Source organism: Protopterus annectens, chromosome 1.part1 (assembly GCF_019279795.1).
Source record: "Protopterus annectens isolate FY-2018-M chromosome 1.part1, PAN1.0, whole genome shotgun sequence".
Lineage (NCBI taxonomy): Eukaryota > Metazoa > Chordata > Ceratodontiformes > Protopteridae > Protopterus > Protopterus annectens.
Window position 1 is genome coordinate 836,080,957 of NC_056726.1, and position 68,706 is coordinate 836,149,662.

The 68,706-nt window shown below is 42.7% G+C and overlaps 1 protein-coding gene and 5 non-coding genes across 9 annotated transcripts; all 6 read right to left on the bottom strand.

Moving 5' to 3' along the window:
• Nucleotides 1-18,775: 18,775 nt before the first annotated feature.
• Nucleotides 18,776-55,313, bottom strand: RPL17 (ribosomal protein L17). 4 transcript variants are annotated; one of them, XM_044078590.1, is made up of 7 exons: nt 55,251-55,313; nt 50,632-50,685; nt 37,165-37,205; nt 30,187-30,321; nt 24,567-24,665; nt 19,449-19,640; nt 18,776-18,858 (listed from the first exon to the last, which is right to left on the bottom strand). In XM_044078590.1, the coding sequence occupies exons 2-7, from the start codon at nt 50,669-50,671 to the stop codon at nt 18,811-18,813; spliced, it is 555 nt and encodes a 184-aa protein (XP_043934525.1). In that variant the 5' UTR covers nt 50,672-50,685; nt 55,251-55,313; the 3' UTR covers nt 18,776-18,810. The 4 variants fall into 4 exon arrangements, with proteins under 4 accessions (XP_043934525.1, XP_043934532.1, XP_043934540.1 ...); XM_044078597.1 differs by lacking the exon at nt 55,251-55,313 and adding an exon at nt 52,454-52,478; XM_044078605.1 differs by lacking the exon at nt 55,251-55,313 and having other exon boundaries at nt 30,187-30,337; nt 50,632-50,691.
• LOC122817407 lies at nt 19,147-19,212 on the bottom strand. The gene has a single exon (XR_006367242.1). It is a non-coding gene; the product is annotated as a small nucleolar RNA SNORD58 (small nucleolar RNA).
• Nucleotides 19,753-19,818, bottom strand: LOC122817452. The gene has a single exon (XR_006367274.1). It is a non-coding gene; the product is annotated as a small nucleolar RNA SNORD58 (small nucleolar RNA).
• Nucleotides 24,381-24,446, bottom strand: LOC122817430. Its single transcript, XR_006367253.1, has one exon. It is a non-coding gene; the product is annotated as a small nucleolar RNA SNORD58 (small nucleolar RNA).
• Nucleotides 51,589-51,654, bottom strand: LOC122817419. Its single transcript, XR_006367246.1, has one exon. It is a non-coding gene; the product is annotated as a small nucleolar RNA SNORD58 (small nucleolar RNA).
• Nucleotides 52,702-52,767, bottom strand: LOC122817441. Its single transcript, XR_006367263.1, has one exon. It is a non-coding gene; the product is annotated as a small nucleolar RNA SNORD58 (small nucleolar RNA).
• Nucleotides 55,314-68,706: the final 13,393 nt, after the last annotated feature.

Genomic DNA, 68,706 nt, shown 5'->3' on the forward strand with positions numbered 1-68,706 from the left:
ATCCAAGAAGGTTCTGGAAATTCCTTCTGCAACAGTTCATGTATTTTCCAAGGCACTGAGAAACCTCAGTACTCTCCCACTGAAACTGGCACAAACTAGAAAATCCCAGAGAAACTTCCCAAAAGGCAGTGCAAAAAACTAAGCTCCCATCCTCCTATCCATATTTAGAATACTGAATCTTTTCAAATGGGTATCCCTCTTTCACCGGAAACCACTTTATGAGGACCAAACCCTGAGCCAGGCCCAGTTAAAGTACAGTTGTGTACACTTACCATAAATGTAGATGTTAGAGAGTGTATTCACTGTTGCAGTCATTACATTTGGGTAATCTGCTAGCCGGTTGCCCTCAGTCAGCCTGAACAATAAAGTCTTGGGTCCTGAGTCTCTTGCAGTCTCCTCTTCCATGTCGTTAGGGGTATAAAACCTGCAGCAGACCATTGTAGTTTTTCTTGCCCCAGATGTCAGGTGCCCCCCCCCCCCACCCAATGGGGAGCAAAAATAAATATATGTAAATGCACTTTTTAGCAAAAAAAAAATTACCTTCATCTAAAAGCAAATACACCACAAAGGCTTTAGAAAACAGTGAAGGAATGAGAAGTTATAGAAAAGGGGGATGGCAGGTAAATAACCCAGACTGCAACAGTGAATACACTCTTAACATCTACACTTATGGTAAGTGTACACAACTGTACTATGTTCTGTTTCACTGTTGCAGTCATTACATTTGGGTAGAATCCCAAAGCTATAGATGAGATGGGATGATGGAACTAAATCAGTAGGAGTGGCTATAAGGCCCTACAGAACTGCAGTGGCAAAACCTGCCCTGGATTTGGAGAAGAGAGGCAAATGATAATGCTTTGTGAAGGTATGAACAGAGCTCCAAGTAGCAGCTTCTGGAATGTCTTTGGTTGGAACTCAAGAGAAACTGCTGAGAGAGGCAGCCCTGGTGGAATGTGACCTGATCCCCTTGGGCACAGGTTTACCATGGTGCAAGTAGAAACGAATGCAGTGACTTATCCACTTAGAAATAATCTGCTTTGATATAGCCCTCCCCTCTAATCCTACAGCAAATGCCACCAGTAGTTGCTCAGACTTTAAAGATTTGGTCCTGTTTAAGTAGAATCTTAGTTGTCTGCATACGTCCAATGAATGCAGAATCCGCTCCCCCTTGTTCTGCGGATTTTGGGTAAAATGTTGGCAGGTGAATTGTTTGGTTAAGAGCCACACTGGATACCACCTTAGGCATAAAAGGTTCTGGTCCTGAGGAACGCCCTGTCCGGTTAAAATGTAATAAAAGGCTCCACAGCCATGAGAGCCTGTAGCTCTGAAACCCTTCTTGCTGAAGTGATTGCCAAAAGAAAAGCTGTTTTCAGATTTAAAAATTTTATATCCGCAGTAGCTGCTGGTTCAAAAGACAGTGAGTTTTTCCAGCACAAAATTTAGGTCCCATGCAGGAGTTGGTGATCTTCTGGGAGGCCTTAAATTTTTGGCCTAAGATACTGTTTAAGCAGAGGATGAGAAAAGTGGGGCGGCTCCTGTGTTGTAATGAGCCGAGATGGAAGCATGGATTTTTATTGAAGAAAAAAATGGGCCCTTGTCCAGCATCAGTAAATATTGTAAAATCTGAGGGATATTTGGCTTTACTGTGTCAGTTTCCTTGTGCTTGGTTCCAAGCACAGAATCTCTTCCATTTATCAGCATAAGATTTTCCAGTACTAGGCCTTCTGGCTTCCAAAATGACATCCATCACAGATTTACAGAGAGGTGTTTGAACAATTAAATGATCAGCCATGCTGCAAGGTTCAGAGTTTGGAGCTGAATGTGCAGAATTTGATTGTTCTGCTGAGACAGGAGCGGAGGTATTTGAGGCCAGTACCAAGGAGGAAGTTGAGACATTCCTTAGAATTGGGTACCAGTGCTGGCGAGGCCAGTCCGGAGCAACTAGGATCATTTTTGTTTTTTCCTGTCTGACCTTTAGTAAGACCATGGAGAGAAGTAGAGGGGGAAAGGCATAGACGGATAGGTTTTTCCAACTGAAGGATAGGGCATCCACTTTCCATGCTTGTCTGTGATAAGTCCTTCTGCAGAATTTGTCCAGTTGATAATTTTGGGGAGAGGCAAACAGATCTGTCTGGGCTCCCCCATTTCTGTGTTAACATGCTGAAGATTTTTGAATCCAGTTTCCACTTGTGTGGGTCCATACGATTTCTGCTTAGGTCATCTGCCAGAGGATTTTGTTTTCCTGGCAGGAATTGAGCTTGAAGATTTATTTGGAAAGTCAAAGCTGTATTCCACAATGCCATGGCTAGTCTGCAAAGGGGGTAGGAATGTGTACCCCCCCTGCTTATGTACCACATAACCATGGTGTTTGTCAGGTCTATCAGTAGTTGTCCTGGATGAAGTAATTGAATGCTGTCAGAGCATTCTGAATGCTAGTATCTCCTCCTGGTGGATAAGCAGATGTGTTTTGGGCTCCACTTGCCCTGAATGCATCTTCCCATCCGGTGGGCCCCCCAAGCATAGTCAGAGTCTGTAGTTAGGGCTTGGGTGGCAGGGGGTAGAGTGAATGACCCTTGTTTTGGTGTCATGTCTCTGCCCACCAAAGAAACTCCTGTTGTAGGCAGGAAATGAGGAATCATTTCCAGACTGAACGTTGACTCCATAAGTTTTAGGTACCATTTTATGGAATTCGTAGAATGCAGGATGCCCTGAACTCCAAAGCCTGCAGAATTTGTCTTGCAGATAACTGGGTTTTTGTCGCCATTTGTTTGAAGTATGTCAGTCAGTTGCCTTTTATCTGGCGTAAGGTAAGCCATCCAGGCAGTTGTAGTCAAGCTTGCACCCAGGAATGTAATTGAGAGAGTACCAGTTGGGATTTCTTTTCATTTGTGTACCCTAGGGCATGCTGCCTTTTTACAAACACCAGATGTTGGAGTGTCCATGTCCTCTGCTTGAATGAGTCGTCCAGATAAGGATAAATTTGTATGCTTCTTTGTCTGCAGAATGCAATTACTGGTGCCAGGCACTTTGTAAAGACCCTGGGCACAGTAGATAAGCCAAAGGGCAGCGCAGAGAATTGGCAATGCAAAAAAACCTGCTTTGAAGCAGAGGTATCTTCTGCACGATTCCCTTATTGGGATATGCTGGTATGCCTCTTAAGTCTAGTCACTAACCAAGCATTCCTGCCCAGCATAGGCAGTAGCTGCTGTAAAGTCAGCATTTTGAATTTTGGAAAGTCCAGGAACGTGTTCAAAATCGATAAGTCCAGTATTGGACGCGAGGCATTGTCTTTTCTGGGTACCAGGAAAAGTCTTCAATAAAGACCGCGTCCTTTTCTGGTACTGGTTGAATAGCCCCCATATCCATGAGGGACATAACTTGCTTGAGCCTCTGCCCACTGATTGTGGCAGATCTGGCCAATCGCTTGGAATTGGCAAAGTATGGAAATGAAATCTGTACCCCTGGGATACTACGTTTAATACCCATTTGTCCTGGGTAATTAACTGCCAATTTTGAGCATGAAGTGCTAATCTCCCCCCCAAGGGGGGCTGCCAAAAGATAAGTGCTTGGTGGTGATGGTAGAGGGAAGTCATTGAGACTGCTTACTGTAGGGTTGTGCTTCGGTTCCTCCAGATTTAGAGGTGGAGGCACCCCATTACTTTGACCTGTAAGAACCATGTGATTGGTATCTAGAGCCTTTTGAGAGCCTGGATTTGCCCGAGTGGCTCTGGACACAAGAAAGGACCAATTTTTAGTAGGCCAGTGCCTACTGAACCTGGGTGGCTGCACTTGTAAGAAATATTTTACAGTTTGCATAGACAGCTTTGCCTTCCATTTTCTTTAAAATCTCTTCTGCCTTACCCAACAGAGTATCATGCTGCAAGGGGGCATCAATTTAGCTTTAACATGAGCAAGCAGATTTTGCTCAGAGCCAGGCATGCCTTCTAATCACAGATCCAGTAACTGTGGCCCTGCAAGAAGCCTCCAAGGAATCAAAACCACACTGCAAAGTATGCTTTCCAACCTGTTCTGAATGCAATAATTCTTGTAATTCTTTATTTTCCACACAATCAAAAATCATTTTCTGTTTCAATAAGCCCATAACATGCTGTTGATATTTAAGCATATGAAACTGGCAGTTTAAGGCCCTAATTGCCAAGGTTGCAGACGTATAAACCTTCTTTCCCCATCTATCCAGTGCCCTGGAAGCTCTATCAGAGGGGGTAGAATTTTCGGCTGTAGAGGCCTTTACACCTTTGGGACCCTGTGAGATAGGATCAGCAGCAAGATTTTTGAATAGAAAATTTGTGGGAGTCAGGAACCTGCAACATCTGTCTGGCTTACTAGGAGCCGGAGGGCAGGGAATTAGGAGCCACGCTTGATTCCGAAAACGCATCAACAAGGTCTAATACAGGAGATATTGCCAAAGGCCTATGCTGAGGAAGACTGAAATCCCCAAGCTTCTTTTTTGATTCAGAGAAATCCTGACTCTCCCAGTGAAATGTTCCCTTAAAGTATGCAAGGTTTCCCCAAAAGAGTAATCCTCAGGAGTAGATGCAGATGGGATAGATTCTTCAGCATCAGAATCCTCATAGGGTGGAACAGAAAATTCCTGATCAGAAGAGGAATCATAAGAAATGGAAACCTGATCTGAAGATTCATAATCAGTGCCTTGCCTAGGCCTCTTAGCAGGGGGGGGGGGGGGGGTTGGGAACCCCTGATAAAGGTAAAGTCCTCAGCCATTTTGATCTGTTTTTTAGGCACAGGGCCCTGACCACATGGCTCATGCGTCTGTTTGAGACATGTTTTTGATCTTGTTTTTGAAGCTGGCATCAGTTTTATATAAAAATGTTGAGGCCTGAAAACACCCTCAGAAGCCAATGCCTGCTTAACAGCTCCAGACCCAGAGGGAGAAACATCTGCGGGTTCAATACTCTGAGAATCATGCGGCATGCCGGACTCTGCATGAGTCTCGGTAGAGGCCTGCAACTCAAACGTAGCAGATATCAGGGGCTGCAAGTGCCTCAGAGTTCCAGCAACTGGCTTAGAAGTGGTTGGTTTTGGACCTTGGGTCTGAGTTTTTTTGTGAACTCCGGTAGTCAGATTGCAAACAGATGACATTTCAGGGTAATTAAATCTTGATCCAAAATATTTAGAAGCAAAAATATGCAGACACTTTGTGCGTCAGTTAAATCTAGCACAAAACAGACAGCAAGGCACGTTATGATCTGGGCCTAGGCAAGGAATACAGTACAAATGAAAATCCTTATGAGGTATTTGCTTCCCACAAGTAATGCAATTAACATTTACAGACATCGGTAAGGAGCAAGAAAGTTTCCCCAACGGGGTACTTGGCTTTAGTTGAAGACTTCAGTTCTGAAATTTGAATGTGAAAATTTCAGGAGTCTGCCGACTGGCACTTGTGAACTGCTTCTGCTTCGGGCACAGCAAGAAAGACTATATAAAATGGCGTTGGCTGCATGTTTTATACCCCTGATGACATGACGACATGAAGAGGGGACAGCAACCGACGCAGAACCCAAGACTGTTATTCAGGCCGACTGAGTGCAACCGGCCAGATTACCCAAATGCAATGACTGCAACAGTGAAACTCAAACATCTATTCTTGTCTCATCTAATGAAATTTTAGTATACGTTTAAGCTTTGCATTTCATTTTGACAAGAAAAATGAGGCCAACACTATTAAAGCAGTAACAACTTCCCAAAGGATGGGTAAAAAGCAGACTAACAGGACGTCTTCCCATTACCCTCTTCCAAGACCAAAGAGACTGTGTTCCTTGCCCATCGAGGGGACCAAACAACCCCAGAGAACAAGGCTAAAGTACAGTTGTGCAACTTACCATAAATGCAGATGTTAGAGTGTATTCACTGTTGCAGTCATTACAATTGGGTTATCCTGCTGGCAGGCTACCCTCAGGTCGGCCTGAATTCCAAAGTCTAGGTCAGGCGTCTATTGTCTCCTCTTCCCAGTCAGTGCGCCAGGGGTATAAAAGATGCAGCCGATGCCATTTTCTTCAGTTTTTCTTGCCCCAGATGTCAGGTGCCCCCAAAAGGGTAGGCTAAAAGTGTAAATAAAACATGCATGCACCAAAGTATATATTTAGCAAAGTATATATTTTGCCTTCATCTACAAGCAAATACACCACATATGTTGTATAGAAAGAGAGAAGTACACAAGTTCCAGCAAAGAAACGGGGGGCGGCGGGTGGGTAACCTGGACTGCAACAGTGAATACACTAACATCTACATTTACAGTAAGTGTACACAACTGTACTATGTTCATGTTTCACTGTTGCAGTCATTACAATTGGGGTGAATCTCAACGCTAAGGTTGGGAGGCTGAAGCTAAATAGCATTAGGGGCAGCTATTAGGCCCTGCAGAACTGCAGTGGCGCAGAACTGCAGTGGCAAAGCCTGTCCTGGACTTGTGGTAAGTGATGGTGTTTTGTGAAGGTGTGCAATGAACTCCAAGTAGCAGCCTCTAAAATGTCTTTGGTTGGTACTCCCCTGAGGAAGACTGCTGAAGTGGCTGCTGCTCTGGTTGAATGTGGCCTAATGCCCTTCGGAACTGGCTTGCCATGTTGTGAAGAGCAGAAACGAATGCAGTGGCCTAGCCACTGAGATGGTCTGTTTTGAGAGCCACTAGTAATTGCTCTCTTTCTGAAAGCTTTGGTTCTGTTCAAATAGAAGCGTAGCCGTCTGTGTATGTCCAAAGAATGCAGAAGTCTCTCACCCTTATTCTGTGGGTTTGGATAAAAGGTAGGCAGATGAATAGTTTGGTTAAGGGCCACACTGGACACTACCTTAGGCATAAATGTCGGGTTTGTCCTCAGAGAAACCCTGTGGATAAAAATGATAAAAGGTTCCACAGCCATGAGTGCCTGTAGCTCTGAGACTAGTCTTGCAGAAGTTATTGCTAGGAGCAGAGCAGTTTTTCCAGATAAAAACTTTATATCAGCTGCACTGGCTGGCTGGAAAGGAGGCAGGGTGAGTTTTTCCAAGACATAATTGAGGTCCCATGCAGGTATTGGGGATTTCCTTGGAGGCCTTACATTTTTGGCCCATCTGAGGTACTGCCTTAATAAAGGACGAGAAAAGATTGGTGGATCTGTATTGTAATGAGCCGAAATGGCAGAGGCATTAATTTTTATAGATGAAAGAGATAGGCCTTTGCCCATAATCAGTCAAGTATTGCAAAATCTGAGGAATGTTTGGTAGAGCTGTCAATTCCTTGTGCCTGGTTCCAAGCACAGAATCTCTTCCATTTTCCAGCATAGGATTTTCTAGTACTAGGCATCCTGGCCTCCAAAATGACAGTCCATCACCACTTTAGTGAGGTGTGTTTTGTATGACTACATTATCCGCCATGCTGCCAGATTTAAGGTTCTGAGCTGGCTGTGCAGGATTTGATTGTTCTGCTGGAACAGTAGATGAGGCACTTGAGCTAAGGTCCAAGCTGGGCATTGAGACAAGTTCCGTAGGACTGGATACCAGTACTGGCGTGGCCAGTCTAGGGCAATCAGTATCATTTTTGGCTTCTCCTGTCTGACCTTTAGGAGTACCTTGGGGAGGAGAGGCAGAGGAGGAAAGGCATATACTGTTTTTCCAGCTGAAAGACAGGGCATCCACTTTCCATGCTCGTCTGTGATAAGTCCTTGTGCAGAATCTCGTTGTCAGTTGTCAGAATCTTAGTTGGCAGTTGTGAGGTGAGGCAAACAGATCCATGTCCAGGCATCCCAATTTCCTTGTTACCATGCTGAAGACTTGTGGATCCAATTTCCAGTCGTGGGGATCCATGAGGTTTCTGCTCAATTCATCTGCCAGAGTATTTACCTTTCCTGGTAGGAATTGTGCCTGCAGATGTACTTTTAAGTCAATGTTGTGTCCCACAAAGTCATGGCTAGTCTGCAAAGGGGGTAGGAATGAGTGCCTCCCTGCTTGTTTATGTACCACATGACCGGTACTGTGTCTATCAGTAGTTGTCCCGGATGAAGTAGGTCCTTGAAGGCTGTCTGGCCATTTTGAACAGCTAGCATCTCTTTGATATCTAGATGCATTTGCTTTGTGGACCATGTGCCTTGAATACATCTTCCTGCCATGTGGGCTCCCCAGACATAATCCGATGCATCCGTTGTTAATGTCTGTGTGGTTGGGGGTACAGTGAATGGCTGTCCCTTGTTCTGGTGACAGGCCTTTGCCCACCATCGAAAGTCCTGCTGCAGGCGGGGAATGAGAGTAAGTATCGTTTCCAGGCTGTGGCAATGTTGAGTCCAAACACTTTAGATACCATTGAAGTTTCCTCATATGCAGTCTTGCCTATGGAATTAGTAGAATGCCATGAAGCCCAAAGCCTGCAGATTTTTTCTTGCAGATAACTGGGCCTTTGTTGCCAGTTTGAAATAGGTAGTCAGTTGTCTTCGCTTGTCTGGCGTGAGATAAGCCATCTGGGCAGTTGTATTTAAGCTTGCACCCAGGAATATTATCTCTTGAGATGGTACTACTTTTGATTTTTGTTCGTTGACTGTGTACCCTAGGCATGGTAGTAATCTCTTTACAAACACCAGATGCTGTAGTAGAAGGTCCTTGTTCTCTGCTTGAATGAGGCAGTCTTCAAAGTAAAGATATATTTGTACTCCTCTGTCTGCAGTATGCAATTAATGGTGGCAGGCACTTTTAAGACCCTGGGCGCAGTAGATAAGCCAAAGGGCAGTGCAGAGAATTGGTAGTGCATTGAGCCACCTTTGAATCGGAGGTATCTTCTGCACATTTGTCCGATTGGGACATGCAGGTATGCCTCTTGGATCTAAAGTCACAAAAGAAAAGCCTTCTTGCCCAACAATGGGCAGAAGCTGTAGTCTCAACATTTTGAATTTTCGAATATCCAGATGCATTTAGAATAGACAGGTCCAGTACTGGCCTCCAGGCTTTGTCCTTTCTGGGTATCAAGCACAGTCTTGAATAGAATTACTTGTCCCTACTCTTGCTCTGGTACGTGTTGAATGGCCCTATGTCCATGAGGGATGAAACTTGTTTCTGCCTCTGCCCATTGATTGCATGGCAGATCTGGCATACTGTTTGGCCTTGGCAGGGTGTGAAAATGGAACCTGTAGCCTTGTGATACTACATTTAGAACCATTTGTCCTGGGTGATCACGTGCCAGTTTTGTGAAAAAAAAAAAAAAAGTGCTAGTGTTCCCCCCAAAGGGGCTGCCAAAAGTAAGTGCATGGTGCTGGAAGGAGGAAGTCATTGAGACTTCCTCTGTATTGGCTGTGATTTTTCCTCTCCGCTCTTGGAGGTAGAAGCACCCCCATTGTTTAGGCCTGTATGAGCCTTGGAGCTGTGATCTGCCTCTGTGGCCTGACGCAGGAAAGGACCAATTCTTTGTAGTCCAGTTCCTGCTAAACCTGGGAGGCTGTACCTGCAAGAAATCCTTGCCTGTTTGCATAGATTTAGCTTTATCCTCCATTTTCTTCAACACATCTTCTGCTCTAACACCAAAGTATCATGCTGTAATGGAGCATCTAATAGTTTTACTTTAACATGATCAGGCAGATTCTGTTCTTTTAACCAAGCATGCCTCCCAATGACAGAACCTGCAACAGCGGCACTGCAGGAGGCCTCCAGAGAATCAAAACCACATTGCAAAGTATGCTTTCCAACTTGTTCAGCTGCATGCAATAAATCCTGCATTTGTCTGCACATTCTTAATTTGTTGACATTTTCTGTTCAAGCAATAACATAAGATACTATTTAAGCATATGAAATTGGCAATTTAAGGCTCTTACAGCCAAGGTAGCAAAAGTATAAATTGTTACCCCATCTGTCTAGGGCCCTAGAATCCCTATCAGAGGGGATAAGGTTTTCTGCAGTAGAAGCCTTGACCCCCTTTGGGACCCTGAGAGATGGTTTCTGGGTCAGCAGCAGGGTTTTTATAAAGAAATGTATGTGAATCAGGAACCCTATAGTATCTGTCTGGCTTAACAGGAGCTGGTGGTAGAGTCTGGAGATAAGCTAGACTCTGAAAATACATCTACAATGTCTAAAACAGGTGTGATAGCAAGGGGCCTGTGCTGAGACAATAAAAGGAAGTCTGAGCCTTTTCTTGGATTCTGAGTAATCTTGGCTCTCCCAGTGGAAATGCTCCCTCATAGTATGCAGTGTCTCCCCAAAAGAATAATCCTCAGGAGGAGAGGCTGAAGGCATAGATTCTTCAGCATCAGAATCCTCATGGGGAGGAAGAGAATATTCCTGTTCAGAGGAGGAATCTGAGGAAATGGAAACCTGGTCTGAAGATTCATATTCTAACTCTTGCCTAGGCCTCTTATCAGGAGGGGGGAAGGGAACCCCTGATCACAGTAATTAGGTCTTCGGCCATTTTAAGCATCTGTTTTTTAGGCATGGAGGCCTGTCCGGGAGAATGCTGTACCAGTTTGTCTTTAGAGCTGCTTTAGTCTTTGCCTTTGAAGCTGAAGTAGGTTTCACATATAACTGTGTAGGCCTGAAACCACCCTCAGAAGCACAGTGGCTCAGGACCCATCTGAGGGAATAGTTTGAGTGTCCAATACCTTGAGTTTCTAGCGGCCTAGTTGGCTCCATGTAGGAGTCGGAAGCGGCCTGTGGCTCTGAGGTAGCGGGCATCAGGGGCTGCGAAAGCACCTCACTGAGAAACTGCAAACTGGCGACAGGTCTAAAAGAAGCCTAGTCTGTTCTGGATCTCTGATGCCTGTCCTTTTCTTTGCGCTTCTTATAAACTCCGGTAGTCAGCTGTTCCGACGGCATTATATAATTAAATCTTCTGCCAAAGTAATGGAATGCAAAATCGTACCGACACTTAGTGTGTTGGTTAAATCTAGCAGAAAACAGACAACTAGCAACGTTATGGTCAGGGCCTAGGCAAGGAATACAGTAAGAATTAAAATCCTTATGAGGTATTTGCTTCCCACAAGAAATACAATTAACTTTTTCTGACATCAGTCTGGAGCAAGAAAAACAAAAAAGTTTCCCCGACGGGGTACTTAGCTTTAATGAAGACTTCGGACCTGAAATTCGAAATTGAAAAACTCATGAGTCAGCAGACCGGCACTTGAACTGCTTTTGCTTCGGGCACTGCGCGGCAAGTAAGACTGGGGAAAATGGCGTTTGCTGCATCTTGTACCCCTGGCGCACTGAGGTCCAGGAAGAGGAGACAGCAGACGCCGACTTAGACTTTGGAATTCAGGCCGACTGATGGTAGCCTGCCAGCAGGATAACCCAATTGTAATGACTGCAACACTGAAACACTAAGAACAGCCAGTCCACAGTGGCTATAGGTACCACACCAGAGGGATCCTGGGTAAAAGGTCTTCGGAACAAACTACGGCCACAGCAGCATCACCCATCTGAGGCCGAGGCAAACTGCTAGCCTGAGGAGGTGACCAAGGTTATTAGCTTTTACCTTTTGTGGCTGCAAGGGCAGACCGTGGGATCAGTAATTTGTTCTATGATCAAATGGTGCCTTTCCCCAGGGGAAAACAAGCAGCAATTGCTGGTAAAATTAAGTCACTTTTTCATACAAACAGCAAAAAAGCACCAAGCCAGCCCAAAAGGTAAAAATTCTCCATGGAAAAAAATCAATTACTTTCAACGTTTTAAAACATAGAAAAAATTTGATCTCCTAAGTGCAGTTAAGTTTCATACTCCTAGCTTAAACATGTTCCTTAGTACAATAAAATAACTTCTAAAAGTGGAAGATCACCCCCCCCCCCAAAAAAAAATTTCAGCTTGTGAGGTTACATTATTGGGCAGATCTGTAGTCTAAGGCCTGCAAATAGTGTCCACTACTGTTACTTCCTCCTCTACCCCAAGGGGGTCCATCACTAGGAGTTTCCCCGATTCCAGCCCAATGATTCCTAGAGTAGATATGTGGGGAGTGGAGAAACGGATGCTTGTTGCAGAAAAAAAACAAACAATCTTGCCAAGCACTGGAAAGCATCTTACTTTAGGTCCGAACAGAGTTAACCCATCAAAGGGGCACTGACGAAGCTCTTTCAGCAGAAACACATCCAGGCATGATGGTGAATGGAGATGTCTACTGCCATAGATGTGCCTCAGCTGCATTTGAGAAATATGTTCACACCGGAGGCAAACTGGAGGAGAGGTCAGTTGTGAGTCCACTGTCTTATGGACATCTGCTTGCAGAACACTAGAGAGACTTGAATAGTTTCCTTCAAGTCTCTGAAATCGGGTGACATTGGCTCTCAGGGCACTGAATATCTAGCTCAAGTCAGTGAAGAATACGGCCATTTCCCAAATTGGTCCATCACCCTAGACTCCCTACTGGGAGGAGGGGGTGGACAGAGAAACTTCATATAGTTCTTTTTATGGCTTCCACTACAACCATTTCACCTACCAGAGGACCCTTGCACCAATGTTTTGTTTGTAGGTGCAGAAAGAATCCTACCTGGCTTTTGGGGATAGGATCCACCACGTTGGGGTCCTTCATGCCAGTTGAGACATCAAATCCATGAGTGGGTCAGACCATATAACCAAGGAAGTTGAGACTCAAAGGCTTCCTGGAACATGGACTTAGGACTGCCCCCACACCCTGTTTCATCAATTCCAGAAATTTGTTAAAGGTGATGTCAGAAGAACAGGGTCTTCAGTGACACACTGAAGAGTCAGAGTGCTTCCATTTACATGTCTGTTTCAGTAGGTTGCCTGGGAAGCCTGTGGAACAGACCGTTCCCGACAATGAGAAACAGCAGATGCTCGTTGAGGTCCAGATGGCAGCAATCTTTGGGAGAGCATTTTTTTACCTAGTCATCAAAAGAACCCACTGGAAAGCAAATGGCTCCATTGGCTCTCTCCCATCAAAACTCAGAACCAGTGGGTATTGCCCCCCCCCCCCCAAAACTGATCCCGGTGCCAATTTAGTCTTCCAAGACTACTCCAGATCTGAACAGGTCGGACCCAGAAGGAGGGAACCAGTGAGAGATGAAGTTAATGGAACTTGCAGTTATAGCAACAGTGCTCTGGGACGGACTGGGTCCTAAGCTACCAGTGCAGATAGGCAAACTGGTTCCAGATAAGAGTAGAAGGAATAGACAAGTACTCAGTACATTCCCAGAGCACAGTACAGAGAACTCACAGCTATGCCTACACACTGTTCTCTCAGCATCCTATTCTGTTGACTTCAGGCACCAGGAAAATGAGTCCTAAAGTGGGCTGGAGTTCCTCTCTTGTATCAATGAATGCAATCCAGTACTGACTGGATCTGGTGAAAACTGGGGTCAAAGCAGAGATGGCATCAAGAAACTGTCTGCTCCAATAGTCTCAGTACTTTTGGATCAGATTCAGAAGGATGGATCCAGTGACCTCTTACGGGACACAAGTCCACTTTAGCTTTCTCCTTGGTCTTGTCGTGACCAGACATTTTGGTCTGAAGCTACCTTCTCCTTAGATTTCTTGTCCTTAGTTCTTGTAGTGGATGGACAGGAAGGGGTAAAAACCCAATCTAGGGAAAAAGGAGTCCCCTTAGATTTCCCTCCCAACAAGGCTTAAAAGCTGAAACAGCAGGCTTGACATTGAGTCCAGATGAGCATCCCCTAACAGTATACACACAGGGTGTGTGGGTCCTGGGGAGCAGCTTAGCCCACATTGAGCACTTTTAAAAACCCTGTCAGCCATGGAACAAACAAAACAAATACACAGAAAACTGAGTGCAAGAGCTAAAGATATTTACCTAAACCTATGCTAAATACAACCTTTTAAACTATGAAAATTCACACACTATCATATGAGGTTACTAGGCTATTTAGGCCTGAAGCCCTTATATGCAGAGCCAAGAGTTTAGCCCGTGTTCAGACATGTCAGCAGGGACACTTGGTGGTGTCCCAAGGGTATATTTTCCATTTCCCATCCAGTTATCCAGGTTGCGCGTAAAGAGGTACTCTGACAGGGAGAGGGAGTTTATTCCATAGATTGGGGGGGGGTAGTCTCTGGGAAACAAATCTGTCCCGCCAACAAGTCCTGTTGATGCCACAGACCAGGTTTGAGGGCACGTAAGTAAAGTGCAGCTTGACTTGTGGATTGCAGTCCCCATCAAGGTGGTGTCCATAATCGCCTTGTATGCCAGTTAGAGATCACCTCTGAGGAGTCTGTACGAAACTGAGTACAGGAATAGGGCTTTGAGGCCCCAAATTCTCCTGATGAGGAACCTCTGGTCTCTCCAGCTGCTGCATGCGCTTTGGGAGGTACATGCCTGTGTACTCAATGGGCCTTATAAGGGAAGAATACAGGATGTTATGACCTCTATGTCCCTGGATGAGAAACCATTACTTATTGAAGTGGGCCATGTAGACTGCTTTGCATACAATGTAAGCAACATGGTGGTCAAAAGTCAGGTTGCTAAAAACCAGGGAGCCCAAATCCCTCACGACTAATTGCATGCTTAGGACGTTATTACTGTGACAATTTGTGGGGAGGTCACTCCCCAAAAGGGATGGTGCATTTTTAGTATTCAACTTGAGGCCATGTTTCTGACACCATTTACTTGTCTGAGCAAGACCCTTTTGGAGGATGTCCACATCACTAGGGATTTTGATGACTGCACCCAGCTTGCAGTCATCTGCAAACCTGGTCAGCCACAGCCGACTGGTTTTGGGCTGCACTTCAGAAATGTATGTCCCAAACAGGCCCAAAGACTGAACATTGGAGTACGCCGCTTGTTACGGGTCTATTGCTTGAGGTGGCTTCCCCTATTTTGACTAGGTAGGTTTCATCAGTGAGACAGTTTGCTACCCATCTGGACTGATGCCTAGTTAAGAGAGTTTATCCATTATGCCAGAGTGGGAATAGTGTCAAAGATCTTGGCAGGTCAAGGTAGGTGGTGTACAGTCTTCCCCTCGTCCATGGCTCTGGTGATGGTCTCAAAGTTGACCAAATTTAGCAGACATGACCGCTGCTGAAGCCAAACTGTGTGAGATTAAGTGTTTTGGAGGTTGCCAATATCCTTGTTAAGGTCCATGATGACCTGTTCCACGGCCTTGCATTATCAGGCTAGTTAGGCTGATGGGTCTAATTTCCTATTTCTGTGGATGCTCCACCTTTGTGTAATGGGTGGACAGTGGCTGTCCTCCACTCAGCTGGTACTCAGCCTTTGGTTGAGCAGGGTTCCTAATAGTGCTGCAATTTCCTGCCAGAGTCCATGTAGGATGCAGCCTGGGATGTTATCTGGTCCCATGGAGGCTGCATTTTTCTGCCTTCGAGACAGCAGTGATGAACTGTTGCCTAGGGGCAGGTACTGGGGACGTCTGTATTTACTGTTGGGGGGATAGAGGGGGTGAAGTTTTCACTGAATTTGTCAACCATAACGGCATTTGTATATGTGATGCCCTTGACCACCAGTTGTGTACAGATCCGAGTGCTTCGAGGCTGCAGACATATGTGAAGGCCTTATGATTGTCAAGTAGATGTGGCCAATTTGGACAGTTTGCTTTGGAGGATTTCACTAGTGCTCTTGCTTGTTCAGGCTAAAGCGACATTGCTTCCAATTGGGAACCTGCTGCTCCTTGGCCTTTGATAGCAAGGCTTTCCTTTTGTTGAGTATCTACTGCAGATGCCCACTAGACAGGTTTACTCTTCCTTGCGGAATATTTAGTCCTGTTGGATATTCGATTCCATACATCTATATGAATGCTCTTATAGTGCTTTGGTGTTGTTTTGGATATTGGTACCAGTTCCTACAGATTGGGGGGGGGGGGTTGTGAAGCTGTTTATACCATCCCTCAGGAGGCTGTAATCAGCTTTGAAGTTTTTATGTCTGATCCGAGCTAGTGGGGGTTGGGGGGAGATGGTGACTGAAAGCCACTGCTTTATGGTCAGATCTTACTGGGGGGGGTGATACTATACAGATGCTGCAGTGGTTGTGAGGCACATCTGTGTGTCTCGCAATGAAGTCTCCTATGACTATTATGTTGGGTTTATGGTGAAGCCTCAGGGCTGAAACAGGTGTGTGGACTATGCATGGTATGTGGTGTGGAAGGCTGCGGAGATGGTTTGCGTTTTTGCCTGAGGTCTCCTTTGTTTGGGTATGTTTATGTGGAGGACCTCCGCATATGTGGGCGTGTTAGGTGTTCGAGGTGTAGTGATTATGCTAACCACCTTTTTGGTGCCAGATGTACTGGCTTGAGGGGGAGAGAGCATGGGCTCTAGGTTCCTAATGTAACTGCATCTCTCACAAATTGTATTCTTGGGTGGTAGTAGATAGTTGTCTGTGTACATGAGGCAGTTATTACACTGTTGCAGGATGCCCATATCAACCAGACTGGCAGGAGAAAGTAGGAAACTTCCTCAGATTCGGACATATGGATGGAGAAAGGTTAGGGAGAGCCAAGGGGTGGGCCTAGAGCCCAAGCACTTAAAACCAAGAGCTTAGAATAACACTTACTTGGGCTATAAAACGAGTAAACACAACAGAAAAGATGCAGTTGAACACTTTAAACAAGCAGCAAGTAGCAGAAAAAGCAGGATGAAGATTAGTAGGAAGAAATACATGAGCAGCTAGTGTGTTTTTTTTTTTCAGGCACAAACTCAAGAAGGCAAAACAGCAATGTTTGTGAACTCTGCCAGTCTCTGCTCATGTCAAATACAACATGCAATGCTGGACATCACAGAATGAAAGAAAGCTGCAGAAAGTTAAGAAAAACCTAAGTGCTGGTGAGGGATGTAAAGTGTATGACCACAGATTAACAGGAAGTTGTTCAAAAGTGGGAGAGATGCACAGAAAGTCAAGAGGGTTACGGGGAAATCTGAAGGGGTCACCCTGAAAGACAGAATGCAGGAAGCAACCACTCAGTACCTGCAGAAGTACTTACTTTCACAAAAAAAAGTTACTGACTTGCCAATGAAACAGTGTAGTGGAAAGATTGAAGATAATCCACAGAAACAATCAAAAGGATGACATTCAGGTGGAGGAAATAGATGGGAAGAGAAGGGAGAACTGAATGCAAAACACACAAGGGTAAAAGTGTGATCGGACAGCAACAGAAAATGCTACTGCGTCTCTATCATCACAACCAAAGGGCTTTTCTTTACCCAAACCCCAGTCAACTCAAAAAGAAATAAACATTTACTTACCTATCATTTGCTAACCAGGTAAGTGGGCTGATCTGGGGACCCTTGCAATACCACAGTAAAGTACAAATACTAGCAAGCCACACAGCTTAAATAAGTTGTACAGTATAAAGTTGAGATCAGTTTAAACAGGAGCTTAACTGAAATGGAGAAATCAGTAAGAAAATACTGGAGCCAGAAATTCCTGCTATTTAACACCATAACTATACATTAGAATGACATCCAGGAAAAGTGGACTGAAGAATTAAACAGTAACAAATGAACATAACCAGTTAATAGCAGTTGCATAGCAAATTGAGGGTTAAATTTTATCCAAAAAGCATTTACAGGGTACTCTTGAGATTGAGAGAGACTTTTTTGAGTTTGACACATTGTTTCTGCATTCTAGATTTGAACCAGTACTGGAGAAAAGCCTTTCACCAATGACGTTTTAAATGGGGTTCAGTTCAGTAAAATTATGTTCTCCTGTGTTCCTTACAAAATACGGCTCAGTAGTTTACTTTTAAGACTGGGAACAATTACCATCTTTTAGATTTTCTTTATAGCAAGGTACTAAGCAGATATGTTGCTCTTTCTGTTATAGGGAGCCAATGTAGATATTTCTCCCTTTCTCTGCCCGATCTAGCAATCTTCACACAATATTCTGGCCTTCTGGCATTTTATCAGCCTATAAGGCACCCACCATATGACTCAATGCAGTCAAAATATTAGTGACTTTACAGAAGTAACCCACCTTAATTCTTGCTCAGTCAGCAAATAGACCTGCCCTAACAAAAACAAGCAACAAAGTAGTAAACAAAAGTGCTCAAATCACCATTACTAGCTCGCAAAATCCCTTCAGTGCAAGTTTCAGCTGAAAGAACAGTTAACTAACATGTCTGAATGCACCACCATATCATAGTTATAGTTCCCACCCAAAATAAGAGCCTTCAAAATATATCATCCTGCCCACCTGAGTATTTTTAACACCCGATGTCCACATAAAAACATGTATGATTTTACACATGCTTTATAACCCCCCCCCCAATGTTTTGAGGTACGATTCTCAGTTCACAAAATGAACCAGTGTCAAGATCAAGTATTTATGGTCACACTATATGAACAATAGGGCTATGTAAAAAGCAAACTTCTCCATGACCATTCTCAAAAATGCCTCCTCACTACAGCAGCCCCCACTCCAAATATTACAGCACAATTTCACTCAAAGTTATACCTTCAAGGCTCTTGCAACAGTCTCCAAGTGTCAAGTCTGAGGAAGGGGACTAAAAGCTAAAGCCACTCAATGTTCTCTACCACATTAAAAAGTTCCTACTTCCTTTTTACAACTGTACACATTTGTAAACTTAGTATTGCAGATACCTTTGACTGACTATGCAATAGTAAAAATGGATCTTTTAAGCCAATTATCAGCTGCTCTGCTCAAAACTAAGATTAGGAGACATGTACGGACCCTGTTACAACAGCATCAAAAACTGCTACATTTATGACTAACTTGACGCCTCAATTCTAGTAACAAACTGCAATACTTCAAACCAGTTAAAACATTTGGCCAAAATACACCCCCTTAGGCTGAATTTTCCACACAGAGCATGAACAGTTCAACCCCATGTGTCTGGTACTGTAACAGAAAAGCAAGCATGACAACGATTTTTAAGTGTTTATTTATATATGTGAAATTTACTCCCGAGCCATGAGTTTCTGCTTTTTCAGTTTCTTCTGTGAAACCTGCAAAAAAAAAAAAAAAAAAAGTACTTTCAGTCTTTCATGCATGGATAGTAAACAGTTGATAAAAATGAAATCAGCTACATATATATACATAAAAAAGATTGATCTAAATTTTTTTGAAGATGAATCCTAGCCACGGGTCACTATAAACAAATATTTACATATCTAAAAAAACATATAGTAATTTAATCCTTTAGTTACCAAATTTCACAAACTTAACAGTCTAACATTTATTCCAGCCCCTAGACATCCTGCATGCCTAAACAGTCTATGGTAAGTGTCCACAAAGTTGCTCAGACCAAAAATTATTTTCATGATTATTCCAAAGGTGTCCTAAGAAAGTCATCACAGCAACTGAAAGCACTCTACATACATGCATGGATAACATTTCTCAACACAATTGCCTGCATGCTTAAAATGTTTGACTTCAGTTAACATTTGGCATTTCTGCTAGGTTGGTCAAGCACCTGCTCCATTTTCAACTATCCAGCAAACTCATACATGTGGAAAATTTCATTCACTACACACACTGAAAACAAAAAAAAAAAAGTGTAACTTAAAGGTTGAAAAAAACATGTTCTAAAATGTACCTTTTTCTTCTGAGCAACCTCTTCCTCTGGTTTAGGAACAATCTGTTCCTTTTCAGTGAGGATCATTTCAAGATGGCAGGGAGAGCTCATGTAGGGGTTGATTCGGCCATGGGCACGGTATGTACGTCTGCGCATTTTAGGAGCTTTGTTCACCTGGATGTGCTCAATTACCAATGAATCAACATCCAAACCCTTAAGTTTGGGGGGAAAAAAAATAAAAGTTACAATTCACCACTGCAAATGTACAGTTTCCATTCATATTAGTCTCTCACTAGCTATAAAACACACAATTAAGTGAACTGTAGTTGCTCAGGATACAGTTTATTTTCATTTGTTATCCAAAGGTGTCCTAAGATAGTCATCATTGCCACTACAGTTCAGTGTTGCATCTACTTCCAATTCTGCTAGAATCAAACAGAACCAACAAATGTACACCAGTATGCTTTAGAAAGTATCCAGAAGCAAGCTGAAAGTAGTTGTGGGCACTACATCATAATAGTGGAGGTTTGACTAGAGCACCGCTACAGTTTTAGTCCCTACTCCATAAGTGAAATGCTGGGCATATGGCAGATATCCAGAGCCTTCAGTGAATGGCCACAGCTCCACCCCAGCCAATGTTATGATCAGTATGACAGCACTACTATTCACACCCTCTGCTCATTCCAAAAGAAAAGCCAACCAGTACACTTCAATAGGGGGCAATGAAAGCACCCTTGAAATCCTCAATCTGCAGTCCTAAAGGATTTCTATTACTCAGCAGGTGTGCCTAAGTGACTTAACAGTCCAGACATTACAACACAAAATTATGACCAAGATAAAAAGGGGGCCCCGTCTCCCCATAAGTGAAGGAAGTCTCACTGCAATAGTCATTTCTTACTCAAAAAAGTTTACTGTTATGGTGAACTGTACACACAACTATACTACCTTCATTGTACAGATTACTATACATTTCCACTCCAGGAAGAATGCCTAAAAGGAGGGAAGTTACAACAAGTAACTGTCTGCCTGGGATGACATGCTGGACAAGCCACGCTGCTTCGCAAGGGACGGCTTGCACCTGTCACCCCTAGGCTTCCGGATATTGGCAAAGGCTCTTGCCACCCCCATAGTGCCTTTTTTAGGCAAGGCTCAAATTCTAACCCTACCACCCTAGAATACAAAAAAGTAAAAAACTAAGGGTAATGCTGCTCAATGCCAGAAGTCTCAATCTCAAGATGCACGCACTCGAGGCCCTTCTCAGTATGGAGAATATCGATGTCTGTGCTGTGACAGAAACCTGGTTCAAGGCTCCTGAGAGCACCCCAGCACTAGCAGGTTTCACCTCATATCATGCGTTCCGGCCCCAAAATCCGGACAACACCAAGAAAGGAGGGGGGGGTGTCCATATTCATAAAGGACACCCACACCTCAAGGTTGGTGGCAACGCACGATACATCGGAGACCATCCAGGTGCAATTAACCATAGGCAAGACTGCTCTGCAATTTGTAGCATGTTACAGGCCACCCTCTCAAACTCAGGAACCTCACATGGCCTTCCTGAAAACAATGGAGGGGATAAATGTATCTCCAAACACCATCATACTAGGTGACTTCAACTACCCTAATATAGACTAGGAACACTACTCAAGCCCAAACACTCTAGCCCAAAGGTTCCTGGACTTCATAAACTCAAATGCCATGGAACAACTCGTCACCATCCCCACAAGAGGAGAAAACATACTTTATCTCATCATCACGAACATGGGATCACAATGTTCAACACCGGAAGTATACCCCTCACTGGTGAGATCAGATCATAGACTAATCTCGCTGGAGGTCCTCATCCCGCCCCCACCTGAAACAAAAAAGACCACAGTGAAAAACTTCTCAAAAGCCGACTTCACACTTCTAAAAACTAGTGTGGTCTCCTTTAATGCCCCTGAGCCAGTGGTAAACATTACTCAAACCGCTGAATCACTTACAAATGCCTTCTACCAGCACCTACAGGACTGCATGGATCAGGCAATCCCAAACAAAACTAAGACTCTTTGTACCAAAGGCAAGCGTCCAGTCTGGTGGACCCCAGCCATAAACAAGCTCTACAACAAAAGGAGGAAGCTACTACAAGATAGAGCAAAATCCTTGAAAGGTAAGACACCTTTGACCATTATAAGTAAAAAACTAAGAGCTCTCAAAATCATCCAAGGTAAATTGAGAGAAAAGTCGCCAAGGATTCAAAAGACAATCATAAGGCCTTCTTTAGCCATGTTAGAAACCTAGGAGGAAACTCCCAGATATGCTCAGAATTAGTTCAAAAGGATGTGAAGATTACTGAACCTACACACATTGCCAACATACTGGCTGACAGGTTCAGTGCAAATCCCCCCCCCTCCCCCCCAAAAGGAGAGATATCTATACCAGAGGATTGTAGCCCCCCAAACATCTCCAACGCCCAGGTGAGAACTGCTCTCTCCAAAGCAAAAAACACAGCATCCATGGGACCGGATGGTGTCCCCGGCTGTGTGCTCCATGAACTCAATGAGGAATTAAACCCGCAGTTAGGACAGCTGTTTAATCTTAGCCTCACCTCAGGATACGTACCCAAGGAGTGGCGCACGGCGACTGTGGTCCCACTTCACAAAGGTGGTGCCTCCACCGACCCTGGAAATTACCATCCCATTAGCTTGACAAGCCTTATCTGCAAAGCCATGGAGAGGATCATAATGGAACTCATAAATAGACATAGGGAACTTGCAGACTTTGGATCCAACCCAGTTTGGCTTTGTCAAAGGCAGATCATGCCTTTTAAACTTGGTTGACTTTTTCGAGACAGTCACCAAGGCCATTGATGAGGGAAAGGCAGTCCATACAGCCTACCTTGACCTGGCAAAGGCCTTCGACACAATACCCCACTCAGGTATTATCAAAAAACTCATCAGCTTGAATGTAAACCCATACATCACAAGATGGGTTGCAAACTGGCTAAGTGACAGAACCCACAGGGTCAGAGTTGCTGGAGCCATGTCAGACTCAAAGCCTGTCACAAGTGGTGTCATACAGGGCTCAGTCCTGGGTCCACTCTTGTTCGGCATCTACTTTTCTGAAGTACAAGCAAACACAGGAGGGTTGTTTGCAGATGACTGCAAACTGGGCGCCATAGTCGAAAACACATCTGACACAGATATCCTTCAGAAGGGCCTCACAAAAACGGATAACTGGTGCCAGAGCCATGGCCTAAAGTTAAATGCCAAGAAATGTATAGTCATACCCTTCGGGAAAAACAAGGTTACCCCTAGCTACCATATAGGTGGCAATCCACTGAGCACAGAAGAAGTCATCAGGGATCTGGGGACCCAGGTTGACAGTAGCCTTTCGTTTGACACTCATGTTGCTAAAGTAGTTAGGAAAACCTTCTACATTGCCCACCTGATCATGAAGGGATTCACATCTAGATCAAGGGAGGTCATCGCCCGCCTGTACTCATCACTCATTAGACCTATGATTGAGTACAATGCCCCATTCGGAATGTATCTGACCAGACACCTGCAGCAGCTGGAAAGGCCCCAAAAGTTCCTCACCAAAAGGATAAAGGGTCTCAAAAATATGTCTTATGCTGCCCGACTGAAAGAACTCCAGCTTTATTCAGTCTCATACCGCTTGCTCAGAGGTGACCTGTGCCTGATATATAAGGCCATGTCAAACCCTGATTTGATGAATATACTTCACCTCAAAAAATCTAGATCCCTCAGAACCACAAGGGCGGGAGACTTAAACCTTGACACGGTTATTAATAGAACATGCTGGAGGGACAGATTCATCACCCAGAGACTCCCTATGCTGTGGAACAAAATCCCGGTACATGTGAGGCAGAGCACCTCGCTGGCCTTGTTCAAGAGGAATCTTGACCAATGGATGGGGGATCGCAGATATACCCCAGGGATTACTTCAGTGTCACTGCTTGACAGAGGCACAGCAAAATAATAGGCATAGTTTTATTCAAACTAAAGGGGTGGCGAAAGCCAAATAACTATGGGCTAGGCTTATAAATGCCCTTGGGCAGATAGCCTAGTATGAACCTATGAAGTGGTGATGGGGCCCAGATCTTTAACAGCATGCCTAATCTGCAGTGCCTGAAAAATTTTATGAACCAAGGTCCACGTTACCTATTCAAATACGTGGGAGCACACATGCCACCACAGTGCAATGGGAATGGAGTGCATACCGACAGGTACTTTTAATCTCCCCCCCCCCCCGTTAACAGAAGACAATGTAGTTAGACAATCCCTTAATTTAGATACTGCAGAGCCCACCTTCCCAAACTGATCACAGCTGCACAATATGCAGTCAGTGGACATCTGGGAATGGAATGCTTTCCCTTACATTTTGATGGTCAGGCAAGAAGGCAGACAGTAAGATGGTCTTGATTAGAGACACAAAGTGGTCTTCTGTCAAACTATTCATACCTTATAACGATCTTCCGCAGATCAAAACATTAAGATCAGAAAATCTTCCGTGTGAAGCACCACCACTAGAATACTTTTGTGATTTTATGACTCTCACCCTCTGGGTGAGCATCAGCCAAGACCATTCTATGGAAAAGGCCAATCTGCCACCATACATTTAAAGGAAACCTCTCCTGCACAATTGCTACCAGATCCAAATCAAGATGTTACCACCTCCCCCTAAAAAAATTTCAACGAGCACCATCAAGGTTTACTAAATGTAAACAAACATGCACTCCAGCAGGCATCACTGCAGTTTTTCCAAAAGCAGAAAAAAATCCAGATGGTGTGAAGTCTACAGTTCAAGAAATATTCCAAGGGCAGCCTTATGTTCGGGCACAAGTGAATGCTCTGCTCCTAGAAGTTAAACTACTCTTAACGTCAGTTTTATTAATGGTCAAAACTGAAACCAAGGAACTGGGGGGGGTGGGCACTCCATAAAATTAGGCTGGCTGCTCAGAATAAAAGTTAGTTTCATCATAAATCCAAAGGTGTCCTAAGATGGTCATCATCACAGCCACAAATCCATACTCAGTGTCCATGTATCCAAAGCAAGAGTGATATATATCAATGAAACAAAAATACATTTAAATTTAAAACATACTTAGGACAGCCCACAGTAATGTGCAAGCCTTACCTTAAGTTCAGCATTGCTCTCGGCATTCTTAAGCATGTGTAACAGAAACTCTGCACTCTTTTTTGGCCAACGACCCTGTGTCCAGCCCCACTGCTTAGCCTGTTTTTGAAAGAAAAAAAATTAGAACCTCCAAAAGGTGTTTAATTTCGCAAAACTGCTCTTGGTAAAGAATTTTTTACATCAGTAATGTGTTCTACACAATCTCTGAAGGAAGCTTGCAAATGAGTAACATTTATACAACTGAGTGCAGACCAGTCAATGAGACAAGATATGCAGATTCTCAACTTGGCATTTTTTCAGGCATTCCATTCTAAGAGAATGAAGTGTAGCGTGACAACAAATGTTAAGGCAACTTATTCTCACAATTTATGTTCTCAGAGCAATATGGGACAGTCTCAGCTTTTCAAAGGAATCAGAATGCAAGGATTAAAAAATAAAAATTTAGGATGGAGTACATATTTTACTGCAGGCAGCTTTGGGAAGTGCAGCACTTCCTCACAAGATGTTTTTTCATCATTTGCCCATAGTGGTCTTTTACTGTTGCCACTGCAAGTTTTGCCATAAACAGTAACATTCTACACGATATGCAATTCATGTGTGAAATTCAAGCTACCCAGTTTTAGGTACTCTATCACTTTATGAAAGTGATGTACAACAGATGTAGCTACACCTGGTGATCTACACAAGCGAAAATGCCACCTGTAGAAAAACTGCAACATGCTCGCAGTTTGGTAAAAGCTCTCTAATGAACCAACCATAAGCCCCCCCCACCCCACACTGCTAAAACCACTGAAGAATTTCAAGCAGCTAACTCAGAACCTCCCACTCCTCCATGGAACTACTTCATGCAATTTGTAAAATGTTGCCTTGTAAAGGAAGTTTTATCAATAAGAATACTCATTAACCAGGTAAGAGGACTGGCCCATGGACCCTTTCCAGACAGCCTGGACTCACTCTGGGAAAGAGCAGGGAAAACATTTTAATGAGATAATACAAGGGGGGAAAAAATAAATGGACAACTCTGGTGGCTTAAGATCAACAACTGAAAATAGGAAAATTTTCCTAATGTCCCAATCAAGTTCTTAGTCATTACGAATACCACCATAGGGCTAGCTGGATTAGTCAAATCTTCACTGCACAAGAGGGCAAACACACTGAAAACAGAATATGTAACAGACCGATCAAATATTTTCTCCCTATCCCCAGCTAGCTTATGCTTTGCAGCAAGACTTCTACATCTGCACGCTTACATTGTGTGCAAACTTACACTTGCATCTTGATAAAGATGTAATTTCTACAACATTAATCTGCAAATAAAGAGCAACTCAGCGCTTGGTTCTCTTGCACAGGTTATTGCCGTTAGACATTGTAATATGGATGCCAAGCTGATACTCAGTTGTACCGAATGAGTATTTTAAGGGATAGCTCTTTCTCCATTGTCCTGTACTTGCTGTAACTATCTCGCATCAAGCACAGTTGTAATGAGTTTACTCGGAGGATAAGCAGGACAAAATGTGATAAGCAACAGTCACATAGCCACCTCACAGCAAGAGGTTCTCTAGTTCAATTCTCGTCCTGGATGTCTTCTCCGTGGAGTCTGCGTTTCCTCAAACCACAGTGATGCTAAGTTTGGAGTCCGTGACAGACCAGCAGACTTTAATGCCTTAGTTTTTCAAACTAATTTAATTCATACACAGCCCTCTTGCTACATGACCACAAAGGGTGCAGACATCATGATGCAACTACAATGTGATGCTTGGGTTAGGCTCTAGCCAGCAATACAAGTTACACATTTCGCGCGCATCTATGTTCGCATCTCTATAAAATCTACTACACACAAATCCATCCCTCTGCTTGCACCTCCACCCACCCCAGTACATACACCTCTGCATGGACCCCCCCCAGCCAGAGGACATTCCCAACAATTACTGGATGAAACTAGTTAAGCCTGGGACCAGATAATTTCCTTGAGGTCCCCTGCTCCCCCAACAACACTGCACAGACTGAAGGTCAGCCCTATCTTGTTAGTCACAACTTTGACTACAGCAGACACAATTTCCAATTCAAAAAAGCCAACACAAAATCTAACCCCATGGAGCCTCCCCCAACACTTTTTGCTTGCATCTCTCTGCTGGGAACTGTTGAGAAGTATGCCCTCTATGTATTTCATTAAACTGAAATGGGACATTAAAATCCAAGCAAAATGAGACAGAACACTGAAAAACCAAAACACGTACACATTAAGCCTTTTTTTTTTTTACCCCAGAATAAGTGATATTAGTTCCAAACTAAAGTCAGATCAAGGAAATCTTCCAAAACCATAACATTCATCTCCATAAAACACCACTTCCTTTTAAACTAGGCCGATACATGCTTGCTGCTCCCTTCTGAACACATTTAGCATACCCCTGACAAACTTTACCCATATTCAAACATGCAGTCCTAATGTCACTATTAATACCCATCTGTTAAACCAGGTAAGCCTACTGGACACACTTTCAGGAGCAACGTCTGGTTAAGGGACTTGCTCAAGGTCACACCCTGTGCAATGCCATCTACAACTCACTAGCTTAACCATCTGTACCAAGTCTATTGTATTTATTCTTCCCAACATACTGCAACACTGAGAAGGGCAAGCTCACAGGTGCTATAACAACCTTTGAAAGCAAGAGTGTGGTTAGTCCCAGCTCTGTGGGGCACAGGAATTAAAAGCCCTGACCACAACCCAAGACTGATCAGGCCAGGAAGATGGAAGCACCATGAAGTGGCGGATGAAATTGTGTTGCCCACACACTTATCTGGGACTGTGGTTGCTCCTACCCCTGTGGTAACCTGGTTTCCTCAGGAGAGTGGAGTACACCAGTATGGTCCTATTTGTGGGGCATGTCAGGAGTGGGCACATTTCCACATCAGGGATACAAGCTACCCTCCAAGATGTGGAGAACCACATCACTACAACGGGGAAGGGTTAGGCTTAGGCTGTAAAAGTACAAAGCCCTAATGGCTGCCAGGGTGACTGCACCACAACTGGCTCCAATTCACAAGGGAATGAATGGGCTGCAACAACTTTCACCACAAGAACAAAGACAGAACATGGCCTGCAGGTAGCAAGGTTCTAAAGAGAATGCAATGAGCACCCCAGACAGTGCAAATTTTCTGATAATAGTCTGTGAAAAGTGGCATCTGAACCAGCCAATCAGAAAATTCATTTAAATTAAACAGAGCACAGGTTTTACTACATTCTAGTTGCATCCATAACCTAAAAGGAAAGGCCCAGATTTGTGCCAAATTGGTAGTTAAGGATACCACATATATTGAGCTTGTGGACAGTTAACTTGTTGGCAGACTCACTCCCTGCCCCCACCACACCCACCCCATGACATCACCACCTGTCCCCTACCTTGCACCTCTAAGGAACAGGTTGTAAATGCCCTCTCCAAGGCTATGGGACATGATAACATCCCAGACCAAGTCCTACATGGGCTCCAACATGAATTAGCAACACCATTGGGTACTCGCTTCAACCATAGTCCAAGCACCAGCTTAATATCAGCTGAATGGGAAACTGCTACCATTACCTAGCACAAAGGTGGTGCTTCCACCGACTGCAGCAACTACAGACCCATTAGCCTGACTAGCCCTTCTGAAAGGCCATGGAAATAATCATTGAACTCAAAGATAAGTCTCCAAACACTTGGCCTTACTCTGTTTGAATTTTGTCAAAGGGTCACCAACAGGCTCACGGATTAGTCAACTAGGAGAATCCACCTCCAACAGCAGACTAACCAGTGGTGCTCCACAGGGATCAGTCCTGGGACGTCAGCTTGGAATTTTTCTCCAAAGCACAAGCAAAAACTAAACGGTGGCTAACAAAGTTTGCTGATGACTTTAAACTGGGGAGCGGTCACATCTCCAAGTGTCAACATCCCACAGGAGGGTCTTACACAAATGATTAGTGAGTCATAGCCTTAGACTGATGTGGTCAGAAAAATGTACCATCATTCCTTTACATAAAAAGGAATGTTCCTGCTAACTGCCACATCAATAGCAACACCTTAAAGTATGCACTATGTGGTGAGAGACCTGGGCACACAGGTTGACAGCCTTGCCTGGGACCATGTCTTCACAATGGTAAGGGCATTCTATATTGCTTATTTTGTAAGGGCATTGTCTCCAGAAAAAAACCCTCCTGTATTCTTCCCCTTCAGGCCAACTGAGTAAAACACGTTTTGGTATGGTGCTTGCACCTGCAGCAACTGGAGAAACCACGAAGGTTCCTCACAAGGAAAACTAAAGGTCTTTAGCATTTGTCCAATGGAGATTGTGTAAACAGAATAAAGTGACTTATTTCATACTAACTACTCCAGATGTAATCTCTGCCTTGCATACAAAGCAAATCACAAAGTTTTACTAGAAATGCTGCATATCCGCAAGTCAAATTGTACACAGGTTATTCGCTCTAAAACAGCCTAAACCTGGTATGTGACATTAATAAAAACCTGCTGGAGGGACAGATTAGTCACCTACAGGTTACCAGACCTTTGGAAGAGACTCCACCTCTTTGGCCCTCTTCAAACACAATCTGGATAACTGTATGGGTGACTAGATTCGCCCCAGGGGTTACACGTGTCCCTCTTGAACAGGAGGGATAGGTGCTGATCATGCAAATAAGGGGTAAAACTGGATAGACTTAAGAGCTCTAGGACCATTAGCCTTGTAACTTCCTATGATTACTATTAGACCACTCTCTACCTGAACCATACAGGGCAGCAACCAAAGTTCTTAAATCAATCCAACATTGCATACAAGCCCTCACGATCAACATATTGCTTCCAAGGCTAGAATATGCACAACCTATAACATTATATTCAAAAGAATGACAATATAATTGTACACCTACACCCATTTTATACTCACCACTACACAGATTGGCTCACTGTGCAAGCAATGATCTCATTCTTTTAAAATGTATCTAAATATCTATTGTTCAGCTCATCACTATTCTGCAGTACCTTACATCCTAATAAACATGGATATGCTGTCAACAGCATCATTTTGCTTGGACTACAGCTGAGATAATTTGTCTGCTTTAAAAGACATACTGAAACGGGATCCACCAAAGAAAACAGTAATACTCGTCTTTTCCTGAAATCACTAAATATCCTAAGCCAATTAGGAGGTTACTTACCATCATCAGCCAATTTTCAAATTTTTCTTCACTCACCTCACATAAGTGTGCTTTGTGTTTGTAGTGTAAACAGTATTGGACAATAAGAGCAGATAAGTGACAGGCAACAACTATATCTACTGCACAACACTGTACAGTTTTTTGACTAGGGATGCCACCTTCCTCAGTGGAAAAAGCTGGACCAAAGCAACATTCCTTGCATCACCAATGACACTGCCTACTCCCAACAGTTTCACACCCATAAGCCTTTTACAAGCTCTGCCCTAAACATTTTTTAGATGCTTAAGAGCGAGGGTTATGCTATGCAATCTCTCCCTCAAAAAAGTCACACACAATGAATACAGTCTTACGTTTGCTCAACTTTGGTTTTTCCCCAACTCCACAAAGAGCTGAAAGATGAAAAGAAAAGGCATACCTTAAGCACCTTCTTACCTGAGCACAGCGTCCAACACCACCATTGTAACGGCGGAAAGGCACACACTGTTTCTTTAAAGTAACATCCTTCAGATATTTGGTGGCCTTACGGATATGCATGCCTTTGATGGCTTGTGCAGTTTCTCGTGTGTTCTAAAACAGGGGAGAACTGTAAATTAAATCTTATAAGTCTTTCAATACTGAACAAAGCATTTGTGTCTGGCAAAGCTCAAGTAGGCAACATCAATTCCTTACATCTGCTGGCACCTGAACATTTAAAAACACAAGCAGCATAAATGCATATTGCTAGTAAACAGAATATTTAGTGTCACGACTACATACTGGAGAACACTGCATCTCATCAAATCTCTAACATTGAACCAGCATACCACAAATGAAGTCTGAACAATAAGTTAAATAGATTTTGAATAAGCTGAAACATTACAAAGTATTTCTGCTATGAGCAGTAAACATGCAGAAGGGGCACTCCAAAGTAAGATAATGCACGCCAAATGAATTTGAGCAGCAGAGCGCAGTTTTTGCAAACTGAGCATACACACCTCATCTGCCCTTCCAGTTACATTTTAAATCACCTTTTTGCCAACATACCCAGCCTCAAGTGCTAGTGGGAAATGTGTCCACAAGGACATTAGATTCCCATCTGCAAAATGATCCAGCAGGATAATAGCAAGTGAATGTCAGCAGTGCCACGGAAACCCACATAGCCAATGTTTGCAATATTTTCACAACATGTGCATCCCAATTTTCATTTCAGAAAAGCATTAATGAAACTATGGTGTCAGGGAATTAGAGCATCTAACCTCTTCAGTTTTAATGTGCATTAGTAAGTCACTTTATGCAGAAAATTTACTGCCTGCCTCAAAAATGTTCTTTACAAATGTAAAAAAGACCTCTGACACAAACTGGTAAAACTGTTCACCACTTAGTGATTAAATGGCCAAGTGCACCCTCACAAAATACTGTATCTGAAAAAACAGTACAGGATTTTTTCTAATGGATTATGCCAGCTCCCCAGGCTATTTTGTCCTCAAACTGACTACAGGCAGATGGAGAAAAATTCTGCCATTCTGCATATTTCTAGGCAATGCAGGCATGTAGCCCAATTATGGAACTTAACACTACAAGGTGCTGGCTCACTAACTGCCCATTAGATATGCATGTAGATGGAGCCAAGTAGATTATATAGTGGTGTGCGCTTGCCTGTTTTGTTTCAGATTTCCACTGAACAGATGTCCTTTTCTAACAAAGGTATGGCACCAACTTCTTTCCACTCTCCACAGAATAGGTAGGAGTTTGGCAGTGTGAGACTGCTACTCTTGAAGCAAGTGTTTTTCTCCATTAATGGTGCAAGAAATTCCTAATGATTTTCTTAGGGATCTGACTCTGGCAGTAGTCTTATTGTGAACTGCTATTTTTAAGGGATTTTACCTGCACGTACACCAATTTAGCAGACTCTACATCACTTAGCTGTATCAGATTGAAATCTTCCTGAGCTGACAGCTTATAGATGAGCATTGGTCATTTTTCTATACTACAGATAACGTGAACACTGCACTGGCAGCTGCTGCAAAACTAGTAAAGCACTGAAACAGCAGATGCCAACTAGACAGCTTTCTGCAGCATGTCAATAGCCTGCACATGACAATCCTTGCACAGACAGCTAAACAGGAAGTACTGACTTACATTGGTTAGTATAATATGAACCATTACTTTCAATGCAGCAGTTTAGCAGGCTCTACAGCACCACTATGCACATAACCAGTGCAACTTATCTTGTAAATCCTTTGTACTGCAGACAAGTGTTGACACGATCCAATACTTAAATCAGGCTTTAACCCTCCTAAAAAAAATAAAATAAAAAACTGTTCTGTCAAGTCAAATGTGCAGGCTCCAGCTACTGCAATTTATACAAGGCCAGCAGGATGCTGTACTTCAAATGCCAGTTTACACAGTAGAGGCATTTTGCTGTTCTTGCATTATAGCAAGATTAAAGATGTTACAATTTACTGTAATCATATGCCTCTGCTCCAGTGTTAATATCAGATACAATGAAATGGTGAAAGTTACTTCTATGAAAAAGTCACCATTCCCACAAGAGGGGACAACATACTAGACCTGATCATTACCAACATGGGGACTCTTATGCTCCACACCAGAAGTATATCCCTCATTGGTAAGATCAGACCATAAATTAATTTCCCGACCCCACCCCCAGCCCAGAAAACCACAGCGAAAAACTTCTCAAAAGCGAACTTCTCAAAACCGAAGTGGAATCCTTCAAGGCCCCAGGGCCAGTGGAAACTACAGCCCAAACTGCAGAATCCTATATAAATGCATTCTACAGACATCTCCAGGAATGCATGGATCATGCTATCCCAAACAAAACCAAGACCCAATCATCCAAAGGCAGGCGTCCAGTCTGGTGGACCCCTGCCATAAACAAACTGTACAACAGAAGGAGGAAGCTACTACATGAGAGAGCAAAATCCCCAATAGGGAATGCATCTCTGATCAGTACTAGCAAAAAACTACGATCCCTCAAAATCCTCCAAGGCCAGCTTCGAGAGAAAAACTGCACAGGACACCAAAGACAATCATAAGGCTTTTTTCAGTTATGTTAGAAACCTGGGATGCAACTCCCAGACTTGTTCCGAGTTGATTCTAAACGACAAAAAATATGCTGAACCCACAGACAGACATCGCCAGTATCCTGGCAGACAGGTTCAGTGCAAACTCCCCCCCCCCTCCCCCCAAAAAGAGCAAGTATCTATCCCGGCAGAGGGCTGCCTCCCAAACATCTCAGATGCTCAGGTGAAGGATTCCCTCTCCAAAGCAAAAAACACTGCTTCCATGGGACCAGATGGCGTCCCAGGTCGCGTCCTACATGAACTACAAGAGGAACTAATCCCTCAAAACAGCTATACAATCTCAGCCTCACTACAGGATATGTGCCCACAGAATGGCGTACAGCAACAGTGGTTCCACTCCACAAAGGTGGAGTCTCTACGGACCCTGGAAACTATCGCCCCATAAGCCTGACTAGCTTAGTCTGCAAGGCTATGGACAGCATCATCATGGAGCTCATAAACAAAGACATTGGGGACCTACAGACACTAGATCCTACCCAGTTCGGCTTTGTCAAGGGCACATCCTGCCTTTTGAACCTGGTTGACTTCTTTTGAAACAGTCACCAAAGCCATAGATGAAGGGAAGGTAGTCCACACAGCCTATCTGGACCTTGCAAAGGCATTTGACACAATACCCCACTCTGGCATCATAGATAATCCAGCTTAAATATAAACCCCTATGTCACAAGATGGGTCGCAAACTGGCTCAAAGACAGAACCCACAGAGTGAGAGTTGCTGGAGCCATGTCAGACTCGAAACCGGTCACAAGTGGCGTCCCACAGGGTTCTGTCCTGGGACCACTTGTTCGGTATATAGAGGTACAGGCAAACGTGGGAGGACTATGGCTCACCATCAACTCTCCAGCTAACACAAACATCCTTCAAAAAGGTCTCGCAGAGACAGATAACTGGTGCCAGCGCCATGGTTTAAAGCTAAGTGCCAAAAATGTATAGTCATACCCTTTGGCAAAAACAATGTGCCCACAAATTACCACATAGGTGGAAACCCATTAAGTACAGAGAAAGTTATTAGGGACCTGGGGACCCAAGTTGATAGCAATCTCTCCTTTGAAAACCACATTGCCAAAGTGGTTAGAAAGACCTTCTACATAGCCCACCTCATCACGAAGGGCTTCACATCTAGATCAAGAGAGGTAATAGTGCCCCTTTATTCATCCCTCATCAGGCTCATCACGAAGGGCTTCACATCTAGATCAAGAGAGGTAATAGTGCCCCTTTATCCATCCCTCATCAGGCCCATCATAGAATACAATGCCCCTTTTGGGATGTAACTTACCAGACACCTGCAGCAATTAGAAAGACCCCAAAAGTATCTCACCAAGAGGATCAAGGGTCTCAAACAGATGCCATATGTTGCTCGGTTAAAAGAACTCCAGCTCTACGCAGTTGCATACCGCCTACTTCGAGGCGATCTATGCCTGACATACAAAGCTATGTCAAATCCAGAATTAATGGACATGCTCCACCTCAGTAAATCTAAATCCCTTAGAGCCACACGCTCGAGGTACTTACCTCAGCATAGAAATAGAACTTGCTGGAGGGACAGGTTCATAAACCAGAGGCTCCCTTCGCTCGAATAGAATTCCAGTTCATGTGAGGCAGAGCACCTCACTGAATCTCTTAAAGAAGAATCTCGATAAGTGGATGGGGGATCGTAGGTTTGTCCCAGGGATTACTCCAGTGTCACTATTAGACAGAGGCACAGTAAACTAAACCTTTAGAAGGTCACAGTATACTCAAATCAAGGGGTGGCATAAGCCATACAGAATAGGGCTAGGCTTACAATTGCCCCAGGGCAGATAGCCTAGTATGAACCTATGAAAACAGCTGCCAATGCATGATGCACTTGTGGCAGAGCATTCTAGTTGCTAAAGCATATCTGCAACCAAGCAAAGTCTTAAAGCTCATACTGCACATCTGAACTTTTCTTTAACCTACAGTGTTACCCATGAGAAGGAATATACACTTAAGACAGCAGCAGCAATGTCCAACATCTTGCAAGCTAACAAAACTTGTCACTCTACGAAGTGCCAAACTGAACAATCCGGAGCACCTGTGGACAAAGGATGATATTGCCAGCACAGCTATCAGGAATTTTGTAAGTTATACACTACTGGTGAATATCAAAACAATTTATCCAAGATGCTCGTTACAAATGTATTAGAACTGTGTCATGTGTATTATCAGATTACACTGTATAGATGTTTGTGTTGAGAAGATATTTTGTAGAGTGCTTGAAAATGTAACCAGTGTGCCCCGCTGGAAGAGAACAGAAATGTACATTAACAGTGGAGAACAGAAATGTACATTAACAGTGGAGAACAGAAATGTACATTAACAGTGGAGAACAGAAATGTACATTAACAGTGGAGAACAGAAATGTACATTAACAGTGGAGAACAGAAATGTACATTAACAGTGGAGAACAGAAATGTACATTAACAGTGGAGAACAGAAATGTACATTAACAGTGGAGAACAGAAATGTACATTAACAGTGGAGAACAGAAATGTACATTAACAGTGGAGAACAGAAATGTACATTAACAGTGGAGAACAGAAATGTACATTAACAGTGGAGAACAGAAATGTACATTAACAGTGGAGAACAGAAATGTACATTAACAGTGGAGAACAGAAATGTACATTAACAGTGGAGAACAGAAATGTACATTAACAGTGGAAACTGGAACTTCAGAAAAATAAACTAAATTGCTTTATGGCTAGGCCACAGGAGACCATCTGTAATAGGGAGCTTTATGCATCGTCTTTAGGGCAAACTAATTACTTGTTTTAAGTGTGAAGGAATGTAATTTTTACGACTTCCAGCATCTACCAAAGATCTGAGGTCTATGTATTTTTACAGGTAGATGCTAAATACTGCTAGCTTCTTAGCAGTGGGGGGGGGTTAATCTGGGAACTAAAGTCAGATGACAAGAAATTACATCATTCCACAAGCTATCCTAGCAGTAACATTTGAGATATCAGAAGTCTCAAGAGAAACTGAGCATTCCGTCTTGAACCTGGCGAGAACCAGTCACCACACATCTGCCTTACTCTGAAAGTAAATTTCTAGGAAACAGTAGTTCTTAGATTCAGCCAGGAATATAGTGAAGCATAGTTTAGATGCTTTTGAGGCTTTCCTGCAATGTTGTTTAAGATTTCCTGTGGTTTTGAACTCTTGTCACTGTGAATATATACCAACTATTTTCTTGTTCTTATATTTAAGTTTTGAGAGTAGTTGCATATTTGGTGACACTGTGGGAGCCATTCTTAACAGCCTTGCTCTTGGTCAAACTACCATTTGTATTAATATCACACAGTAAGATTGGACACCCTTTAAGGGCTCTAAAGTAGCAGATAGAGAGTTGGGTGACAGCAGTGAATACCTTATAGCCTGGACAAAAAGGGGCATAGCTAGTAAGCCGGTGCCAACTTTCCCCCAGGTATGTGTGTGTGTAATTCAAACCTCAGATTGCGTCTCAGCTACTTGGGCAGGGACAAACAATGGCTGGACAAAGAGGGTGCTGGAGGTCTTGGCTAGGCCACTCAGGCTTGATCTCAAGTATATAGCTGTGCCAGTGGGGAGTCTTATTGGGGATCTGGGGAAAGAAGAAACCAGCCCCAGACTGGCTGTGATCCGTGTGTGCTCTTCAGGGTTGTGATCCGTGTGCGCTCTTCAGGGTTGCACTGCTGCATCTGGAAATACTGTATGCACTTGCTATCCTCCCAGTGTACATCCCCCCCACTGGTGCCAGGGGTGAGGACTGAGGCTCCTTGATTTACTAGTCCAGTGGTGGGTAGTCACACTTTTGGTGAGCAGTGGTGTGGATATTGAACTCCTATAGCCTGTAAACAGTGGTCAGTGAAGGTGTTTCAGCCACACAGTGAACAGAGTTTCATATCACAATAGTTGTACTTAACGTTTTGTTAGCTTAGTCAGGGAGAGCAGGCAAGGATGTCAGCAGGAGTATGGCAAGCTGACAAGGTGCCAGTTGGCTGAGATGTGTCAAGACAAAGGACTGGTTGCATGCCAATAAGAAAGGATAGTCAACCACAGCTGCATCATAGACCAGCAACTAGGAAGACAGATTGGCCTTGGTGATCTATTAACTCTCAGAAAATGGACAGTTCAACTTTGCTTCAGAGGATTTACTATCCATCTGGAGTTGAGAAACGTGGGGCATGTGCACCAAAAACTCTACCACCACATGCACAACTCATGACTAGATGTACAGCTGTATATCAAGGAGTACTTATGAAGCTTCAGCCAAGCAAAATGAATAGTCAATACACGAGTGAAGAAGCCAAGCAAATGTACAGCTTACCTTGAAATGAACACGAAGGTTGGAACCCCTTGCTTTGCAAGCTATCAAAGGGAAAAAAAAAAAAAAAAAAAAAAAAAAACACTTTAATTGCATATATAAAACTATGAAGGAGACCACAGCAGAGTCCTGACAAAAAAAACACACTTCAATGTCCATATTGAGGCATGAACTTTGCCAATTTCACAGAAAACCTACCCTATTAAAGGCAGCCAGACGAAAAGGGACCAAAAAAATTCATACATTTACTTGAAAATACATTTAACTGCATTGAAACACTGAATATTTTCAAATCCTTCGCCATGTTTAGGAGTTGGCATAATGGTCCAGATGTTTACTTCAGAAGCACTAGGTACAGGGGTTTGACTCTCACCTTTGAGGGAAGTTAACCAGGCTTAAAATAAGCCCACAAGGTCAGCTAGCCTAGTACTTCCTTATTGCTTTTACTGGGGGGGGGGGGGGAAGGGGTCACCTAGACTCTCCCATAGACTGCTGTGACTGAAAAGTCTTGCTTTCGTGTATTTCCTACTGCTACACTGCCTATTTTACATAGTGGTTTATTTTCTTTACACTGTTTGACTTGTATCCTTTTAGGTTGATGGGTGTTTAATAGGCCAATGACCACAAGGTCTTTTTAAGCCTAGCCACACATTCCAAATCTGACAAGTTCTTCTACACTTGGAGTGTAAGCAGGGGCCTGGGTGAACCACTTACAGGCTCTGTCTGTACCCATTTAGAGACATAGCTGCCAAACCAGGGATGAATTTCCTATTAGTCATCCAGCTGTCCAAGTTGACTTGAATTGGGTTATGGAGAAACTATGCTTCACATGAATGGTGAGCCTGTTCCACAGAAGGTCTAGTCTCTGGGATACATGCCTCTCTACAGCAGGTCTTGTACCACAGGCAAGGTTTAGGTCTTTAGAATGAGTAATTCTGGTGCTGTTTGTTTTGTAGATATGCAGGAAATCCATCAGGGTGTTGTCTGATAATGCCTTGTATGCCAGGCATAGAAATCCATTCAAGATATAGGAAGGCAGAATACAGTGATAGGGCCTTAACTCATTCCCACCAATGCAGCTCTAACTTCCAATGAGCAAGCCTAAACTTTTTAATTGAAATGTGAGGACATAATTTCCTCACAACAATGTTCACACCTCTAGAACCATAAAGGTCACTAAAAAAAAGTATACATTTCAAACTCTTCAACTCAAACTATTTTATAGTGGTACTATTTTTAAGTTCCAGATCTTAAACTGGATTTCATAAGTCACACTAATACTACAAAATATTAAAAGCTGAACAGCTTACAATATCTCACCAACCACTAGTTACACACACTGCCATCAGCATTTTGTTCACCAGGTTGAGCACTTTCATACTAGGCTAAGCAGTTGTGTTACTTGGTTGTTGTAGATATTTAAAAATGACATTTATGACAATGAATATTACAATAATTACTGTCTTTACCTGAATTAGACAGAGGTCAGAGCTGTTTACTGTTGTGCAAGCTTTAAGATGAAATTTTTAAGCGTTCTGTATGTAGCATGGTTCTGGAATTACTTGTGCAGATATGAACAGGCAATATTTGACAAGAGGTGTTAGAAGAAAGTAAATGCAGAAGCACCTGGAGGCATCACTCAACCTACGCAGACCACCTTAACTCATTACAGCCATGTTATTTATGCCCTGTATTCTTTCAGTGAGGAACCTCTGGACATTCCAACTGTGTATGTACAAACCAAAGGGGGCACTGTACTCAACAGGTCTGAAGACTACCTAATAGAATGGAACAATGACCTCCTTGGTCAGAGATGCCACACAGTGCAATGAAATGAAGTACTTGCCCCCTTCCTGATTTCTTATTTTATGTTTGTCACACTTAAAATATTTCAGAACAAATGTAATTAGATAACCCAAGTAAACACAAAACGCAGTTTAAGTGATATTTTAAGATTTTGTCCGATATTTAAAATTTGTTTGATGATCTGAAACATTCAAGTGTGAAACGTGCAAAAAATAAATCAGGAAGGGGGCAAATACTTTTTCATTGCACTGTACGTTAGTTTACAATAGTATGTTATGCAACTTGTAGACACATGGTCAAAGACTAGATAACTACCCGTGTCCCCAAGTCACCGACTACTAGGTCAACACTTAAAAATGGCGTTGTGAATACAAGTTACCAGCAATAATTTAATTGCTTATTTAAACTAGGAAAGGGATTAGACATCTCTCACAAAATAGCACAGAAATTACAACAGGTCAATTAAAGTTAATTACCTGTGAACAGAGGACACAGCTAAGAACTTAACAATTTAAAGGTGTAAAACATTTCAAGGCTTTACTGGAAAAGCTCACTAAGATTTTGTCAACGATTGCTGTGAGGGAAGGCTAGCTTTTTGTTTTTGTATTGCTTGTTTTCTCCTATTTTTGTATAATGTGGTTTATTTTCTTTATACTGTTTTACTGGTTAAACTGCATATTTAAACAGACCACAGCTGTATAACAAGTCCCCCCACCCTGGTACTGTTGTGTTTTTAAATTCAACGTTCTAGTTGCCTGCCCCTTGTTAGTTTGATGAAATTTTCCTCCCTCTGAAAATTTAGTGAAAATCACTCCCCTTCAGCTATTTAAATTTACTGGCCATCCCACACAACAAGAACAAAGTTACCAAGCCCTTTTAATCTTACACTAAAATTACTCTCCTCTGCTTTTAGGATTGCTAAAGCTTAAAATTACCCCGTCTTTCATATCTGCTTAGTGCACACTGTGAATCCTAGGACATTAATCGATCATTTTTAAAATTTGCAACATCTAGTCCAAAACTGCCAATCATTGGCCAGCCCACATTCTTCCACTCAATCTTTGGATACTGCTGCATTTTTGCTCCTGGTGACAAAGGGTGCACAGGGGCATTATTTCCTGGAGACTGATAACCAAAGCCTGACAACTGATTCATAGTGTCTTGCTTAGAATTTGTGCTTACATTCTGCTCCTGGAGAGAGAGGGGAGAGGAGTAAAGTGCATCAATTCCCAGACTGCTTTGTCTGGTAGCTACTCAAGGCATCTACCAAGAAAAGACTAGAGCAAGCCTACAGACCCTATCATCATATGGACAAAGACTGCTGAACAACAAAGAACCCATAGCCCGCTTCTCATTTTGATTTTGGAATTGGCGGTACTGTTGCAGAAAGAAGCAAAGGAACATTTTTTACCAACAGTGTGAAGCTGTGGCGACACCAGCACTAGTAAGTAGCAAATCAGACGCATCCCCTTTTATCATCACTCTTGATTAAGCCAATTTCTTCAGGAAGTACTGCTTGATTACCTGCTGTCTAAACCAACTCCAGAATTTCCTTAAAATGTTTAAACCATAAATCAGTCAACGTATTACTTTCCCAGTGTTTGGCGAAGCACTGAATTAACAGACATCCTGAGCTGACATTTTTCCTGTAAAAGCACCCTTAATTTCACCAATACCTAGATAAACACAGGCCAACTATTCTGCAGTGAAGAGCACTGCCCTTGAAGTTGCATACAAGGCAGACGCTTGACATTAGTTTACACTACTACTGCAACCATCTACTCAATAAAAAAGGCCTGACATTTACATGTCCTTTACCACTACCTCCGTTACCAGCTTGTTGGACATGGGCATCTTGAGCCAATCTATACACTGACTCAGGTTTACAGACAACCAGCCAATTCTCAAACTGATATGGTATGAGAGAGATGTACTTGCACAAGGTCATGAAGCAAGGCTCTCCTAAAATAACTCCTATAATGGCAATCAGGAGGTTAGTACTACACCAGTCACATACAATTTCAAAGCAGAAAAAGACCCACATATGCTGAGGCACTTTTCATGTAACCTTCCTAAACACCCAAGCAGCTCCAAGACAGTACACAACACCCCTCAACAACCCCAAAGGCACTCTAAAAAATACCCACATTAACATGGCCATCTCATGGACCCTCTACTTCTAAACCCAAAGGGCAAGCCACCACACAATCCCACATTTTGGTCATTGGGGAGACTGGTCCCTCTCACCAAGCAGAAAGTGACTGTCCCGTTCATTAGGGACCAGGATCCACCACATTACACACCCACTTAAGTCACCGGACCCCCCCCCCCCAAGTACCAGTATAACTCAGTCCATGTGGGTGTAAATGACATGAGGGACACAACTCCCTAGACTATATTGAGAGACTAGCTTTGAGCAGCATTTACCTTCTCAAGAATGAGGCCACGTTACAGAAGTTACTAGCAGCTTCTGTTTTGGGGGGGGGGGGTGCAAATTTGTCAGCATGGAAGATGGTCTACAGCTCTTCCCCTTTTGAAAATGAAAGCATCCCCCCCCCCCCACCAGTGCCTTTTAGGCAACACCAAAACGTAAAGTAGTTCTAACACAGCAAACGAAAACCAAGAAAATTTAAAAAGGTGTTACTGCTGAATAATAGGACTCCAAACAAAAATCCACACCCTACAAACTCTCATCACACTAGAGAATGCAGACGTCTATGTGGTCACCAAGACATGGTTTAAAGCAGCAGAGAGCACACTGACGGTGCAAGTCTATAATGCCCTCCACATATTTAGACCAGCTACTATATAGACAGGGCATCTCTACTTGCATCATGAATAAAAATACTTCTAGGTTGTTCAAACAGAATGATGCACTTGTGCTTCTCCAATTTCAAATCACCATAGTCAAAATCCCATACCACTTCTTTGCAAGCTACAGCCCCCAACCCCCATGACCCAAGAAACTCGTAACGCGCATTTAAACCCATTGGAAATGCTCACCATCCAGCCCAATACCATTCACGAGAGTGATTATGCCACTATTCACAGAGAATCATAAGACAGAAACACGGACTGTACAGGCACAGATAGATTCGGTTTTGTAAAATTCCCTGGACCAGACTGCCAATACACCGACCAGGCACAGAGATTCGGTTTTGTAAAATTCCCTGGACCAGACTGCCAATACACCGACCAGCCATGCAAACCTACACTATGACTAATACAGGAGACTGCTGCACACCCCACTAGTGTACTCTCTATTCTGGTAAGGTCACACCACAGAATGGTCTCCTTTGAAGTAAAAAAAATCCCATAACCCCAGCTAACCCTGGAATGTTCATCCTACCATTAAACGATAACCTGGCAAAAATTTCAAGCCCCCATAAACCTTGAAAACACTGCTGCCTACACTGTTCACAAAACCAGTATACAAAAGCATGTCACTAGCTGCATAGAGGCAGCTGAGAAGAGACTAATCTAGCCTTTGACCATCACATGTCTACAGTAGTGAGAACCATTCTATGCTGTGCAACTTATAGAACAAAGTATGGCATATAAACCCAAGGTGGTCCCTGATCCACTGCATTCAGAGTACAATGTCCCTTGTGTTATGTACCCAACAATTATAAAGTTCACAGAAATAAAGCACTAAAAGAATACAGAGCACAAGTAATGTCCTACTTCAGATTGCGTTAGCCTTATACCTGTATTCTGTCTCCTACAGGCTTTTGACTGCCCAGTCTCCGAAAACAGGCTCTCTATCCATGTGAAGCAGAGTTCCTCAGTAACTAGTGTGCAATTTGACAACTGGATGGGGAACATCCCAGGTTTGGCATTAGTGTCTCAAATGGACAGTGTCAACCTGTAAATGGTTGATCTCCCAAGCTCCTGCTTGCCTAGGTTACCAGAACTTGTCATTCAGGATGCATGGCTAGGCTTAAAGACCCTTGTGGTCATTAGCCTAGTACACCCTATGAACAAGTATGTGCAGGTTTTGCGCAGAGTCATCTACCAATGCATACCCATGCATTTCCATACCAAAATAAAGCTAGAAAAGGTACTTCACCTGTAAAGTAAATGGAAAGAATGAGTTTTCAGGTACACCACCAAATAGCTGTCCAGGCTATTGTTCAACAGCTTAAAAAAGACAGGCCATCTCCCTTAGACCTAAAGCTCTGCAACTCTCGAGCAGACAGGGCTCAATACCTGCAAATTGAGACATGCACAACACCAGTCCCACAAATTGTCATCCATGTCTCCACCACCACACCTCACTGATGACTGAAGTTCTCTCACGTGGCAGTTACAAACAAGCAGTTTCACACAATTAATGTGCACTGCACGTTTCACATGTTTTTGCAAAGTACTGCGCTTAATAACTAACCAGTTCTGGCTCCACTGTAAGACAGCACAGCCCCATCACTGGTTATAAGCGTAAAAAGGCAGCAAAGTTCACATCACCCCACTCTACGCTTAAATGCTTCTTTACAAAAAGCAGTCCCATCAGTTCAGAAATACTCCAGGCAGATTAACAGCCACAAAGTCAGTTTGGAGAGGCTGGCCAAACAGTATAATTTTTCACCCCACTCAAAGTGAGGATCTTAAGAGGCTTAACACTTAGAATTCTTTAAAATGAAGAGATAACTAGGTTCCAAGTACCAAATTTAACTCCTGTGAAGAAAACATAGGAAGCACCACACCAATGTAATTTGTGGGGAGTGGGACCTTAAGAGAGTAATAGACAACTCCTAGAAGTGACTACCAAAGTGACCTCAGCTCAGTCATCTTGGCAGCACTAACAAAACAAGTGAATGCCTTATCTGACAAGCCCACAAGAGGGGGGATCGTAGGAAATGCATACATGAAGCAGCTTGATGGAAAAATACATACATTGGGCAACCTGATTAGTACAACCACAGTACCTGTGCACCGAATTTGCAAAAGACAGGGGAGGGACAAGATTGAAATGTCATCTCTTTTGTTTACTACCACAACCCAAGTTATCCAGTCATCAGTTTTCCTGTAAGGTTCACTGCTACCAATTCCCTTGGTTTTCATAACTGCATACCCCAGTTGTAATTTGCATTTCTTAAAGCCTTCAAGTAGTAAGTCACACAACACTCACAAACACGAGACTTTTCTGAGCCTACATGCCTTGCAAGAGTTAACCAAGATCACAACCCCACTCATGATAGCACATCCAGTGAAAAGTGTCAGGCCACTCACCTATACAGTTTAAGTGTTATAACCAAGTCTACTCATCCAATACTTCTTCTAAAAAGGAAGGCTACGTATTTGGTAGAAAAAGTTAACACCAAATTTGAACCAGAGTAGGAGAGTTTGCACAAAACTGAGAATTCTACAAACATTAGAAATGGTTACAATGAAGACAGTGACATACAATTAATCTGCAGTAGGTATCCAGAGAGCTTAAAGGACTTTACAGAGGTGAAAAATAGGTGGAAGAGGGTGAAGAGCAACTGAGACATTAGAATGTCTATGTAAAAGCAATTAAAAATATTAACAAATAGCAAGACTTAATCAGTTTGATGATTGAAACCAGTGACAAATAGGTGACAATGTTTGAGGCAACAGGTTGAAAGAAAAAAAAAAAAACAGGAATTTGAGAACTGCAAAATAAAGCAGACCAAAGAAAAATCAAAATGCAATTCCAGTGTAGTAAAACAGACAAGCTGTAGAAGCTAACAGCAACATGAATGAAACTGCAGCATTTTAGACCAATACAGTTAAATACGGTAAAACAAAGGAAATACAGGGAAACCCTCTAGTGCTCAATTCCAATAAAGGTGTGTGATGAAGAAACAGGCAATTGGTACTTGTTCTAGTTGTACGAGTCCCTGGATCAAAGAACCAGTAATGGCAGATGTACCAGAAGGAAGACCCTCTGATCCATTTTATGAAGACCCATCTGGTTGAATGTTTAATTCTTGCACAAAGAACGGTAAAATATTGCAAAGAACAGACCTGATCAGTATGTTTAAATGGCAGACAAAGTTTTGACATTAACAATGCCCCTAGAATTCAAAAGGTATGCACTAGATTGAGCTTTGGATGAGATAGAAGTATTTGACAGAGAAAGCTGGGAATTTGTGAACACATCTTTTCTAAACAGACAGGCTTTCACAAACACTGACAACATTAAAAGCCAATAGGAAATAAAGTTAGTGTGGTGGCAGTGCTAGAGTGTGTAGTTTCACATGAGTTGTCCATTTTCATCATTAAAGCCATTAGCCAAGAATACAAAGGTGCAGCGGTAGCGTTATTGCCTACCAGCAAGAGGATCTCCAGTTAGATTCTAGGCTGGGGTGCCTTCTGTGCAGTCTGCATGCCCTCCCTGTGTCTGTGCGAGTTTCCTCCCACATTGAAAGGCATGTGCCCGGAACACACCCCCCCCCCCCCAAGCTGCTGCTGAAAATTGGCTTAGTTCCAAATGAAGACTTTCCTGGTTAACAAACATAAAATAAAATACAATATAGGTGAAAACAAAAAGGGGGGGTCCTTTGTGGACATTACATTTATGCTCCAGAACACAAGAGAGTAAAGAAACTAAGACCAGGAAACAAGCCTATAAAAATGTATAAAAAACATCTTAAAGCCAATGATGCTTTTGATCTAGATGTCTTTATGCAGGTGAGGCTTACACTGATAAAGCAAAAAAATAAATAAAACTTTAGGATAACTGTGTGCGATGTGAAAAACACAGATGAGGGAACATGATAGTTTGGCACTCCCATATTAGGAGGCATACAAGGCCACACAACATATTTGTTAGAACAGTGCCTATACACCCAAACAGAAGCCATGATAATGCCAGACAAGGTACAGAAGGATCATACTTGTGCATTCAGGCAGGTTCATAGGTAGGTACTAGGCTACCTGCCCAAAGGCCAATAAGCCTAGCCGGAATGTGTTGGCTTTCACCACCCCCTTAGATTAGCTCCCTGTGTCTCTGCCCAGCAGAGCCATTGAAGTGACCCCTGGGGTAAACTGCTTCCCATCCACTCGTCAAGGTTTCTCTTGAAGAGGGTTAGCGAGGAGCTCTAATGTAGATTGCAATCTTGTTCCAGAGCATGGGAAGTCTCTGGGACAGGATTCCATCCCTCCAGCACATCCTACTTGTTGTGGTGAGGTTTAGATCCCTGGAACGTGCGGCTCAAGGGGATATGGTTTTCTTTAGGTGGAGCATGTCCATCAATTCTGGATTGGACATGGCCTTGTATGTCAGGCAGAGATCACCTCTGAGTAGGCAGTATGCAACCGAGTACAGCTGGAATTTCTTCATTCGAGATGCATAGGGCATCTGCATGAGACCAGTGATCCTCTTGGTGAGGTACCTCTGTGGTCTTTCCAGTTGTAGCAGGTGTCTTGTAAGGTACATCCCAAATGGGGCATTGTACTCTATGATGGGTCTGAGTGATGTGTACAGGGGCCCAATGACCTCTTTCAATCTGGATGCAAACCCTTTTTTATTAGGTGGGCCACATGGGATTTTCAAACCACTTTGATCCCTTATTATGTCTTCTGTATTTAGGGGGCTACCACCTATGTGGTAGTTTGTGGGTACTTTTTTTCCAAAGGGGATGACTACACACCTTTTGGCATTTAGCTTGAGGCCATGGTTTTGACACCAGGTATCTCAGTGAGACCCTTTTGGAGGATTGTTATCCACACTACCCCCGTGACTAACTTGCAATACTAACCATTAATTCTAAATTTTCACCACCCTTGTAAATAACTGATAAAGCACTTCAACTTACAAGAGCCCCCCCAAGCACTATACTGGCAAATGCTGATTACATTAACTGCCCCCATTTACACACATTTAACTAGTAGTAATAAAATGTGTCTTTCGGCTTTTCCCGGTTAGGGGTTGCCACAGCGAAACTCCGGTCCGCTAATGATTGGTAGTTGATTTTTACGTGCCGAGTTACCAGCCCTGACGCACAACCTTCAACGAAGGTATGCCCATTTACGCATGTCTCCACGCAGAAGATGCTCTAGCTGAGAATAGAACCGGACAGCGTCTTACTGTGAGGCGACAACGCTACCACAGTACCACCACCGCGGTAACTAGTGGTAATAAATACAAAAAATAAGCAAAGTCTCAGTGTTTCCCAGTTAGGGGTCAGCACAGTGGGATCAGTGGTCTGCAGATTGGCAGTGGTGTTTTTATGGTGTTGAGTTGTCAGTCCAGGGGGGACACACATGCAGCTACCTGCATGTCTAAAGATTCACTCTACCGTAGGGAGGACATGCAGACTCTGCATAAAAGGAGCACCAGTAGAAGAATTGAACCAGAATCACAACAGAGGTGTCAAGACATCTTTTCACAATTACTAGCAGACATACTTCAGATTTTTGCAGTACATAAACCAGCAATGTCAGATTTCTCACCATGGGATGCACCCAAGTAATCTAGCAAATCCCTCGAGTCTACAATACAAGACTTCAACCTTTATCAAAGTTTTATCCACTGCAGATCTGTCTTACCACTAGAAACAAGTCTATAAGCTGGTATTTAATAGTTTTGTGGTATTTAATAGTTTTGTCAAAAAATATAAAACTTAGTGCCCCTGCTGAAGTCCAACTGATACGAAAAACAAAGTGTCAAGTGAATTTGATTTCATACAATGTAAACCTCAAATTTTGTAATCAAAGTGCTCTTTTTTCCCACGTAGTTAAACATTTAAAATGAAATTCACTAAATTTCAACCATCAGCTCGCATACTTGAACATGTTTTAAACTAGAAACCAAGGAAGGGTTTACTCTATTTCAACATTTTTCTAATCTTATAAAGTATAGTACAGTTGTGTAAAATCTTACCGTAACAGTAGACTCTCCTCGCCTTCATTGCTACAGCATTCCCAACCATATGGATTCCCTGCTGCGGAAGCCTGACGTCAGACCACTCTTCCAAAAACATCTGAATTTAAAAAGCTATGCCAAACATCAGCATATGCTCCAATGTATAAAGTAGAGCATAAAGGTGATGTTCACTATTACCAAAACAGAACTGATTGCCCCAGGAGGAACATCAGTCCAAGGAACCCAAGAGGTAGTGTGTACATCCAAGGAAGGCAAACATGAACTGAATGAGCAAAACCAGTCCTAGTTCAAGAGATACAACCCAACTTTTATAGTGCTTGGTAAAAGGTATACACAGAAAACCAGGTAGCTGCTTCAATAGAATTAGTATCCAAGTCTTTGAAAAAAAGCCACCAGAAGAAGCCACAGCTCTATTAGAATGAGCCTTAAATTTGAAAGATTCTCGCCATGAAGTATAACAAAAGGAAGTGGGCCTTAGAAATCCAAAAATAGTTTGCTTGGATGCAGCAAGATCTAAAGATCTAGGACGAAAATAAACTGATCAGATTTTCTAAGCCTTGGTAAAATTCAAATAAACTAAGTTGCCTATGCAGGTCCAAAGTATGTAGCACCCTCACTGTCAGTTTGTGGAGAGAAATAGGTAGATTAACCCACCTTTGGCCGTCATGAAAATCAAAAATGGAGGACAAGCCATAAGGGCCCTGTAACAACCATCTGAAGCTAACAAAACAGTCTTCCAGGAGCAATGCTGCAAGGAAGCTGAAGCAGCAGGCTCAAAAGGAGCATGGGGCAACTTCTCCAAAACAAAATTAAGATCCCAGGGAGGAGGAGCAGGCTTCCTGGAAGGTCGGATACGAAGGACACCTTTAAGAAATTGTTTTACCACCAATCTAGCAGCTAAAGTACAAGGCATACAAGCAGCGATAGCAGATAGGTGGGTCTTAATAGAAGACTAGGCCAAACTATCATTGAGCAACTCACAAATAAGGGAAGCCAAAGGAGCATCAACAGTAAGTGGGTCCAGATTACGAGACACCAAAAGAAAACATTCTTCCATTTGGATAATTAGGACTTCCTAGTCGTAGGTTTCCTGGCCTCAACACGTTCTCAGGAAAAAAAAAAAAAAAAAAAAAGTGTCTGAGGAATCAAAATCCTATCACCCACACACTGTCAGCTGAGTGGACAGGTGGGGGATGGATAAGAAATCCCTTGTCTAGTGCGATTAGATCCACCCTGTGAGGTAACTTGTAATGACTGCCATTGGAGAGAATCAGTGCTGTTGCGCCCAAAAGGGAGTAGTCAACAAGATTTTTGGGAGCATCCTGTTGACTTGAACAGAACTTTCAGAAAATGAGGAAGGGGAATGCATAAAGAAACACCCTCTTCCGAGTGAATGACAGGGCGTCCACCTTCCATACCAGACGACCTGCGACTCTGGCAGAAAACAGAGGAAGTTGCCTGCTCAGACACGACAAAGCTCCATTTGAATACCCCCACTGGTGGATGTCCAGAAACATCCATATGAAGCATCCACGTTCAGACTAGCAGAACTTGTGTTTAGGTAGGCTTGAATGTGGCCTTTATGCCCCTATAGTATGCAGAGTGCATATGGTGATGTTCGGCATACCTTTTAAACCCAACAGTCTTTGGAAGACTGGACAGGTATCAGGCTTCAGAAGCAGGGAACCTCAGTTAGAAATGCAGCCATAAATGTAAGCATATCCTCAGCAGTGCTTTAAATAAATAGCAATTTAAAGTAACCCCTTTTAAAGTACGCACCAAATTTGCTATATACATCAGAATGAAGGCAAGTCCTCTGATTATTAAGCACTAAGAGCTTCCCCTCATTTAAGTTGAATATAGGTGGGAATCCTTGAGAAATGAAAGACACCAACTTGTTCAGTTTGTGCTTAGAATTTCCTAGTCTCCGAATTGTTGCCAGGATTTTGTTTACTGGGAATGTCAGACTCAGACAGAACCCATTTTCAGCAGAGATCTGGGGAGAAATGCTCCAGACAACGTCTTGGGGAATGTGGGATGAAACCCAAGCACCCACAGGACTGCACGTGCAGCACTGCAATGCCAGCAGTCAAGCAGTCTGGTGAGGGAAGAACCCACAAGCCTTAGGGAAAGGGCAAGTGTGCTACCAGTTGTGCCATTAACAATTCAGACCTGCATCTTTGATGCAACTGCTGACTGGCCAGCCTTGCAGAATGCGATTACAAGGTTCACTATTAGGACCTTCCTTCATCTAACATGTGCAGGGCTTAACACTAATGTGCCCTTTAAACCACTCTGGGATAACCTGCAGTATTCCTTTAAAAAACAGTGAAATAACTTACAAATACATGTGCAACAAACCAAGCAATTAAACGCAACTTGTGACTGAGACAAACATGTTCATTGGAACAGCAGCTTTCAAGAGTACCCATAGTCCCTAAAGCCCTCAGACTGCAGCAAAAAGCAATTCTACAACAAATCAAGACAAGCCTTCTATACACAATCACTCACCTGGCCCTTCAGTCTCTCAACCACCAAAATAAAACAATTACTAGATCCTCATAGCAAGAACATGCTTCTTCCAATATGTGATAACACCACGGAAAGACTAGCAACAAAAGGGGAATTTTCAAAAAAAGACGGGAAAAATCTGGTTGGGGAAAGATTACAATCCAAATTTACAGTTGCTCAAAACAGATCACCCATGTTATCTGTTAGCAGCACCACCAGCCCCAGCAAAAACTTCTCAAAACCTATGGAGGACATCGAATTGCAATACAATTTACAAATTTATTTCTAAAAAAACTACTTACATTTAGTGGGGTTTTCTGGATCCAAAGAGTAGCGGACCATTTTTCTGAGTTTAACTAGAAAAATGAGAATCAATTAAAATGTCATTAAAACCAGCAAAAATATCACCTTTATTAAAATAAAAAGACTGCACTTTATATGAAAGGAGTTTAACTGCCAGTAAAGAAATCTAGCTCTTAACCAGTTACTTCAAATTTTCAACTTCCAAACTAAAATACATACTTTTGATGGTTTACATACATTTTTGGCAACAGTAAGAATTCACTTTTCTAGCCATAAGTGAATTAAAAAATGTTTGAGAGTTCACTACCAATTTGGCAAACCATACAAAACATCCTGCATTAACAAACCACCAACACACTGTACTATGACTAAAGAGCACTTTCCGTAACTAAACAGTGATAATTTTTTTGGAAGAGGGTGGAGCACGCTACATTTGTTTTGCTGTGATGCCCCATATACCACAGTGGAAAACACTCCACTTCAAGCAAGAAAGGAACATCTTTCCAGAGTGTTTACAAAGCTATACACTGCTAACAGTAACCTGCAAGCCCCCGGCTTACTTCTCTCAACAATTTGCCTGCTGCAAAACTGAGCAAGGTGACTTGACTAGTAAGTGCACCCAAATCACCAGAGAGGCATTTATACTACAAGAGAATTACCCAAGTTAGCAAATAAATGGCTCCAACGGTAATAAACAGCTCAACAGATTCTGTGCATGAAATCTTATCCAACTGCGGTGTGTCAGTAATTAAGACGTCTATATCCACTAGGTGACAAAACTCTAGAACAAAATGACAGTTAACTTTGCCAGTGTAATTCTAAATGACATGCAGCAGACCTTACACAAAATGCTATCACAAATTAACTAGTTAAAAGAAACTTACACCCCCCCCTCCCAAAAAATTATGTGAATCTGGAAATGGTAAAGCATGGCCTTATTACAAAAGGTTAAAGCAGCTGCTCAGATTAAGAGTTCTTTTCATCATGACTCCAAAGGTGTCCTAAGATGGTCATCATTGCAGCCTCCTTCAACCTTACAAATTACCTCAAATAATTCTGAGTAGCAAAAATCACACTGCTTATTAACCCCAACTCTTAAAAGACAAAGTAAAATGTCAGACAAAAAAATTACGAACTTTGCATTAAACATCTGTACCAGTGAACACAGAAAATGTAACCCATAGTCTGGAACAGCACCCACCTTCAGAAAGCAGTAGTGTGGGGAACAAAGCATGTTAATGTGGCTTGCTTGTACAAGGGGCACTTAATACACTAAGCAGTTGAAAGACCAAAGTACTGCAAGGGGACAGCCACTGTCCCCCATATGTTTAAGATGCCCACAGTCAAAAAAAAACTACATTGCACCTAATGCTAAAAAGCTAGAATTTCAGTGAATAATTCAAGTGCAGATTTATGCAGCCAAAAAATTTAAGCAAGGAGTTACCACCCTCTATGTTTAAGATACGTAGTCAGTGAGAAAACCTTCATTACATTTACAGCTAGACAGGTAGTAAGAACAAGGTCAAATTGCAAAGCCATTATTTGAGAGGAAAAAACAAGCATGTGTACTTTACTAAAACTCAAGCATATTTTAAATATGCACAATGCACAAGCAAATAAGAAAAAAAATCACCTGCCAGTGTCTGCAGCAGTAACCTAGATACCTCTTCTCTTGTAAGAGAATTACAAAAGTTAGACTAGGGGATAACAGAGGTTACTGTCAAACCATATGACATTCAGGCCCCACCACCTGCACAACCACAACTGTAAACGTAATCACCATTAGTTTTCATGTCTATTACATTACCATTTTAAGCTGACCTGTATGCGCGCGCACAATTTAAAGCTTCTCCTGGTTGGGGGTCCCCACCGGTCCGCTATTGATTGGCAGTGGATTTGTACTGTGTCAAGTTGCCAGCCCAGCCTTCACAAAAGGCAGATGAACAGACACACAGCTCCTAATTTGGCTTCTTAAGTTTCATGACCAAAAATTTCATGAATCTAAAAAATGGTAAAACAAGACAGCCAAAAAGAAAACAGATGGTCTTCCCTCAAAGCATTAAAAGATAGCTGCTCAGGTTACAAGATTTTTTCATCATGATTCCAAAGGTGTCCTAAGATGGTCATCACTGCAGCTTCCTTAAAATCTGACCCAAGCTTTAGGCAACAAAGCACACTTAGATAAAATGAAAATGACAAAATCTGCAGCAAGTCATACCACTGGACATCAACAACTATCATGTACTTCTGTAAGAGCACTCCCCTCAAAAGCCAAACTAGAAAGGCAAGTCTAAAAAAAAACTGTTAGTATTATTCAACACTCCAGAACTTTACTGCATTTGTTAACCAGGAAAGTCCACTGGGCCTAGAATTAACCCATTTTCAGTGGAGGCCCAGGGAGAAAAGCTCCACAATCACATAGCAATAAATATAAAATATTAATACACATAAGCAACAAGAATTAATCACAGTAAAATAAACTCAACAGGTGTACATATTAACAGTATAAAATACATCTGCAAGGATCACAGCAGAGGGAAGTTAAAATTAGTATAAGAATAGAGGGCTAAGGAGTAAAGCTAATGCCAGCAAATAGTAGTTTTTGTTCATCTCTTCTGGATGGGGAAAGAACTTAAATCCACGCCACTAAAACCAGACTTGCACAAATGTCAAAAACAACCAGCTTCACTGGAATAGCACATACAGTTCAAAGAAAAGTGATTTGACACACACACACATACTTCACCAACCACAACCCCCAGCTCACACCAAGACCAAAGCTTGAAATTTTCTTCTTAGAATGGCCAATTTCCTCCAGCGAGATGGTGTGACATCTAAAACAGACCAACTTAGGACTACGAGCCCCCTTTAAAACCCCAGCCTAAAGTTTTACAACAGACTCCATAGTCTGAAATCTTAACTTATACTTCCCTCTTAAATGTTGACAAAACATGTCTTCTGTGGAATAACCTTAGAATCCTTCTGAACCCTCACAGGATGAGAAACACGGAAAACTCGTCACTCAGATATGGCTGGTCACAATGAAACATGTCAGTTCAGCTCTTTTGGACAGCAATGGAGGTTTAAGTTTATTTAGTGTACAGGTTGCTGTACCACACCCCCACAAGCGAAGTTCAAGCAAGTGTGTGTCAATAGTGCACCCCTTTTGGGAATAGTAATACAAACGCTAGACCTTTTAAGTGCATCCTCAAACTAGTTTGTAATATACTGTTTATACAGTCCAAGCTGTAATATACATAACACCCTGGTAGCCCTCCATTTTCCCATTTAACTAAGTTAGTACCACTATTACCGTAAAGCCAGAGATAGCATTCTGGGTTATATGGATGCCCAGAAAGGATGACCTTACTAGAAGAGCAATTAACCGCCCTGAGATGTTGATGCCTGACACTCAGGTGACGTACATCCCAACCTCCTAGAAGATCAGCTACTTTTCCCCTTAAAACCACCTGTACGGGTATGTCGACATTTAGAATACGGACTGTCAAACCGATTTGCATTTTGTTTAATAGCATCCATCGACATCATCTTTTCCCCGTCATCTAAATTCAATGCTCATACCACCGGGAGGCTAGCTAGCCCTGCAGCGTTTCTTCCATATCACAAATAGGCACTCACGGCAAATTGGTGTGAGTAATCTACCTACTACACGTCTGTGGAATATGGGAAGAAACCGAAACACCTGAGAACAACCCACAGAGAGAACACATGGAAGGGCATGCGGACGCCGGACAGAAGGCACCTCAGCCGGGAATGGAACTTGGCACCTCTTGCTGCGAGGCAACACTAACTGCTGAGCTTTCCGTTTGGTTTAGTTATAATTTACATTTGAAATATTGCTACAGGACATGTTAGATTTTACTAGAGAACGTATTCTACATCCACAATATACCCAATACAGGTACAATTACAAACTTGCATACATACGAAGAGATCAAAGAGTACCTCACAAGTACAGGAAAATCAGATGCACAGATAAGCTCACACTTGTACACAAAGTAGACAAAAACATAAAGCCACTTTATCGACTATTCTCCAAGCATTGTGTTACACCCAGACAAAATGAAAAAACAAACTTTCGACTAATCCTGGCAATATGGTTTAGGCCATTCCAATAAGTTTTGCGTTTTAATACGTATCTGAATGCAATAAATAACTATTATAATTTTACACTTAATTACTGCTCAAAAACCTACTGTTCTACAAACATTACAGGTGAATTAGAAGTGCTTTATGTAACTCCATCAGTGTTGTCATTTTTTTGAGAAAATAAGACAACTAAGCACACGCTCTTTCCCATTCTGTCTCTCTCACTAAAAATGCTTTAGTTCTTTTGTTTATCGCTCTTACTAATCGAAACGAAGAGAAAAATAAAATAAGCCCCTGTAATCCGTTGCAGTTACTCTTACTATAGCAACGAATCCGATCTGTTTTAGTGTTACATCTATTTACCACTTAAGTTATAGACATCAAACTTTACAGTTATACTTCACGGATTATACAGGTTTTAACATAAAACTATATAATCAGCTATACTTCACGGATTACGCAGATATTTTACAGATTGTGTTACCCATTTGAACTAACACTAACTTACCTCAGCCGCCGTAAAGAAAGAGGAAACGCAACGTACTATGGGAGACGTACCCCGTTCAAAATCGCGTCAACGAATAGAATACTATCGCGATACTTTTCTGAACCGTCTGTGTTTGTACGGAAGTTGATAAAAGGTTGTAACTTGCTTCTAAATACAGTATTAGTGTGTGTTATACTTCTCAAGTTTTTGCCTTATATCCGTTTTTCATAATTGTGTGACCTTCTGGCAATTATTGAAGACTAAAGTTAGAAAGTAATGACAGACATTTAAAAAACCGGTATTTTATCAACTTACTAAGTTTGTAAGAGCAATATTTAAAATTGTCCTGTTTTGGGGCTTTTTTCCCACTTGTTTATAGCTTTGTCCAGATTTCACACGTGTGTGTGTGTGTGTGTGCGCGTGTGTGTATGTACATGATACGTATAGAAAAATATATGTGTGTGTATATACTTACGCACGTACATATACACACACATTATATATATATATATATATATATATATATATATTCTCAGTCTACAAATACTTTCCTTAAACAGAATGCTCTCAACCTCTCAGTGAAATAACAAACCAATTTTTATACATAACTGCTGCCTGTACAATCCAGTAAGTTGCACTTGGACTTTCTAACTCCCACCTCTGTAAAACCTTAGAATGTATAAATGCAATTACTGTTTGTGTGTAAATGTAAATAGAAATGTAACTACTCTGTGTTTAACTGGAACTTAGTATAATGCTTTGTACCGGATGGAGCTTTTCTCCCACCTATCACCAATGAAAATGGGTATTACCCAGTCAGACTTTCCTGGTAAACAAAGACAAATATATATATATGTACACCTACGTAGGTATATACACGTGTGCATGCACGCGCGCACACACACATTACATACACACATATATACACACACATATACAAGTTTCAATGGAGGTAACAGCCTGTTGAGCGATTTCTTAGAGGTAAGTTAAAGTGGTTGAAGAGCAAATGACGGTAAAGTCATCTACATAGGTTCATTGGCAGGTACTAGGCAATCTACCTTAGGGCCTATACAAGCCTAGCTAAAAAGGTACCCTGGCTTTCGCCACCCAAGAAAATTATTTTCCTGTGCCCCTGTCGAACAGAGCTACAGAGATGATCCCTGGGGTGAACTTCCTATTTCCCATCTAATCATCAAGACTTTTCTTGAAGAGTGCTAATGAGGAGCTTTGTTTGATATAGAATGGTAGTTTGTTCCAGAGTATGGGAAGTCTTTGGGACAGGAATCTATCCCTCCAGCATGTTCTGTTTATTGTGGTGACAAGGTTTAGGTCCCTAGAGTATGTAGCTCAGAGGGATTGGGATTTCTTTAAGTGGAGCATGTCCAACAGCTCTGGGTTTGACATAGCTTTGTATGTTAGGCAGAGATCACCTCTGAGTAGGCGATATACAAAGGAGTAAAGCTGGAGTTTTTTGAGACGGTTTGCGTAGGGCATCTGTTTGAGGTCAGTAATCCTCTTTGTGAGGTATTTCTGCAGCCTTTCCAGTTGTTGTAGATGTCTTGTGAGGTACATACCAAAAGGGACGTTGTACTCTATAATGGGTCTATTGAGTGACTAGTAGAGGGGAACAATAACCTCTTTTTTCCTGGATGAGAAACCTTTTTTGATGAGGTGTGCCATGTAGAAGGATTTCCTGACTACTGTGGCGATGTGATTATCAAAGGAGAGACTACTGTCCACCTGTGTCCCAAGGTCTCATCACACTTTCAGTGTTAAGTAAACTACCACCTATGTGGTAGCTCATGGGTACAGAGTTTTTACCAAAGGGGATGACAGTGCACATTTTGGCATTGAACCTGAAGCTATGGCTTTTACACCAGGCATCTGTCTCAGTGAGGCCCTTTTGTAAGATGTCCACATCGTTAAGAGTTTCAATTATGGCTCCTAGCTAGCAGTTATCTGCAAACTTCATTACCCAAAAACCTTCTGTGTTAGCCTGTACTTCAGAAAAGTAGATACCAATCAGGAGAGAACCCAGGACTGAACCCTGTGGTACTCCACTTGTCACTGGTCTGAAGTCGGATTTGGAGTCTGCTACTTTCACAGTATGGGTTCTGTCAGTGAGCCAGTTGGCAACCCATCTTGTGACATAGGAATTTATACCTAAGTTTAGTGAGTTTATCTATAATTCCAGAGTGGGGGATGGTGTCAAAAGCCTTGGCGAGATCTAGATACACTGTGTGAGCCACCTTACCCTTGTCTACGGCTTTGGTCACTGCTTTAAAGAAATCAATCCGGTTTAGGAGACATGATCTGCCTTTTACAAACCCAAACTGGGTGGGATCCAGAGTTTGTAGATTACCAATGTCTTTGTTTATAAGTTTCATGATGATACGTTCCATGGCCTTGCAGACCAGGCTCATTAAGATAATGGGGTGGTAGTTCTCGGGTCCGTGGTGGCTCCCCCTTGTGGAGTGGGATAACTGTCACTGTGTGCCATTCAGTGGGCACAAAGCCTGAAGTGAGGCTGTGATTGAACATGGTGCTTAGGTGGGGTTCCAGTTCATTCTGTAGTTCATGTAGAACGCAGCCTGGGATGTTGTCAGGTCCCATGGATGCTGTGTTCTTGGCTTTGGAGAGTGTGGTTTTTACCTGTGCAGCCATGATTACAGGAACTTTGCATTCTTCTGGTATAGACATGGGACCTTTAGGGAGTGGGGGGTGAAGTTAGCACTGAACCTGCCAGGATGTTGGCAATATCAGTTGGTTCTGTATATTTAGTGCCATTGTGCTGTAACTCAGAGCAGATCTGAATGTTGCCATTGAGATTCTTGACATAGCTATAGAATGCTTGGGTGATGGCAGGATGCTACTCAGGGCTAGGGTCATACCTGCCTGGGCTACAAGATCGGAGAACTCCTCAATGTCTCTTTTCATGTAGTCCAGGGAGGTATGTTTCAGGTCGTTCCGCCAACATGGACAATGACAGAGTAATATTTGTACTTGTTATGGAGTGACCGAGTGCGTGCATTATGTGGCGGATCCTGGCACCCGACAGGCAGCTGACAGTAACATTCTCCTTGTTTAGCCTGGTGAGTGGAACATCAGTGTGCCTGACTATAGAGTTGCCTATGGCTAGAGTGTTGGGTACGTTGTTATGCCTTATGGGCTGTGGTTGAGTGGCACACTGAGTTTGTGGTCGATGTGCCATTTGGGTTGTGTTGGAGGGGGGTGGAGGTTGCATGCTTTTCCTCTAGACAAGTGAGCAAAGTTGAGTGCTGTAGTAATTTGTAGCTTATTTAGTGCTTACAACGAGTTCTGAACAGAAGAAACAGATTTGAGTGCTAAAACTAAAAAACTGGCCAGTTCTAAGGGAAAATTTAAAGAACAGACTTTATGGCTCCAGGACTAGTTTAACCCTAGCCGAGCGGCAATGCATAAAGTGTTTTTTTTTTTTTGTTTTTTTTTTTTATATATAACAAATATATATAGCAAATGAGCAAACTGATTTAAACAAATTAACCAATAAAATGCTAGAGAATGAGCCCCATTACAGCAGTCTTCGATCAGACAAGTTCTAACTGCACACTACTGCCATTAGGGTGCAGGGGAACCTTCTCCAAAAAAAGATGGTCTGGATTAGTGCTCAAGTAATACAAACAAAGCTAGATTCAGCAGGTCTGAATTTAGTCTATGCTACAGCAAACAAGGCGTACCAATGTCATTAAGAAAAAGTTCAAATAGGCAGGCACAATAAGCCTTTAACCAGAAACTCCCAGCTCAGAAGGGCAGAATCTACCCTCTCCTCCCACAAGAGTGCAGATCACACCTTCTTAATGTAAAATAACTGGCATGAAGCCCAAGTGCTTAAACCAGAACTAATACACTCTTAGAATAGCAGACACTAAGCCTTCAATCAGCAACTCCCAACTTAGAAGGATGTAAGCTACCTGTCCTGCCACAACAGTGTAGACCACAAACCTTCTTAATGTAAAACAACTGGTCCAAAGCCCAAGTGCTTCAACCAAAGGCTTAGAATAACAGTTACAATTTAATCAGGCTACTAACAAGCAGTAATAAATGCAGCAGAATAAATGCAATAAAGTAGGAAGAAACACAAATACAGTAAAAGCAGATGAATAAAGTGCATTTTTTCTATAACAATATGAAACGAGCAAACTGATTTAAACAAATTACCCAGTCAACCAGTAAAAAAGCTCAAAACTGAGCCCTGTTCCAGCAGTCTTCAATCAGACAAGTTCTAACTGCACACTCCTGCCACTAGGGTTCAGGGGAACCTTCTCCAAAAAAAAGATGGCCTAGAATAGTGAATCAAGGTGCCTTCACAAGAACATGAATGTAGGTTATTAATAAAAATATTGAAAAATAGAGTGCCAAGCATGAATCCTTGTCAGACTCCTTTGGAAGTGGGAAGGTATGCAGATATGGATCCATGCCATTTTACAACTTGTTGCCTGTTGGCAAGGTAGATTGAGAACCATTGAATAGAAGGAAATGATAGACCTATGGTGGATAGCTGACTGAGGAGTTTACTGTGAGAGACCACGTCAAAGACTTTTGATAGATCTGTAAATACTTCAGATACAAATTTATTAGACTTTTGTTACTGACCATCTCTGTAAGTGACAGTAATGCAGTGGAGGCGCTGTGGTCTGGCCAAAATCCATGTTGGGTATTGCTGATTAGCTTATTTTATAAGAGATACTGTTGATGTATACATCTTTCAAGAATTTTATAAAGGAGAGACAGGATGGCTATGGGACAGAAATGTGCAATGTCAATGGAATTACATCCTGTATGTAAGGAGATAATATGGGACATTTTCCACAGGTTAGGGACACAGTATTCTATTACTGATCTATTAATAAGAATGCTGACTGTGTATGCCACTGCATCTGCAGATAGATTTAGGTATTCCAGGTGAAGGTTGCAGCTGAGGAGGAACAAAGTTTTAGTTTATGTAAAAGCTTTTTTTATAAGTTATAAAAATTGGTTGAAAGGTAAAGTGGGTGAAGTTAGCTAAACAACACTGGAAACACCAATTCAGTATATCACAACACAAAAAGCACCACAATATGACCAATGGATAGTTTATTACAGATTTTCCTCTAGTGCCTCAGCTTCACAAAGCCTTCAAGGAGTAAAATGCAATTATAAAAACTTCCTTTTTATACACCAGCAGCTCCTTCACTAATCATACAATTAAACAATTAATTAATCTATTAAACACTAATACATACATATCTATTCCATTCCTTAAAGAAAAAACATCAAATTATACATTTCCAACAACAGTCTGTATTTAATCATTGAGGTACTAGAGTAGCATATTTTAAAATAAATATTGTTTCTTTGCACAACAATTTTCTATTATTAATCTTAGTAGTACCCCCTTGCACTTGTTCTAAAATAGTCGCTGCAAAACTCAGGACTACCACCATGACATATTTTAAAATGTTGGGCTAAAGGGCTCTCCAATTTCCCTGCCCTAATGTCCCTAAGATGTTCTAATAGTCTTACTTTAAAGACTCTCTTGGTCTGTCCTATATAAAATAGTGGGAGAAGTTGTCTGTATGTACATTAGAGAGGTTTTAGTTAGGTGAGTTTTGTGAAGCAAATGTGCTAGGGTTTAAGGAAGGGGAAGTTAGCTGCATGGAAGGGGTGTCTTAGCTGAGTGTGGTACACACACACACACACACACACACACACACACACACACACACACACACACACACACACATATCTACGGGTCTACTTAGTTTCATTGAAAGCACATTTCACTGAATTTGAATTCACACTGACCAAATCGCTGAAAGCTCAAATTACTGAAAACGTATTTCACTGAATTTCATTTCACTGAAGTGAAGTAATGGCACTGTATAGAGTACTGTAAGGCAAGTAAAATGTATATGCCCTTTTCCCCACAGTAGTGAGATCATGGAGTTAGTATATATAGTTGGGAGGTGTGGGGGGGCACAGCCCCCTCACATTGGTGGGTGTGGGGAGCATAGCCCCTCACTTAGTTTGGGTATATATTGTCTTCTGGAAATAGTTAGTGATTGGTGTAGTAAGTATGCATGTCTGTGGTTTAAAATGTATTGTTTTGAAGCTTTCAGTGAAATATAATATAAAACCAAACTAGGTGGGGGGGCTGTGCCCCCACACCCCCACTAACTATATATACTAACTCCAGTATCGCACAACAGTGGGGAAAAGAGCATATACCTTTTACTTGCCTTACAGTACTGTACACAGTGCCTGTACTTCACTTCAGTGAAATGAGATTCGGTGAAACGAGTTTTCAGTAATTTGAGCTTTCAATGATTTGGTCAGGGTGAATTCAAATTCAGTGAAATGAGCTTTCAGTGAAACAAGGTAGACCCATTATCTACACATACATATATATATGGGTTCCGTACTAAACCCCGATGCATTTTTATCCGAAGCACTCATGGCCGAACATACTTACGTGAAAATGCTGTTCACTGAAGCAGCATTTTCCCGTAAGTATGCTGTTGTGGAGGCCGTACTACAGTGCAGATAAGGGAAGATTCCCTTTTCCCCACTGTAGTGTGGTCTTGGAGTGAGAATATTAAAGTGGGGGGGGTTTAGCCCCCCTACATAAACACTTTTTTTTTTTTTTTTTTTTTACACATTTTAACAAAAGTGTTTTTTTGGTACATATACATATATACACATACATACATACGTATAAACACACATATACATGACTACACACACACACACACACACACACACACACACACACACACACACACACACACACACCTGTCTGGAGGACGTCTGCAATACATAAACTCTATAACTTAAGAAAAGAATTGCTGTCCAGGACCAACTAGGAGCAGGTGCCTAATTGGAAGCAATCTCTCCTTGGCCTAAACAAGCAAATAAGAACACTAGTGAAATCCTCCAAAGTAAACTTTGAGTCCAAATTGGGCACATCTACTAGAGACAGTCATAAGGCCTTCTTCACATATGTCCATAATCTCAAAGTAGCACCCAGATATGTTCAGCACTGGTGGTCAAGGACACCACATATACAAATGCCATAAATATAGCAAACTTGCTGTCTGACAGATTCAGTGAATATTTCACCCATCTGTCCCCCCCATCAGTAAATCAGGACATTCCCAGTACCTGTCCCCTTTCCCTTATATCTAGGGATCAGATCATCATTGCTTTCTCAAAGGCAAAAAAATGCAGCCTCCATGGGACCCGATAACATCCCAGGCTGCATTCTACATGAACTCAGGAAGGAACTTGCAGCACCATTAGGCGCCCAATTCAACCAAAGCCAGAGTATTGGCTTTGTCCCAGTTGAGTGGAGGACAGCCGCTGTCATCCCTTTACACAAAGGTGGGGCGTCCACCGATCCCTGAAATTATAGACCCATCAGCCTAACTAGCCTAATGTGCAAGGCCATGGAACGAATTATCATGGACCTCATTAACAAGGACATTGGCAACCTGCAAACACTCGATCCCACACAGTTTGGCTTCGTCAAGGGGAGGTCATGTCTGTTAAATTTGGTCAACTTTTTTGAGACAGTCACCAAAGCCATGGACGAGGGGAAGACAGTGAACACCGCCTACCTTGACCTGGCCAAACACTTCGACACTATTCTCCACTCGAACATAACAGATAAACTCTCTCAACTAGACATCAATCGGTATGTTACCAGATAGGTAGCTAACTGGCCCACTGATAGAACCCACCTGGTCAAAATAGGGGAAGACACCTCAAGCAGTAGATCTGTATCAAGTGGCATACCCCAGGGTTCGGTCTTGCGGCCTCTGTTATTTGGGATATACTTTTCTGAAGTGCAGGCCAAAACCACTGGGCTATGGCTGACCAAGTTTGCAGATGTCTGCAAGCTGGGCACTGTCATCAATTTCCCTAGTGATGTGGACATCCTCCAAGAGGGTCTCACTCAAACAAATGACTGGTGCCAGGAACATGAGCTCATACTCAATACACAAAAATGCATCATCACCCCCCCTTTGGAATACACACACACAGCTCCTCTTGAACTCTACTTCTAATCCAACCAGCCTATTCTCTATCTGAAAAGTTCAGCTCTACTTGATCCCTAAGTAGACTATTCTCTATCTGGAAAGCTTAGCACTTGCTCCTAAAGTACTTTTTACTCTGATATAGCACTTTTTTATTATACATAGTACCCCACCAGCCTAAAACCCCTTTTTCGATCACCCACATCCCTCGAAGTCTTTTCAAACTCAATTACATAAAGTTTTTGTTTTATCCTTCTAGCATGTCGAGGGGTCAGTTGCTAGCGTCCTCTCCTGCTCAGCTGGTGAATCTGGGAATATTGAGGCAATGTTACAATTGCCTCATGTATACAGACAACCCTCTACTTCTCCCACAAAACACAAATACATGCGAGAGATGCAACTATATAGCCAAACTGGAGGCTGAGCTCTCTCAACATAGGACTGGCAAGACCAGACAGGAGGAGAAGGTAACCACACACACCACAAACCCAGTCTCACACAGTACTATCACAACTTCAAATCATACACATAAACACACAAAGACATACTCGGAGGCTCTGATCAAAAATCTACCAAAACAGCAGAGGCCACCAAAGCAGACACCCAAACAACTGCCACCTCATGACACAACACATGCAACACATAGACCACAAAGTCAGTGTGCCAAACAGTCACAGCCCTTAAGGCCAAACACAATGCCAGACACACTCGTCATAGGTGACTCCATAGTCAGACACACTGACATCCCACTCACCAGATTGAGTAAGGAGAAGGTCACAGTAAGCTGCCTGTCGGGCGCTAGAATCCGCCACATAATGCAAGCACTCAGGTCACTCAACAGCAAGTACAAGTATGACTCAGTCATCGTCCATGCTGGTGTGAATGACCTGAGACGTACCTCCCTGTACTACATGAAAAGAGACATGGAGGAGCTCTCTGATTATGTAGCCCAGGCAGGTATGACCCTGACCTTGAGCAGTATCCTACCTTCACCAAGAATGATGCCACAATACAGAGACAAGATGATCAGCTTTAATAATTGGCTTAATCTCTGGTGTCATTCAAAGGGGATCCAATGTCTGTCTGCCTGGTATGACATGCTGGACAAGCCACGCTGCTTCGCAAGGGATGGCTTGCACCTGTCACCCCTAGGCTTCTGGATATTGGCAAAGGCTCTTGCCACCCCCATAGTGCCTTTTTTAGGCAAGGCTCAAATTCTAAACCTACCACCCTAGTACACAAAAAAGAAAAAAAAACTAAGGGTAATGCTGCTCAATGCCAGAAGTCTCAACCTCAAGATGCACACACTCTAAGCCATTCTCAGTATGGAGAACATCAATGTCTGTGCTGTGACTGAAACCTGGTTCAAGACTCCTGAGAGCAGCCCGGCACTATCAGGTTTTACCTCATATCATGCGTTCCGGCCCCAAAATCCGGACCACACCAAGAAAGGGGGGGGGTGTCCATTTTCATCAAGGATACCCACACCTCCAGGTTGGTGGCAACGCACGAGGCATCGGAGACCATCCAGGTGCAATTAACCGTAGGCAAGACTGCTCTGCAATTTGTAGCATGTTACAGGCCACCCTCTCAAACTCAGGAACCTCACACAGCTTTCCTGAAAACACTGGAGGGGATAAATGTATCTCCAAACACCATCATATTAGGTGATTTCAACTATCCGAATATAGACTGGGATCATTACTCAAGCCCCAACACTCTAGCCCAAAGGTTCCTAGAGTTCATAAACTCTAATGCCATGGAACAACTAGTCACCATCCCCACAAGAGGAGAAAACATACTAGATCTCATCATCACGAACATGGGGACAAAATGTTCAGCACCGGAAGTATACCCCTCATTGGTGAGATCAGATCATAAACTAATCTCACTGGAAGTCCACATCCTGCCCCCACCCCAGATAAAAAAGACCACAGTGAAGAATTTCTCAAAAGCCGACTTCACACTTCTTAAGACTGGTGTGCTTTCCTTCAAGGCCCCCGAGCCAGCGGAAACCATTACCCAAGCCGCTGAATCACTTACAAATGCCTTCTACCAGCACCTCCAGGACTGCATGGATCAGGCAATCCCAAACAAAACAAAGACTCTTTGCACCAAAGGCAAGCGCCCAATCTGGTGGACCCCAGCCATAAACAAGCTCTACAATAAAAGGAGAAAGCTACTACAAGATAGAGCAAAATCCTTAAAAGGGAAGACACCCTTGATCATTATAATTAAAAAACTACAATCACTCATAAAATCATCCAAGGCAAATTTTGAGAGAAAAGTCGCTAAGGACTCAAAAGACAATCATAAGGCCTTTCTTAGCTATGTTAGAAACCTGGGAGGAAACTCCCAGATATGCTCAGAATTAGTTCAAAATGATGTAAAAATCACTGAACCAACAGACATTGCCAACATACTGGCTGACAGGTTCAGTGCAAATTCCCCCCACCCCCAAAAGGAGAGATATCTATCCCAGCGGATTGTAGCCCCCCCAAACATCTCAAATGCTCAAGTGAAAACTGCTCTCTCCAAGGCGAAAAACACAGCATCTATGGGACCAGATGGTGTCCCCGGTTGTGTGCTCCACGAACTCAATGAGGAATTAAACCCGCAGTTAGGGCAGCTGTTTAATCTTAGCCTCACCTCAGGATACGTACCCAAGGAGTGGCGTACGGCAACTGTGGTCCCACTTCACAAAGGCGGTGCCTCCACTGACCCTGGAAATTACCGCCCCATCAGCTTAACAAGCCTGGTCTGCAAAGCTATGGAGAGGATCATAATGGAACTCATAAATAAAGACATAGGGGACTTACAGACATTGGATCCAACCCAGTTTGGCTTTGTCAAGGGCAGATCATGCCTTTTAAACTTGGTTGACTTTTTCGAAACAGTCACCAAGGCCATTGATGAGGGCAAGGCAGTCCACACAGGCTACCTTGACCTTGCAAAAGCTTTCGACACAATACCCCACTCGGGTATCATTGAAAAACTCACCAGCTTAAATGTAAACCCATACGTCACAAGATGGGTTGCAAACTGGCTAAGTGACAGAACCCACAGGGTCAGAGTTGCTGGCGCCATGTCAGACTCCAAGCCGGTCACAAGTGGTGTCCCACAGGGCTCAGTCCTGGGCCCCCTCTTGTTCGGCATCTACTTTTCAGAAGTACAGGCAAACACAGGAGGATTATGGCTGACAAAGTTTGCAGATGACTGAAAACTGGGCGCCATAGTTGAAAACACATCAGACACAGATATCCTTCAGAAGGGTCTCATAGAAACGGATAACTGGTGCCAGAGCCATGGCCTAAAGTTAAACGCCAAAAAATGCATAGTCATACCCTTCGGGAAAAACAAGGTTACCCCTAGCTACCATATAGGTGGCAATCCACTAAGCACAGAAGAGGTTTTCAGGGATCTGGGGACCCAGGTTGACAGTAACCTTTCGTTTGACACTCACGTTGCCAAAGTAGTTAGGAAGACCTTCTACATTGCCCACCTGATCATGAAGGGATTCACATCTAGATCAAGGGAGGTCATTGTTCCGCTATACTCATCACTCATCAGACCAATGATTGAGTACAATGCCCCATTCGGAATGTATCTTACCCGACACCTGCAGCAATTAGAAAGGCCCCAAAAATTCCTCACCAAAAGGATAAAGGGTCTTAAAAATATGTCTTATGCTGCCTGACTGAAGGAACTCCAGCTCTATTCAGTCACATACCATCTGCTCAGAGGTGACCTGTGCCTGACATACAAGGCCATGTCCAACCCGGAATTAATGAACATGCTCCACCTCAAAAAATCTAAATCCATCAGAACTACAAGAGCAAGAGACTTAAACCTTAACACGGTTATAAATAGGACGCGCTGGAGGGACAGATTCATCACCCAGAGACTCCCTATGCTGTGGAACAAAATCCCGGTACAAGTGAGGCAGAGCACCTCGCTGGCTTTGTTCAAGAGAAATCTTAACCAATGGATGGGAGATCGCAGGTTTACCCCGGGAATCACCTCAGTGTCACTGCTGGACAGAGGCACAGCAAAATAATGGGCATAGTATCCTTCAAACTTCAGGGGTGGTGAAAGCCACAAAACTTTGGGCTAGGCTTATAAATGCCCTAGGGCAGATAGCCTAGTATGAACCTATGAACCTATGAACACACACACACACACACACACACACACACACACACACACACACACACACACACACACACACACACACGATATAAAAAGTTTACACACCCCTGTTGAAATGCCCGTTTTTTTAGTGATATAAAAAAATGAGACCACAGTAAATCATTTCAAAACTTTTCCCACCTTTAATGTGACCTATAACCTGTACAATTCAAATGAAAACAAACAAATCTGTTAGGGGAAAAAATATAAAAAATAAAAAAACTACAGTAAGCTGGTTGCATAAGTGTGCACTCCATTAAACTAATACTTTGTTGTGTGTGTGCACACCCTTAAACTAATACTTTGTTGAAGCACCTTTAGATTTAATTACAGCATTCAGTCTTCTTGGGTAGGAGTCTATCAGCATGCCACATCTTGACTTAGCAATATTTGCCCAGTCTTCCTTGCAAAGCACTCCAAATCTGTCAAATTGCGAGGGCATCTCTTGTGCACAGCCCTCTTCAGGTCACTCCACAGATTTTCTATTGGATTTAGGTCTGGGCTCTGGCCGGACCATTCCAATATTTTAATTTTCTTCTGGTGAAGCCATTCTTTTGTTAATTTGGATGTATGCTTGGGGTCATTGTTGTGTTGAAAGGTGAAATTCTTCTTCATCTTCAGCTTTCTACCAGACACCTGAAGGTTTTGGGCCAGAAGTGACTGGTATTTCGAACTGTTCATAATTCCCTCCACCTTGACTAAAGCCCCAGTTCCAGCTGAAGTAAAGCAACCCCAAAGCATGATACTGCCACCACCATGCTTCACCGTGGGGATGGTGTTCTTTTGGTGATGCAAAGTGTTGTTTTTGAGCCAAATGTACCCTTTGGAATTGTGACCAAAAAGTTCAACCTTCGTCTCATCAGACCATAACACATTTTCCCACATGCTTTTGGAAGACTTGTATTGTTTTGCAAATTTTAGCGGGGCCTGGATGTTTTTCTGTGTAAGAAAAGGCTTCTGCCTTGCAACCCTACCCCATAGTCCAGACATATGGAGAATACTGGAGATTGTTGTCACATGTAGTACACAGCCAGTACTTGCCTGAAATTCCTGCGGCTCCTTCAGTGTTGCTTTATGTCTCCTGGCAGCCTCCCTGACCAGTTTTCATCTTGTCTTTTCATCAATTTTGGAGGGATGTCCTGTTCTTTGCAACGTCACTGTCGTCCCATATTTTCTCCACTTTTTGATAACTATCTTCACTGTGTTCCATGGTATATTCAATGCCGTGGAAATTT

Coding starts and splice junctions, on each gene's coding strand:
- RPL17 (XM_044078590.1), bottom strand. CDS start 50,671: ATGGTCCGCTACTCTTTGGATCCAGAAAACCCCACTAAAT. Junction 24,666..30,186: donor GTGTTGGACGCTGTGCTCAG/GTAAGAAGGTGC, acceptor TTTCAAAAACAG/GCTAAGCAGTGGGGCTGGAC. Junction 18,859..19,448: donor AGGTTGCTCAGAAGAAAAAG/GTACATTTTAGA, acceptor TTTTTTTTGCAG/GTTTCACAGAAGAAACTGAA.